This window comes from Ixodes scapularis, unplaced genomic scaffold (assembly GCF_016920785.2).
Source record: "Ixodes scapularis isolate PalLabHiFi unplaced genomic scaffold, ASM1692078v2 PGA_scaffold12__126_contigs__length_90152505, whole genome shotgun sequence".
NCBI lineage: Eukaryota > Metazoa > Arthropoda > Arachnida > Ixodida > Ixodidae > Ixodes > Ixodes scapularis.
This window is the reverse complement of record NW_024609838.1, coordinates 62,946,796-63,017,524: the sequence shown is the minus strand read 5'-3', so window position 1 is coordinate 63,017,524 and position 70,729 is coordinate 62,946,796. Positions and strand designations below refer to the sequence as shown.

Below are 70,729 nucleotides of genomic sequence, written 5' to 3'. Positions count from 1 at the left end.
CCGCCAAGAACGCGGCCAACAACGACGCGGCCGACGCCGACGCGGCCGACACCGCTGATGCGGCCAATGCCGCTGATGCGGCCGACGCGACAATTCTATGACTTTGTCGTGCGGAAATCGAGGGAACACGTTTGTGGATGCGTTGAACGCACCAGTTAAAGACGTGTTCCAGACACCATGGCCGCACTTACGAGGCTCTCCGGGATCTACCAGAACCTCGTGGCGGCACAGGCATCCTTTTTGAGTGTCACCTGATCCAGTTTCGCTAGACTACCATGCCACGTCCCAAGTTACGACTGCCTTTGGCATGCTAGTACATTTGTAATGCTGTTGTGCTCCATTGCGTTTCAGGCCATGAAGAAGGACGGGACTAACAAGTTCCTGATTGACGGCTTTCCCCGCAACAAGGACAACCTGGACGGCTGGAACGACGAGATGAGTGACAAGGTCCACCTCCAGTTCGTGCTCTTCCTCGAGTGTCCCGAACAGGTGAGGTTGTTGCAATGTCTCTGGGGTGGCGCCGACGTCCTCTCAGCGTCCGCGGGACTTTTGTCAAACGTTAAAATCTCCTGAGGATTATATTCGCTCGTAGGTTGAGTGTTATTACGGAACACATCTATCATGAAAGGCAACCTATTCAGGGTTGAGTAGTTACTTTCGGAGGGCACCATCCCGTGTAGGAAAGCTACAGTGAGAAAAGCGTTGTATAGGAAGAAACAAAAACATTAAAAATAGTTTAAATTTTGCCTTCTGGCACCCCATAAATTTATAACCCTCTATATTTGGGGTTAGCAAATATGTATGAATCCTGTGTATGCTCGGTGTGCATGCCCCGATTAATTATCTCTCTGGAGGCAATAACGCACCAAATAACTCCGACATGAACTTTTTCACTGATATCGAAAAGTCCAAAAAAAGTGTACTGTCGAGACCGGTTATAACGAAGTCGACTGTAACAAAATAGCGGCTACAGCGAAGCGATCACGATTTCCCATTCCCTGTTGCACTTTGTTATAACCGAAGTCGGTTATAACGAAATAGCGGATATAGCGAAGTGATTCCCGATTCCTGTTGACTTTGTTATAACCGGTCTCAACAGTACAACCGTTATATACCGCGGAAGTGCCCCCTTTGTTCAAGCGCCCACTATTAACATTTTCCGAAATTGGGAACACTGCAAATTATATGTAAAGTGCACGAATCGACCAAACAAATGCCCATGTCTAGGTTAACCCATTTTTCAGGGGAAGTGGGGTGGGTGCTTCTCCGGTATTATACAGCACTCATGATTACTTGCTTGTCATACTTCTTTTTTCTTTCGCCTAATGTATGTGCTTTTCCCCTAAGGCTTGCCAGCTGTTGGGGGGCACAATAAAAACATGCTTGATTCACTGAAGCAGTTGCTGTGTTGCGTTGCATGACAGACGTGCGTGGAGCGGTGTCTAAAGCGAGGCCAACAGGGCAGCGGCCGCACCGACGACAACATGGAGAGCCTCAGGAAACGGTGAGCTTCCGTGTGCAACTTTGATGATCACTACGACGCAGTAGGACCTTCTTGATACGTTTCTGGGGGGCCCCGGCAAACAGATGTACGGTCCAGAAAACGTGACGACCGATAAAGCTTTTGGAAGTCTGTACCCGAGACGAATAGACTCTCATGTAGGTGAACCCTTTGATGGTTGTCGCTGTACATGCACGGCAGTGATTACAGATTTCAAAGCACCAGTTTAAATATGAAATTACGCACGCCGCGAGAGGCGGTGGTATTTGTTACGTCTTTGGCGAACCATAAAAAACCATAAAAGTCGTATTTTTCGCCCACAGTGTGCAAAGAAACGAAGACGATAGCTGTAGGACGGTCGCGTTATGTAGGTGGAATGGTGCCGTCACTTACCTGAAAACAGAGGTGTGACGTGATTAATTCTCGTAGCCGTCGTGGTAGGCATCGTGGATGCCGCCGACGACTGTCACCAGTGATCCGTGAAGTGGGTAAGCGCAGTGGAAGCTTCTAAAACCATCCAACATTACGCGTAGCGAAGGGCTACTGTCGAAGTTTGATTTCACATAATGCGAAGAATGTTTGAAAGTAACTCTTTTGAAGCAGACGACACAGGCTTGCTCCCTGCGACGTGCAGTTATTGTGAGGCAGCGAGGCACACCCGACAAGACGTGCCCGACTTCCCTCTCCTCGCGGCAGGAGGGAAGGGAAGAAGGATTTTTTCCCTTCTTTGAGCGCGCGGCAACGGCGGGAGACAAAGCCTGCAAAGTGTCATACATAAAGCTATAGCTTTAAAACGTTAAGTTTGCATGGTGTTTAGCTTTGCTGGGCTATTTTTAATTTTCAAATTAGACAGTGAGTACAGTGAGGCTGACTTCGCATACCGGCTGCCCTGGCGGCAGTGCCAATGGGAGCACTGGCGCTTTCAATTCAAACTTCCAACGCATTTTGGAATTAAGTACAGAGGATGAGAGCTCATCATCCGACGGAGAAACTCTGTAAAGTTAGTAATCTTAAGCCGCTGGAATGTTGCAGAAGCAGGTGTGCCAAAATGGAACCGAATTGAAGAAAGGTGACAACTTTTTGCCATCAATATTTTAATTTCATGCTTCTAAACCAAACAGCTTGCAAGCCCGGTATGTGCACATGCTAGATAATTAAGAAAAAAAACCTGCGCATTGACTTTTTCTTTGCACTATATTTTTGGAAACCAAAACCCAACTGCAAAACATTGTTTGGAAAAAAAAAAAAACTCAACCGTCAAAGGGTTAACAAGATGTTTTTGTGGTAATCTTTATTAATTTAAGTTTAGTTTGGGATGTTCCAAGTTTTCCGCATTATCGGATGTACACCGCTACCACCCTTCCGAGCAGAGTTAGCGGTGTCGAAGACGGAATGTAAAAGAATCGATTTGTGCAGGTTCCGCACGTACACCGAAGACACGCTGCCCATCATTCAGTACTATGACAAGATGGACCTAGTCAAGAGAGCAGACACCAGCAACAACGACCCGGATGAGGCGAGTTTTCAGCGCCGAATTTGTTATAATTAGGAGATTGTGTTTTCGGTGAATGCCGACGAACCCCGAAAATCGACCTCTGAGCCGGTTTTGTCAAAGTCGAGGAAATTCTAGGAACTCCCGAATTGGAGCGGAAGCTCCCATTTTTTCTGGAATTCTAGAACGGGAGGCATTCTCATCTACAAATTTTGCAATTGACGGGTTTCATGACATGTCCTAACCGATCCCCGCGTTATCACTTTTATCGACTGCGCATCCCATATGTTCAGATATTGTATGCCCCAATCTCCCTAAAACAATGGTTTACCAATTTGACTAAAACTTGGGACCAAATTTCGAACCATGTCTCTTTTCTCCTTATCTCTCCTTTTCCCCAGCCTGTGCAAGTCTTGTCCCCACATGGGGAGACTAATAGTATGGGTAGGCATGTGCTCTTTCCCGTTCTCAGCACTAAAACAACAAGAACCCATTTTATTTCGCCTAAAAATGGATCACGGAGGACGCTATACAGAAGGCTCGCAATAATTCAAACTCGAATAGTTTGTACCCCTGGTTAATTCAAACAATTAAAAAAAACTTGGTTGTCCTGCTATGTTTTTAATCTGTTCATAAGCCGCTTAATTCCAACGGCCTTTTGTGTAATTCATACTTTTTTCCGAGCACCGGTGCACTGCAGAGTGGTAACACCCAAGGGGAGCTTGCTTCCGCGGGTGATGCTTCTCCACTGTGCACCGGTGCTAGGTGAGAAGCACACTCAACGGGGAGCTACGAAAGAGGGACACCATGCAGAAATTTCCACAGCAACTTGCACGGACGCTGTGTCGTGACAGCATGGCATAGGTCTACGTCGTAGCGTTCACGCTAGTTGCTATGAAAACTACTGTGCAGTGCTCGTTTTCAACGCTCGTGCCTCCCCTACTTAATAGTTTACGTTTGGCAACTTCTTGGCCTGATGGACAAACTTAGATCTTCCTACATTCAACTGGCATCTTTCAGAAGCATGAATCACCAACTAGCTCAGTATTGACGATGCACGACGCTGCCTCTGCGAGCCGAGGAGCACGCGCGAGGAACCTTTTGTGATGTCATGTTTTCCCTTCACCTTTTACTGCCCTCTTCCGCTGCCGCAGAGGAGCGTGGTTTCAGTACAACTTCAAAGGCATTTTCCTAGGTGATGCGGGCATGAAATAGCCTACTTTTTGTGATATTTGTGGTGCTTGGAGTCAGATTAAATAAAATCAAGTACTTTTCATCAAATTTAAAACCACTTCAGCTTCCCTTTAAGGTGCTGACACTCCAAAGTTGTTTTTCTTGTCTAAAACAATACAAAGTGTAGTAAGAAAAAAAAAAAAACTGCATGCACAGGCACCTTTTTGTTTTTTTCCCTCTTTTCACCTCCTCACTTCTTTTTATTTATGATATAATCGATTATCAAATTTAGAAGCTTTGTGACTGACATTTTTTTCATATTTAATAACGGCATTCGTAAAACATGTTTTTAATGCAATTTCACACACACTATGAAGTCCTTTCTTTTGAAATATTGAAAAATCAGAGTCCTAAAGTGATATCACCTCCTGACTTCCTCGGAAAACATGGCAGCGCTTGGTACCTGTAGCAGTGAGAGGATAATTCGGGAGCCGGGGAATTGGACAAAGTTCTCTATGTTAGGCAGACTTACCTCTCGCGTTGGCCGTTTTTCTTCGTGCGATGCGACCTGCTGCGGAAAGTTTGTCGGAACGAAGAGCTTCCTGCAGGCAGATTGAGGCTGGTGCCACAACTTCCCGCAACAGCAGCCTCGACCGAGGTGCCATTTGAACCCCCGACGCTCTAGAGACGTTTGGGCTGACCTCATAATCCTCGTCGACAAAGCATCGAGAACAAATAAAGGACTTCGATCATAAATCCTCCAATAGTCCTTTAGGAATTGCAGCTAGCCATGCTTCCTTCCCTGACGCGCTCTTCGAGAACCTGTGCAACTTACTTTCGGTTGTAACTCTGCTGGGGCAGCCTTTCACGCAGCACCGGTGCGACATGGCCCCTCACGTCGCTCACAAAAGTCCACTGCGCATCCTCCTCGGCCTCACACCGTTTCAAAGAATCTGAGATTGCAGAAAGGGCCCTAAAAGAACTTCAAACTTGAAAGTGAAGCGTCATCTGCTCCCAGCGACAGGCGGAGAAGCGCAGTTTATTGCGGGATACGGGAGAACATGACACTTCCGGTTTGGATGGTTCGGAGGTGGGAGAGGAAGTTGACTTGCAGGACGACTCAATCTTTAACGTCACTGTTCTGGTACCGATTGCACGGGAAGTTCAAATTCGGCTCTTAAATTGTTTTTAGAGCGCAGCTCTTAGGCGCCCGTTTCCGGCTTGAGCGGCGTCGGCGTCGGCGTAACCGTAAGGTCACGTGACCCCGGTGACGTCACGGGACCCCATGAGGTCACGTGACCCCCCTGAGGTCACGTGACACCCCTGAGGTCACGTGACACCCCTGAGGTCACATGACACTGTGAAGTCACGTGACCCCGTGAGGTCACGAGGGTCACGTGATCAACCTCACGGTTACGGCAACGCCGACGCCGCTCAGGGGGAATAGTAGCAGGCGGGATGAGGAGGTGAGTAGGAGGGAGGAGGGGTGTACGCTGTTCTCAGTACCCTTCCCTCCTCCTCCTCAAGAGCTGCGCTCTAATTCGCTGTTACAAGGAGTTGTAAACGGCTTTTATTTTTCTTACTTCACAAATCAGGCTACGCTACTCGACAGGCTACGCTACTCGACAGAGGCATGCGCTAACAATAACTCCTTTTCGATCGCACAATAATTGCTTCAAGTACTCTTTTTTTCCGCGAACATTAACTGATTGGAATAGCCTTTCTGAAAGTGTCGTTATGCAGCCATCATTGTCTTTATTTGAATCCCTTCTAAATTAGTTTTGTCCCTTTGAAAAATATTTGTTCTTTTGTTTCTGCGACTTGTTTGCTATTTTGTATGCCTGCATGTCTCGTCAATCAAGTGTATACCCACCTGCTAAAATCCCTTTCAGGGATTGCAGTATCAGAAATAAATAAATAAATAAATAAATACTGAGTTCTCAAGCCTCGAATTTTGAGGGTAATGTCCAGGCATCATTTTCAATCATTCCGGATAACAAAAAAAAAATATAATATATATTTTGACTTGTCAGTGCCTTATTAATTTTGTTTTGAGTTGCCATGTGCTGTCTAAACAGTCCACGATAAACAGCATTTTTGAGGTATAAATTATGTCCTACATTTCACAAATGTTTCAAGTGAGGCATATCTGCTAATAATCAGTAGGCCTATGTAAAGGAAATCATCAAATATCTGCTTTGTATGTGTAGCCATTCATATGGCAAATCGTAATTTTATCTGACATCCTGCTTAGATAAATTTCTGACATTTCATACTTCCGATAATTCAAACAAAATTTGTGACTTCCTGGAGTTTTAATTAATGAGAACCTACCATAACCCCCTTTGACTGCCAAGAATCTTTTTTGCTGGTGCACGCCCCATGCCAGTGGTTATTTTTTGTATGTTGAATGCAAATTTCAGTTCCAGTAACATAGTAGCATGCTTTATAAAATATATTTGCTTATCAAAGACGCATTGATCTAGGGATACATTTATCTAGTGCAAGAATGTTGGCTAAGGATCTTTCTTTTTCAAAAAGCGCAGCTCTTAGGGGCCCGTTTCCGGGTTGAGCGGTGTCGGCGTAACCGCACGTTGCATTATGGGACATTTCCCATAATGACGTCACGTGTGACGTCACGAGGGTCTCGACGAAGGTCACGACCTTTACGAGTGATGTCACGAGGGAGGAGGGAGGGAGGAAGAGGGCAGAAAAAGGAGAGGAGGAAGGGAGGAGAATGAAAGGGGGAGGAGGAGGATGGAGAAGGGGGAGAGGGATAAGGAAAGTAGGAAAGGGTACGGAGGAGGAGGGGCGTGCCCTTCTCTTTATATCCCCCTCCTCCTCCTCCTGAAGAGCTGCGCTCTAATTCGGCATTACAGGGATTTGTAAACGTCTCATTTTTTTACACCAGCTTACTGGCACTAGTGGAACCCAAAAATACCCAAACGCAATGCCACTGACCAACAAGCGTCTTCATTGCGGTGGAATTCCAAGAATAACAGCGGACCTTTTCATTCAGTCTCTCCTTCGCAAAACTTGATGGCGCAAGTGCGGGGGCTACGCCGACAATGTGATCCCCGGGCCTGCATCATCAAGCCTTGCAATCCCCACCGTGACAGTATTTCAATGCGGCTCACGCAGCGGACACGAGCACTGTGTAGGCATTCGATTTGCGTTCGTAGCAATCAATGCCTCGACAGGCATCTGGGTAGTGGCTCGTGCCCAGTCGCCAAAATGCCGGGAATAGCCGAACCGTAACAATGCGTGGAACTCGGCGTGTGGCTATGTTAAAAACATTGACAGCATATAATCGGCTGCAGATCGTGTGGCCGCTTGTTCTGGCTCTGAGTTGAGGGGGTCAACGGTGTTAGATTTTTCTCGATTTTTTTTCTGCAACTGCCGCTGCATGGAACAAAAGAAAAGTGTATTTCATAGGTTTTGAATGTCGATAAGTAATTCTAAGCTGTATTTATTGAAAGTAAAACAGATGTTGCATCCCCCCTTTAAAGCCTGCATGCCTCCAACCTTGGACATTTTTTTCGTGCTGTATTTTTTAATATGAAGTAGTACCCTCAAAAATGGTGCCTTGGCCTCGCAGCCTGAGAGAATTCTTTTTGGGTGACCTTACTCCACATTTTCTTTATTCAGAACTAACTCCCTCATGAAGTGTGAGGTTTAACAACAAAAATTCTCTATTTCGGGACAATGAGAAAGCAAACCGAAAGAAAAATTGCCTAAACACAAATCTCCCTTGCCAAAAACAGAGGACACGATGAGACCAAAAATGAAACCCCGTCACGAGTACACTTGGGCGCGACACTCAGAGGGATAAAGTGTCTTGCCTAGATTTATGTTCTGCACCATCGGAAGAAGGTTTCAGCAACAATTCCTAATGCCCGTCCCTTCTTTTCCTTTCTAGGTCTTCAAGGGTGTTGCAAAACACTTTGACTGCCTCTAGACTCTGTAGCTGGCTTCATCGCTTGTGTATAACCTCTGCATCTGGATGGAATTGTGGAAGCTGAATCTGCACAAATACTGAAATTCGTTTTTTTTTTGTTTTGGTTTGCTTTGTTTTAGTTTTGTTTAACATGCCAAAAACCTTTTATTTTCGAATTTTTTACATGTGCACTTTTCGGCTAAAGCTTTCGGTGTGTCATTGTCAAACCCAGGAAGTGCATTTGCTGCGTGGCATTGAGCCCTTGACCTTTGAATCTTTTCGCTTGCCCATACAGAGTTTATTTTTTTAGCAGGCTTTTAGCCATAAGTTTTCGGAATGACTATACATCTAAAATTCAGTATAATTACTATTTAAATGACTGCATTAGTGTAGAATGTTTTCAGGAATCATACTGGACGGTAATTTGCCAATGTAAAAAATATTGAAGACTTGCCTCTATACAGAGTGTGTCTTTTAAGCTTTACAAATTTGTTTAAAAAAAAGCCTGGAAAGCTACACTTACGCAATTTTGGCAGGTGAGTTATGCGGCCAGGGGGACATAGTATAGAGGGCTAATCCTAACGATGGGTCGGCCATTCAGAAACTTGCTAAGCATCATTGAAAATCACTAAGTCAACTCTTTAGGAAGATATAAGACAGGGGCAACATTCTAGGGCGTTCTGTAAAAACGCTCCATTTAAACGGATTTTTAGGTTTCGGTTTCTTATCGGGGCACATCTCTGCATCCGCGGTCCTGCTCCCCATTGGCTGAGACACTTATCATGCGTGCGCCATACTTCTCTCCACCTTGCAAGGGGGGCAAGGGGGTGGCTTTGCATCTCAGCCACTGGGGAGCAGGACCGCGGGCACACAGATGCACTCCAATAAGAAACTGAAACCTAGAAATGCGTCCAAATGGAGCATTTTTACTGAATGCCATACAATGCTGCCCCCCTGTGTTATATCCTTCTAAACCGAGTTCATTGAGTGGTTTTCGATGCCGCTCAGCAAGTTTCTGATTGGAACCACATGTCTATTTTCACTAATTAAAAAGTTAATTAACAAATTTTACTTAATTAGCTGACTGATCATTACAAATAGCCATATATACTTTGTCCCCCGGCTGTATAACTCACCTGCACAAATGGCATAAGTGTAGCTTCCACGGATTTTTTAAAAATAAATCTGTAAAGCCAAAGCACCCTGTAAATGAGTAATACGACATTGATTGATGTTTCAAGACCAGACATCGACAACTATAACGGAACAAATCATGGAGTACTTGCTGTGTTTAGGACGCTATTTATTACCATAGGTAATTTTTTCTACATTTCTTGTTTAGCTGCTCTCAAATTCGTTCCCCAAAGTAATGTAACAGTATTAAAGGACATTTGGGAATCAATATTTCCCCATAAAATAGTACTGTCACCCAAAGTAGAAGTTCATACAATGTGCAATCACGTGAATAAACCACACGCCCCTTTCTCCCATGCTGCAAAGGCTGCAAGCATAAGCCCTTACTCTCAAAATGTATGTGCACTTAGACAGTCCTCGAGCAGTTGGGGTACTTTCCAATGCTTCGAGCTTGCGATTGCACATGCACGCCGCACATGCATTAACATGAATCGGAGTGTACAATTTCTTTAGTCAATTGAGATTTCTGCTGCAGACATCACGAGATTAGGGTGCAAAGTTCGCACCTTAGGTTTTGTGTTTGTAGTTACGGTGACTGTCCCCCATACTTTGTGACGTGAAATAAACGCTCGCTATTTTTTCATAACGAGTTGCGACGACATCTCCCTCATAGCTGTTGTGTAAATTACAGTGTTCGGAAAGGGCTGCTTCAGTGCTGTCCTTATGTTTATGTTTATTCTTATTTTCAGTGACCCACCAACAGCTTGACGCCTCCTTAGTGGTGCACTTACTTAACTCACCTGTGTTAGTTTCAGTTCATGGTGCTCGCACAAGGAATGTGATGTAGCAACATTACCAGGTAAAGTCGGTTGACAAGCTTTTTAGAAAGCCCGCCACCTTTCCAAGGTGCGTCCACTGGGTGGCGCTTGCTATGCCATCAGCCTAGCCCATATGGACGGAACCGATGGAACGGTGGAGGCACATTGCTAGCAGTGGAAGGTGATTCTGTTGTGGGTTTTATTGCTGAGATAAATTTTCTGCAGAAAGAGCATCATTCGAAAAGGTTTCTCTCCGCCCTCCATGGGAGCGGTGCCACTAGTGGCACTAAAATTGCCATCCACCCATGCCTGCCTGTGTGCGGGGGACAGAGAGGGACTGTTTTCGAACGACTCTTCCATGGAGCTTGTCAACTGATAGATCTAAGAAAGTTGTGATGTAGTACATGCCTCATATTGAGTTGACCTCCGTACCCTGCTCACTTAGAAGTTTCCAGGCCTGCGTAGAAAGCGTGGGACCCCCGGTAACAGTGGCATAAAGTGAGACTTGTAATTCATTGCGTGAAAGCTTTATATTTTCAAACGTTTCTTGGTTACGAAAGGATACCTATTTACCACATTGTACACCGAAACACAAGGTTTCACGCACATTCTTAATATGCCATCGGACATTAAATATCTTCGCTACGACCCAAATTATGGGAAACTGATCCGAATTATGCCTTCCCTGGCATCATCAAGGTGCATCGACGATCTATGATACAACATACAGATACAACATAAGAAATACAGTGCGAGGGAGAAAAGGGCAGAAACTAGGAAAACTGAAGTGGAGAGGGGCGACCTCCTTTCCACCATGGCTTTTCTTGTGCGCCTCATTTTCCCTTTCGCACTTTCTTATGTTGTATGTGACCACAGTGCCCCAAAATGACCAGCAAAAATCGGCATGCAGGTGTTTGGAAAGTTTGCATGCAAAATACTTACCAGATGGCTGCTCAACCAGGCTGTCTGCCTCTACTCAAACCAAAAACCCTTTCTAAAACCCCGAGAAATTCCTCTTTCACGGCTTCTATCCACGTTCTCAAACGAACCGAGCAGGCAGAACACGCATGAAAACTGACCTTCAAACCTTTCTTGACTCTTTTGGTGCAGGCCCAGTCGCTGCGTTTTGACGAGAAGGCATGTTTTTGTCTGGTTTCTTCCAAAACAACGCAGGAATGCACTTCCTTCATGGAAACTTCCGCCCACAGCCCCAGACCGGAAGTGCGCGCGATGCACCATCACCGCGTTGTGACGTAACGGAGTTGGGTGTCCAGCTCTAAGATTTACTTGTACCGCTATGAAATTCGACTTTTGTGGCTCCTGAGCTTCTCCAAACTTTTACTGCTCCAAAGGGGCATCTTTGCTGCTTCCAGACCTGCTGCAAAAGGCTGAAGCTTGCTTTCACCCTTGCACAAACGTACTGACACTGGTGGCACCCAGGTATACTTGCACAGACAATAGTAATCCCTGGAGAAGGGCAACAAAGGACAAACACAAATCTCCAAACACAGCTAGGTGATTGGTGCTCGACCAAAAAAATCTGCCTGGTCCTGGTATCGAATGAGTGACTTCTCCATTTCCGGCGAAGCGCTATACCAACTGAGCTAACACGATTTTCACTTTGTATATAAGTCGCAGTAAGAATCGGGAAAGATGACACATGGACGAAGGTTTTATCTAAATTGTTTTTGCCATGTCGCCACTAAATGCGGCTCGAATATATCCCGTTCAAGGTTAAGAAAAACGGGACAAGCTCTTCACGCAAAGCCCACTGCTCCTTCCACATTAGCAGAGCGAAAGCTGGAGAGAAGGTGAGTGAACTCTCCTTCCCTCTCCCCTCCTCTCCAGCGTTTGGTCTGCTGAAGTGTGTAGTAACTGGGGTTTATTTACATGATTAAAAAAACGTATGCCGCTGGCTAACCTAGGGCTTGCTTCATGTCGGCTCAGTCCAGTCAACCGCGCTCCGTGTTCTCTCTCGAGCTCGCTCGCGGTCTTTTCGCGAGATCTCGTCTTCTGCCTCTTTGTCCGAGTTACCACACTCCTCCCGCTTTAATCGTTTAGGTGCCAGCGGGAGCTCCAGCATCCGGTAGGCTCGGTGGCACGCCAAGTCTGTCTGGGGGACGCCGGATCCGTTGAGGGTAACGGTTTGAGTGTTCAGTCGGAGGCGTGGCTGCGTCTCCTGCCGGGCCTGGCTGTACCACTGTAGGTGGGGCTCTTCCCGATGAACTCTGCAAGTCTCCAGCTGAGTCGTCGACACTCTAGGAGTGGCAGCCGGGCCTAAGAGCATCCATGGTGGTGGGCAGATTGTTTCACGACTTGGTAACTGAGCATCCAGTCGCAAAAGATTTTCCAAGTGAACGGAGACTGTACGTTCCCGTACCTCCACTAGATACCATAGTGGCCCTCTTCGGGAAACAATAACTCCAGGAGACCAAGAGGGTTGGTTCCCTCTCACGTCTCGCACGAGGACCTTATCTCCTACATCAAAATAACGAAGTGATCGTCGTGACTTGTCGTGTGCCAACTGTTGCTGGCGTTGGTGCTTGGTCACAGTTCGCTCCACACTTGGCTTGATTAAATCCAGGCGAGTACGAAGCGGCCGCTTGAGGAACAGTTCAGCCGGTGTTCTCTCTGTGATTGTATGAGGAGTGCTCCGATAGTTCAGGAGAAACCTGGCCAGCCTTTGGTGCTCTGTTTCTGTGAGTGTGTTTCCAGCAGCTGCGTCTTTCTTCCATGCTCGCTTAAATGTCTGCACCGCTCGCTCAGCCGCGCCATTTGAAGCGGGATGGTATGGGGGTGTACGGATGTGCTTCACGCCGTTCATTCGCAAGAAGTTCCCGAAGTCTGCAGAAATGAACTGGGGTCCGTTATCCGAGACAACTTCAGAAGGGCACTTCCTTATGACGCGAAGAGGTTCCGCAACAATTCAATGGTGCGTGCTGCTGTAGTCCTTTTTGTAGGCAGGACTTCGATCCACTTGGGGAAGCTGTCCATTACTACCAGGTAGTGCTGCTTGTCGAGCTCGGCGTAATCTATATGTATCCTCTCCCACGGATTTCTTGCTCAAGCCCACGGGTGTAGAGGAGCAGCAGCTGGTTGGTTCTGCATGGATGCACAGGCGTAGCACTGCTTAATGAAATCTTCAATGTCTTGGTCCAAAATTGGCCACCAGAGATAGTTTTGTGCCTTGGCCTTCATGCGACTGACGCCTGGGTGATTCTCGTGCAGCTCATGTAGTAGTCGTTTTCTAAGATTCGGTGGTACGACGACTCGGCTTCCCCATAGAAGACAGCCTTGGTCCGTAGAGAGCTGCTCCCGTTTTTCGAAGTAAGTACGCAGGTTTTTATCTTGAAGGGAGGTGGGCCAACCATTTAGGGTAAAGTTCAGGACTTTGGATAAGGTCGGGTCTCTCCTTGTTTCCACCGCGATTAGATGACTTGTGACTGGGAGAAGTTCCACATTGGAGACCTGAAGTACCGACGTGTCTTCGTCCGGGTCACTGGAAGCAAGGTCTAAAGGCAAACGTGACAGTGCATCTGCATTGCCGTGTTCTTTGGACTTCCGGTACACAATGTCATAGTTGTATGATAGGAGAGTAAGTGCCCAACGTTGCATTCGTAGAGCGGCTAAGCTTGGAATTGCTGTTTGGGTGTTGAAGATCGCAGTCAAAGGCTTATGATCTGTAATAAGGGTGAATTTCCGACCGTATAGGTACTTGTGGAACTTCTTCACACCGAACACAATACCAAGTGCTTCTCGTTCGATCTGTGCGTAGTTGCGCTCACTCGGTGAGAGCGTCCTAGAGGCGCAAGCAATTGGCACTTCGTCACCGTTTGGCATGATGTGAGATATGACTGCTCCCACTCCGCTTGGAGATGCATCGCAGGCGAGGCAAAGCGGCTTGCTAGGGTCGTAATGTGTGAGCCACTTGCTTCGCAGCAAGCTCTCTTTTGCCTCTTTGAAGGCTTTTTCACATTCTGACGTCCACTTCCAGCGGCTGTCCTTCTCTAGAAGTTGGTGTAGTGGTTTCAAAATCGTGGAAAGGCCCGTCAAAAATCGTCCGTAATAGTTTAACAGGTCTAAAAATGAACGCAGTTCCATCACATTGGAAGGCGACGGCGCGTTCTGGATGGCTTGCACCTTACTTTCGGTTGGGTGCAATCCTTGGGCGTCGATTCTGTAGCCGAGATATTCCACGCTGCTCTTGAGGAACTCGCATTTTCGAAGATTGGCCCGAATTCCGTTTGCTGTCAGTCGAGCCAGAACTCGGTCCAACAATTGAAGATGATCCTCCAGAGTACTTGACGTGACCAAGATGTCGTCAAGATAGCAAACTACGTGCTCCAGTCCTTGCAGGATCTGATCCATGGACCGTTGGAAAATCGACGGCGCTGTGGATATTCCGAAAGGTAGGCGATTATACCGGTAAAGACCCTTGTGTGTGGTGATGGTAGTGTAAACCTTCGAGTTGGGTTCTAGTTCCAACTGTTGGTAGGCACTGGTCAAGTCTATCTTGCTGAAGTAGTTGCCACCAGCAAGCGTCGCGAACAAGTCTTCCGCACTTGGTAGTGGATAGGTCTCCGGCTGAATGCAACGGTTCACGGTGACCTTGTAATCTCCACAAAGTCGAACGGACTTGTCCTTTTTTGGGACCACCACGATCGGTGCCGCCCAGCTGCTTCTATCAACTTTGGTGATTGTGCCGCGTTTTTCAAGGGCCTCCAACTCTTTCTCCACCACCTCACGCAGGGCGTATGGGAGGGGGCGAGGTTTGAAGAAAATCGGGGCACATTCGGGCTTGACGTGAATCGCTACTTTGATTCCTTTCACCGTTCCCAGTTGGTCGCTGAAAAGCATCTTGTGCTTGGCTAGCAGACTGTCTAGTCCGTTCCGAGCAGCAGACTCTGTCAGTGAGATGTTGGACCAGTTGATGCGGATGTGCCGCAGCCAGTTTCTTCCCAGCAAAGCTGGTCGATCTCCGTGGACGACCACCAATGGAAGCGTCAATGTCTGATCTTCGTAGGTTACCGGAACTTGTGCCTCTCCAAGGACAGGAATGGCGTCACCGGTGTACGAGCGGAGGCGAAGAGTCGAGGGTTCTAGTGGCAAACCGCGCAGCGACTCGTTGTATTGCCTCTCGGAGATGATGGTTAGAGCCGCCCCAGTGTCAAGCAGCATTTTTACAGCATTTCCTGCAATTTGCAGCAGGACTTCGATGCCGTCGCCGACACTGTTGGTGTCTCCATCAACTGGATACAGTGTGACGTAGTCGTCTTGGGGACTTTCTTGGCTGGATGTCTGGTGTTGCGCACGTGTCTTGCTTTTGCAAACTCGCGCAATGTGTCCCTTCTTCCCGCAGTTATGGCACACTTCCTTCTTAAAAGGACAGTCCTGATGAAGGTGATGGTAGCCACAACGGTAGCAGGTGCTAGACGTAGAGGCACTCGACGCTCCTGGCGCCGCCAGCTTTTTTTTTGTTGAACGCGTCTGAACTTGAAGTTTTTGAATTCCTTGAATTTGAGGAACTGCCGTCTGGGTGAGCTGACGAGCGTCTCTTCTGGCGAGCTCTAACCCTAAGGCGATATCGCATGCTGACTTGAAAGTCAGCGTCCTCTCGATGAGCAGGCGGTTGATGTAATACTCGTCTCTCAGCCCACAAACGAACCGGTCTCTCAAGGCATCATTCAGGAAGTCCCTGAAATCGCAAGTATGAGCAAGCTTCTTTAGCGCGGCTATGAACTCAGCGAGAGTTTCGCCCTCCTCTTGACTGCGTCGGTAGAAGCGAAATCGTTCTGCAATCGTGATGGGGTTGGGCATAAAATGTTGAATGAGTACTTGTTTGAGGTCCTCGTAAGAACATTCAGTTGTTCTTGGAGATACGAGGTCTCGAAGCAGCTCATAAGTCAATGCAGGAAGTGTTGCAAGCAAAATGTCTGCCTTCTTGCCTTCCGGAACCTCATTAGCCGCGAGCCAGCGTTCGAATCTCTCAATGTAAAGATCAAATCGCTCTGACTTGTTGAAATCAGGAACGTTACCGATGTAGGTCATCCTCACCCGGTTTGTGTCAGCGTCGGCGGGGTCCCTTCCTGAAGTCCTAGCAGTCGTAGCTTCCGCCAGGGTGCTAGAGCAGTGGACGTTCGGGTTGAAGGGGCTTTACCTATGCCGTTGATGCACACGGATGATGGCTGGAACACCCTCGTCGCCAATCGTAGTAACGGGTTTATTTACATGATTAAAAAAACGTATGCCGCTGGCTAACCTAGGGCTTGCTTCATGTCGGCTCAGTCCAGTCAATCGCGCTCCGTGTTCTCTCTCGAGCTCGCTCGCGGTTTTTTCGCGAGATCTCGTCTTCTGCCTCTTTGTCCGAGTTACCACAAAGTGGAAAAAGTGGATGGCTTTGCGGGAGGAGATTGTCCCGCTTTTTTTAACCCGCAACGGGGTATAATAGTGTTACCCTCGCGTGACGGTGAAGGGCAAAAGCAAGAAAGCTTTTTTGCCCCCGAATAAGTACTATAAGTATAGTTTGAGCCTGGTAAAGGCTCGCTCATACACTTGCGTCTGCTCAGGACCCAGTGCTTGCAATCTCTTACGACGAGAGAACATTCTGGCATGCTGGCGCCATCTATGAGGCGACCCTAGAACTGCGTTTCATGAGATTGAAGGGTTTGTGGTATTTGCAAGGTCAAATGTATGTGCCACATGAGAAATGGTCCTTTGTAACATTGTGAAACATTTAAAAAAAAAAAAAAAGGATGATAAAAAAGAAAAGGAAGTGTACGGAATTTTTTTGTAGAGAGAGGTTTTAAGGCACAATGTCATAAGCAGTTGCATGTGAACCAGCCTTTATGCTACAATCTACTAATGCTGGTAATGCTACCTTTACTCGACAAGAAAGGATGGGAGCAACGGAACTTCCTCGCTGACTTCACAATGTGTTGGGGAATGTGTGGATGAACGAGAAATCTCCCGATTTCACCCATCAGCGACTGGTCACCGAACGGATCTGTTCGAATATGAAGTACCCTTTCCCCTTTTTCAACATTACACTTGGAACTTTATGCTACAACGATTTAGTCGGTAATAATCATTATATTTTTAGATATATTACGAACCACAGGAAGCTATAAAAAAAGATTGGTTTTTAGGAATGCATTTTTCTTGCACATGGCAAGTTACTTTACTGTTTTATACTTAGTGTACAACACTGTCAAAGCTGCTGGTGCGAGCATGGGGTTTGATCTTGCAGATCAGTTTCACGCGATCTCGCACAAGCGAAACTCAGGCCATCCGCTTGTGCGAGTAGCTTTGATAGTGTTGTATATTAAGTAGGTATAGGGAGTATTCACTGGCGGCCATAGCTGTGTGCGCAAATGCCGAGCGCGTGCTCATGGCGAGCTTCCACAGTTCCTTTGCGCCGTGCATTCCGCACCATCAAGAGTGCCGGTCTTAGCAGCCTATTGATGCGAGCTCGTTCTGAGCATGCGCTCTAAACAGCACCCACAAATATGGCGTCTAGTAAATACTCTCTATAAACAGAGTATGGTAGATATTCCTTGTGTTAATTATAAATAGGGTTCTTCATTTTCAGGATTTTGGCCTCGCAGAATTCTGAAAGGGGAGGTGAACAAAAAATAGGATTCACCTCTTCAGACCTACATTTGGGGCAGAATTCCTGTGAATTTCACGATGCGGGGCATGCAGAGCTAAATGCTCGTTTTAAACTGTGCACATTGTTGCTCCTGCGACAATTATAAATATAATTGCAGCGGGGAAAGTTTTACACCTGTAGGGTTTAAAACATGCAACATATGCGTTATCTTAGGGGCTAAAAAGGAAGAAAATGTGTGTATTGTAAAAACGTTTATTGTGATGCTGCCTTCTGGCCTTCTGGCCTCAGAGTAGGCGGGGGGAAAGGTTGAAGGGAAGTGAAAATGACGATGATTAGATGAACCTACCGATCCCGGAGGATCGGAGGAAGTCGATGAGAGATGTGTAGATGAGTTTTTGTTCATTCAGAATGGTGGTGGTTGGTTTGGTCCACTCTGTGTAGGAGCAAGGCCGTATGTGGTAGGGGAGGTTGCGGATGTGGACAGGAACTATCGAACTTCGACTTTTTTTACCCAAGCATCAAGAACCCAATTTATAAATACTAATTTTATTGCCTCTTCCTTTTTCTCACAAAATCTGCCGATGCCAGGTTTATATATGCAAGGCACCTATGCTTGTAATTTAAAAGGACGGAGAAGTGCCCTAGCATTAGCAGAAAACCAAACCATTAAAATTGGATATCGGAGCTCCCTTGACAACGCCATTTGCCGCTTACAGTAGCACCGTCTGCGAGAAAAGGACAGAAAAAAAAAAAAACATCAAAAAGCAGTGGTATTGTTTTACTGATTAAGATCATCAGCTTTCAGAAAGATATACTCGTGTCCTGCCATTCCAGCGCGAGGCCGCTGGTCACCAACGAAAAGACGTCCTTCCCTCGAATAGCATTTTGGCAAACTGGCTACTAATAAGCTACCAAATGTAGCACAGTTGACAGTTGCAGTATTTGAAATATGGTCTACAGAGGTGTGCAAGTCTACATCACTTACCAGGGGCCAGAGATTAAACACGAGTGCTTGTTGGTGGCTATACCTAGTGCCAAATCAAGTAAGTTCACATATCCTTTGCAGTTTCATTTCTTTTGTCCAGAACATTTAGAAGAATCTATATGGAAGACAGTTTAGAAGTAGTTTTCCTTACTGGGGGCAGTAGAGCATTGTTCCTAAATACGAGGTGGTCTTTCTTAATGCTTTACAGATCTTGCTGAAAAGAACTGTGAAAGCTACACTAATGTGGTCTGTGCAGGTGAATTTTATGGCAGGGGCACATAATATAGGGGGATGATTATCTTGATAAGTCTGTTAATTAACTAAAATTTGTTAACGTGAATGATTAGTGCGTTGTCACACCACTAGCCTAGCGCCTGTTGCACACGAGTGCCAACTTTAGTGCACCACCGCACTTCCCATGTGCCCCAAACCTTTCTAAAATCTATTTAGTGGTTTTCAATGGTGCTTGGAAAGTTTAATTGGAACCATATTTTTATCTTCAATAATTAAGAAGCCCATTAACAAATGTTAGTTAATTAACCGACTTATCGCGACAATTATCCTCGTTATGTTCCCCTAGGCGTATAACTCGCCTGGACAGACTGCATTAGTGTAGCTGTAAGGCCTTAAAGGGAAGCGGGACCAGTTCTGTATTTGAGGAAACTCTTTTAAAATAATGTTAATTTGACCTCCAGGGTCTCAAATATCGAAATTATTTCTTTTTAATTTGGTGCATGGAGGCAGCAGAAAATCGCTTTAAAAGTACAGCTCAAGGCCCTTCTTCCCGGGGCGACGTCGCAAAAAGTTTTAGAAATCTCCACTCTTGCGCATCTTCTCGCCTGTCAGAACTACGAATGCGCACTCTTGCCATTTTCAAAAAAGGTCAGAAAAAGACGCCGCGACTGGTGTCAATGCAGGGGAACATGCCTGGCAAGCTTGCAATTGCATACGCTGCCCATACGAGCGACATGCGCTTGGGGGCCCAAGGAGCCTCTTACGACGCAACGACTGGTCGGAGGTTTCTCGTGTTGCGTTACATCTTCAGGGAAAACAAACGTGATATTCAGATTCACGGGATAGAACTACACTAGAATCAACCTCTACCTCATCTTTAAAAAGAAGTGTTTCAGCTTCCCTTTAAGATAACACATTTTATATGCGGCACTACTACTTTCCAAGCTGCATTCGATTCTATAAATTGATACCACCAAACCTTTCGTACTCCTGTCGGTTCCGATATAGGCTGGCGTTGTACTGGTGTGCATTTGTGTAATCACTACTGCACGACACACGTCAGAGACGTTAGCGGTTGTACTGCAATAGTCAAATTATGTCCACACGTTTTGGGCAGACCGTCTCTCCACAGTATATATAACCAACATTCACACAAATGTTTGTGTGTATCCCGTGGTAGAGTCACAAAATTTGGTACAGAAAGAATTCATTGTGAGGTATATTTTTTTATTAAATAATAGACTATGTACAGCATGCGTCGCATCCCCTCCATACAGACTAATAACAGCAAAGATCTGTTTCTCCGTTACTAGGTGCCAGTCCCTTGACTGCAAGAAACAATCTTCTCTCCGGAACATTATCCTCCAGATACCGAAAGACACCACAATGGAAACTTCCCCTGTTTCCACAACAAATTTCTTTATGCTATTTACAAGATGCCGAATCGAATCGACAAATCTCGCGTGTCGGATTGGATCTTTGACTTGATTTGAGAGATGAGACAATTTACTGCCCTCGGGGCACAATTTCTCGCTTCCAAGGGTAAATGCGATCCCCAAAACAAGCCGAGAGCGAACCAACGTCAAAGCCAATCCTCCACGGGAATGCGGCATTCTTGAAGAAAAGGTGAGATGCCGGCGACCGACATAGCGTTTCACACGGAGTGCAGCCGTCGGACCCTAACTCTAGCGAAGCACACGGTGTGTGTTTACAAGGGCCCGACCGTTTGTTTCCACCAGAAAAAGTAAATCCAATTCCCAAAAACAAGCCGACAGCAAGCACATGTCGAAGCCGATCCAAGACGGAAATGCGGCTCATTTCGCATAGAGCGCAGCCAACCCTAACCCTGGCAAAGCGTACAGTGAGCGCCTACGAATGACGGCAACTAAAGACGGAGCCTCTCTGTGATTTGGTCGGAGCAGCGAAGGAGCCTGGCAGGTTGGCGGCGGAAATTTGGCAGTGGGCTCGAGGAAAGCAGACGTCGGAAGGAGGCTAATTTGGGTTTTTTTGTTTCTTGGGCCGGAGCCTCGCCTTCACCACATGTTGTAGTCGACTTCGTCGTTGTCGAACGCCAGGAAGAAGCCCAGGATGGTGATGAAGACGACCAGGTTGCCTGCCAGCACTAGGCCACATGCGCTCCACTGGATCTAGAGAGGGAGAGAAGAAAAGTCCTCTTGAGACCATCCCACTTGTAAAAATCTGCAGCTTTTTAACACAGTCTGCAAAGAAGCAATGGCATGTCCACTCTTCATTTACTTTATCATGCACAACACAGCCTTCTGGTCACTGAAGTATGCCAAAAAGGGAACACGCTGCACATCCGAGTCAACTAAATATAATTTCGACAACCACCAAAATGGAAAGAAGATGTTGGTCTAAAGAACCTTCAAATACTTTCACATAAAGTAAAACTATGGTGCTTGGAATGCGTCTTCGACTGGTTAGTCTCTCGATTTCTACCTCGTGACATCACCGCAGGCACATTCAGTCGTTGGCCGTGGTCCTGGTGCTTTATTTCTTTCTCTCGGAAGATACGCAAAGCTAGAATAAAACACTAGTTTGGTGGCGTACCGACCTAATTTGCCAAAGTGTTATACAAAAAAGGAAAAAAAAAAGACTCGCATTCAATCTGGGAGGGCACGCCTCATTGTCGATCTGTCGCTCGTGTTCAATCTGTGCCCAGTGCTGGTCTTTAGTGGGCAACGTTCAAAACCCACCACCACAAACTTACCATCTATTGGGAGCGTGCGACACGCATTGGGGGCGTGCCGCTCTGTCTTGGCAGCTGGTCGGCAGTGCCACCACGTTACGTCGCATGGTGAAGTGCTGCCCGCTTCGTCCTATTCCAATGCTCCTGCAGCGTCCTCGCCGCATCTATGCCTTCACGCGGCTGTATTTCTCGGTCTAGCTTTAAAGGGTTGGCACCTCGACATTCGAAATTTATCCATGCCCAGCATTGCTCTGCACGTGTTTTCTACCATTCAACCCGCGGGAGTCGTTCGAAGCTCGGGTTCAATCGTCTGTCCCGCAGTTGTTATCGGCAGCAGATTGTTATGCTCTTCGTTTATCTGTGCAACAAGATGCCTCTATGAAGCGTCCGTGCGTTGGACGGTTCGAAAAGCACTACGGGACGACATTCGTCAGTGCTAGTAAGTGTTAAAATCTATGCGAGAAGTCTTCTTCATACCTCTTATTAAAGTGCCCTTCGCCCACCGCTGAATCGAGTGGACGTAGCAAGATTTAGAGGATTGCGGTGCTTCTCGACGGCACTCAGAGGTGATTTCTGTTCTCAATTACCGGGTTTCGCATAAAAAAGAGTTAGTGCAGACCGTGGCCCCAAACGATTCGTACAGTGCTGCACTCAGGTACGTCGACGTTGATTAGAAAGGTTGGCCGCCACTTAGGATGTCTGCCGGTCCGGCCGTATTCTACGTGAAACGCCCCCGCTAGGAGTCTGGTCGTGGCACCACTGTCCTGTCGCACGCTTCCAATGGTTGGTGACACTGTGAGAACGGCACGGAGAAGCTTCAGTTGTCGCGTCTCCGGCGCAAGCTCTCTACCTTCGATGACGCGTATGACGCCTCGTGCACTTCGAGTGCGCTCGTGCAGTCAGAGCACTGTGGAAGGCACGGAGCACATGCTCGAGGTGTCCGAAAGACAAGCCCTGCCGTTCTCCATCTGCCGGCAACCATGGGAAAGGCCGTTTGAAGGCCCCATAAAAGAGCGAGGGTGTGGCACTGACCACGGGGTGCGGCACGGAGGGCGAGCGTGCCAGCACGAGGGGCAGGCCGAAGGCGGAGATGACGATGCCCGTCGTGACGAAGTAGGCCAGCTCCTGGGCGGCCTTCCAGGTCCCCGCATCCTCCTTGTAGCGCCGGGCGATGAGCGAGGGCAGCGGGGAGAGCACGTACATCAGCACCACGAAGAAGGGGTACCAGTTGCTGTGTGGGAGGGCGCCACCGGGGTGAGGGACGCACAGACGGTTATTGTTAAAATATTCCAGAGGGAAAGAAATGTACCACACATTTCAGTCGCTTTGGAAAGGTGGGGCATAGACGCCGACGTCGATGGGACCGTATTGCGAGTAATGCTTTGTTGTGTGCGGAGATGTGAAAACAAAATACACTACTTGCGAGGACTGTATCTACTGCTTTCTGGCTTTATTTTGCTAGAAAACACCGGCATCGTGCATTGTATAAAAATAAATGAAGTTGAGGAACGCTCGGGCAACTTCAATCCATCGCAGCAAAACGAGCACTTCAAATTTATTGTCTGCTTTCTTCCTCTCAGAATTGCTGGTGTCGGAGCTTATAATTTGCCATGCTCTGCTCCTGTTCTTGCCACGCCCTGGTCGGGGGTGCGAACGCAGTCATTGCGAAGGCCAATGCTAATCCACCCTTTTCCAGACTACCAGTTCAATGGTTTCTTGGCAGGAAACTCCGTGGGCATGGTACGAGTGAGCGTGAACGTTCTTTCAAGTGAGAATTCTAGATTCTGTTGGCTCCGCTGAGCTACGGAGACTTAGGTTCAGCTCCCGAGGCTTCACTTTTGTGCCCGTTGTGGCTTACCTTTCGCTTCGAAGCTAGTACAAAAAAGCTTCTCCCTCTGCTTCCTACTGGCATGTTTTCTTTCCTAAGTTTTCTACCAAGATAATCCACTAACAGGAAGCACCATTTCTGTTGAAAGAGGTGCCTCTCACGGAACAAGCTACGACATGGGTTCTCAAACAACCAAGGTGTTCCCCAGAGTACCCTCACAGGTTTCCTAAGCTCCCAAGCTTCCTCAACCACCTCTGCCCCCCCAAAATTTTTTTTTTTTTTTTTTTTTTTATGATTTAAGCATTATTTTAGCAGATCTGAGCGACCCACAGATACATAACTATGAGGCAAACACCAATATGTCAATTATAGTTTGCAAGGACTGCAAGCTTCTGCACTTCGGTGCCGCATCAATGCCAAGACCGGGACGGGTTCCTTGGTTATAAATAGAGAGAGAGAAGCATTCCTTGAAGTGTAAAAGTTTGAAAAACCCTGAACTAAGATATCATCGGCAGACTACTCCCCTTCTAACATGAGCGAAAAGTGAGATTTGTCCGCTACGAAGTGTCATTTGGAGACAGATATAAAACAAGGAAACGCCTTTAGGTCTACTGGTCATCTACTAACGGAATTGAAAAAAGATGTCTGTCTGCTACAAATTGAGGACCGCAGCAGAGTGATATTGAACACTAGCAGATATTGTGATTGTATGCTATTTTACGTCGGAAGCAATCGACAGCCCATACTTTCTTCGCAAATCTCAAGTTATTCTGCTGTTGTACAAGCTTAAATCCACCAGTGAATGAAGCAGCACTCGTAACAAGTCCATCAGAGGCCACGACACTTTTCTCGCCATTCATGTGTGCGTGAGTTCTCATCAAATTAACAGCCGAGAAAGCGCTGGCTTCCCACAGGGACCCAAATCGAACTCCGGAGAGACTTAATAAACACCACTTGCCCATGTACGAAATACATTTCATTAGCAACATTTCTTTAATATGCTAGGGTGTAACCAGCCAACAATAAACTAACAGATTTGTGAATGAGCGGTGCTGAAGATTGTTTGGGCTGCCAAGGTAACGAAGTACAAATGAAGTCAAGGTTTAGGGCAGAATGAATGCACAGCTAAGTTTTACAGTGGGTTAGTAGAGAGCACTACTCTGCAACAAGATGCATATATGACTGATGTGACAAGGGACCCTGCTACTGTTGTCGGCAGAACATAAAAACACCTATCGTGTAGGAAGTTTGGCTGAAAATCTTGAATCTTCATGAACAACAAACGAGACAAAATTTTGCATGCCTGTGTTTGCAAAATAAAAGGCACTGACAGAAAATAGGGACGAAAATTCACAACTAAAAAACTGTGGAAACAGTTTTAGCGTAACCAGTTCCTCTTAGTTTGCTTACGCAGGGCACTTGTAATGGCAAAAAGCATTGCTTCTGCCTTGTACGCTTTCTTTCTTCTCACTTTATGGTTCCAATTATTGGAGACGATAGGACGGGACAGCAGAGACAATCCTCCGAAGGGGCCATCAGACTGTCTAAAGCCACTGTATGGCAGCTCTTGCTCTCAGAGTAGTTACATGATGCAGAAAAACCTAGGGCACAACATAGGAAGCTACCAATAGTGATCTCCATTTTGGGCCCAAGAGGTTGCCATGGTAACCGTGCTACTATCGGCATCTGGTGGCCACTTAATTTTCTCACGAATTTAATCTCTCTGCCTGTTCATTGAAAGGTGGTGAAAGTCGGTAAATGCAAGTCAAAGTTGAGGTAAAAGAGTTGTTGACATAACGGCTTGGGCATATTTGAAGTAATGGGCACCTCTAGAATGACATGTTTACTGCACTCAGGGACGCTCACCTAAAATTTGAACTTCTTGCTACTCAGAAAGTAGCAGGCAACACTGGTATGCCGGCACTATGTAGAGAGGCAATCAGTAAGTTGAAATTTGAAAGAAGACTGGACGCAATTGAGGACACACGATAGGCGAGAAAGGTATATAAGCATTTGTACATGAAAAGTTTGAACACTTAATGGACAAGCCGAACCAAAAAACTGAAATTAAAATACCAACAGTCAAGTGCGGGGGCAGAACAGAATACCTCTGCAAAAAAGGAAGTAAAAGAAGCCAAAAAAAAGACGTGGGAGAGAAGAATGCAAGGAAAATCGGCCTTAACTATGCATAGGGGACGAAAACGGGAAATAAGGAAGGAACGTTGTTATGATAATTCAAAGGGGAGCTCATTATTTGAGGCTAAAACAGGAGTATTGAGGACTGGGACATATAGGAAAAAAATGAGGAAATGGATATACAGTGTGCTGTATGCCAAGGGGATGATGAGACAATAAAACATGTGGTGTTGAGGTGCACAAGGCTTGCTCTCCCGGAGGAGGCGACAAATTTAGCGGGAGCGCTGCAGTTTGCAGACGAGAATGGAAGAATGGATGATAATAAGGGCATTTTAATAACAAGGAAGGGATTGGAAGACTGCTGGAGAATATCTAGGGGGAATCGAATAACATAAATTTAACTGACACAGCAGGGGATAGACGGGACGGAGGAAAATTAGGAGTCCCTCCTGCGTGGCTCCGGCCCAAAGTCTCCACGCCGTGTTCCAGTGGGCCCAGTGCCAGGGTAATGCCAACTAGGTTTGACCAGAGGAAGATTGGCGACTCCCTTGCGGGGGGGGGGGGGGGGGAACAGGCAGGGGGTGAAGTTTTTGTTTTTTTGCCCAATCCCCCCAGGGTCATCCTGGACCCAGACCGCCTGGTGATAGTTACGAAATTGCAGAGGGTAAGCAAGTTGGTGAAGGAAAGCAATCATACTTTTGGTTCCTAATTTCAAGGCTAGGTGGCACAAGCCGCCTTATATAAAGGGTACAGCCGTTGGCATCCATCCGTACCACTCTGAAATATCGAAACACAACCTTGGCAATTTTCAACAATGTACAATTCTGTTGGTTGTTATGGTAACTGAGCCAACTCGGCCTGTTGCTATGGTAATGCACATGACGAATCATTACACGAGGAAAAGCGTGGGGCTACTAAAGCCTGCCATATACAGTGACTCTAGGATTGCCTACAGGTCAAATGACTCTTATTGAGGCTCAAGGCCTCTTAAGGGTAAATACTAATAAATAATAATACAGTAAAATACCGCAGAAGCACCCACTTTGCTCAAGCACTCACTATTAACATTTGCCAAACTCGGGATTTCTGCAAATTATATGTTAACCGCCCAAATTGACCAGACAAGCGTCCATGTCTAGATTAACCCAGTTTTCAGTAAAAATCAGGTGGGCGCTCCCCATTATTTTACGGTAAATAAAATTAAGCACTTACCTGGGCTGAGGCAGCGCACACCCAAGAACCAGGAGAGTCATGCCCACCGAGCCGGAGAAGGCCAGGGCCACCAGTCTACAAGGGATTGTTGCAACACAACCATCATCATAAAAGCCGCCAGGTTACAGGGTGGGGTACGTACCATAGCTCCGCTTCTAACCTCCCTGACCATTTCACTAAAAATTCAAAATTCACCGACCAATTTCTAGGAGAAAAACAACTGCAGTTGTATTTCAATCTGTCGATCGAAACTTCAGATGCAGAATTGCATTTGACGAGAAATGCAGCAGACCCGTTTTTTTCAAAATGTCAACTCATTCTTTCCTTCCTTCTCTTTCTTGCGACAACACCGAGAATGCAGAGACTAAGGCAAGGAAGCACTGTGTGGAGTGACTCAATGTGTATTGTCAACAAGCGAGGCATGCAAACAAGTGCAGTAGGGTTGCCGAGCTTCTGCTGTGCTAGGCCACTGCACGTAACAGACGCTCGCAAAATCTAAATTAGTTTCGGTAAAACTGCAATAGACCCTTTTCAAAAGTGCACTCCATCTAGTAGCTGGTGAGTCAGTTATCTGACTCACCAGTTGTTGTTAGGGCACATATTCTGATCACGTATTGGACATGAGGACTGTGTCAGGATTGGTGCAAACTCAAATCAGTTCTTATCAAAAGCGAGTACAGCCTCAGCGTTCGTCGAAGACTTGAACCCAATCACACGCTTCGTCCCCGAGAAATAGCGACCGCCAGTGTTGCTTGATGGGGTTTAGAAAGGGGTCTGTTCTACACTAAAAATGTGGTCCATCGACGATGACGACAACGGCGCACTACCTTAGAATGTAACCCACAATGGGCTCCGTAAATTATGAGGGTTTTGCAGAGGCTTCATTAGTACCTGCAAATATGATTATTGGGCAAGTTTTTATAAGAAACTGCAAAAACACAAAGTCATGTTCGAATTTTCTGACCGCAGACATCGACAGAAGCGTCCCGTGGTGTAGTTCGGTTATGGAATGGCGGGAAAGTTGCTTGTGTAGAGCACAAAAAAATAATGCTTATTTGCAAGATGCCAGCGGCACTCGAAACATTGAGTACACTGCCGACAGACTTGGTTTGATTATGGACAGAACGTCTGCTCTTAAAGAGGGACATAAATGCTCTGCGTGAACCTGTTCTTACTAATGATGCAAGCTAAGCAACTATGGTCCCACAGCACAAGCTGAAAAGACGAAACCTTCCAGAGTTAGCGACACAAGCAATGCTTTCACCGCCATGCAGCAAACAGAAGTTACCTAGCTTTTTTTTTTTTTTTTTTTGCCCTTGAAAGGTATAGGCATAATTACGATTTGTTTTCTCAAGTGCCTCATCTACTCATGCGATTGCCACAAACCCAAAGCTGTTGGCCGCATGCTACAAAGAGCTTTCAATTCAATTAATTTCAAATTCTACGGGAGTTTTTTGTTCTGGTGTGAATAGCTGTATCTAACATTAATTTAGGCTATATCCATTGCCTCGTATTTTTTGTGCTAATCATTTGTAGTGGCTTAACCACCTCCGCTTGCGCCACCCACGCCCGAAAACGAAAAATATTTCCGACTTTTAAAACGAATCTAGAAGAAAAATAAGTTTTCTCGGCAGAATCAATACCTCAAAAAAATTTCACGGAAGAATTTTTGCGTGAAAATCAGTTCGCAAGGTTCAGACTGTTCAGAGAAGTCAATACTCACGCTGACATGGTTCCAGAAGACGGGCAGATGGTCGGAAATGGGAAAGTTTGAAAGAAAAAAAAAATGGAAAACAGCAGGTTAGACAAAGCTAACGTATTAAAACGTGCAAACGGTTTTCCTGACTGTAAACTATGCTCGCAAGTTGCTCAAGGGTTGCGCTATGATTCAATGACAATCAATTCTATTGCTCGGCATCCAACTCACTGTCTCCTCCAAGCTCTCGTTTTAAAGATGTTTATTTCGCTCAAATGGGAGACGTACCCTTCCACGCCTCGACCATGACAGATTAGATGAATGACCGAAATAGCGTCGAAGGAAAAATCGCCAAGGAATCTTGCGAGTTGAGAAGGTGAACACCTAACACTCAAGTAGCGATACGCCACAAAGGGCTTAGAATCGCGTTCATTATCTTTACGTTGCATCATCCGTGGCTATCGTATCAATAGCCAGGCAATAACGGAACAATGCGACTGAGCACAGATAGGTAAATTTTTATTTTGACACCGCAGATAAGAAAACAGGAAAGGAAAATAAAAAGAGCGTACCTTTGATGCCCGCCATGATGATGGTACTGCCGAATAGACATATCGCAGTTAATAAATATTGAATTAAACCCTAATCATACAAAATTGTATCTATACTTTTAACTATACAATTTTTATGTAAGCTAAGTAGATTATTTGTTTGTTTTGTTTGAAAATGTTGGTTTAATGTTGAGATTTTTGCTGCGGTCCTTTAATGTCGTGTCGTTCGTTCGGTGGCATTATTTCACTTTAGTGTGCACTCTGTTGGTGTGTAGTGGGGCTTGTAATTTTATTTCAAGTCAGCGCTCAAGATTGAAGACAAAATGGCAGCGAGTAAATCAAAGTGAGTCCCATATTACGTACCCTGTTTACAAGTGTGGGCCATCGACGTGAGGAAGGCACGGTTTTTCCGCTTCAAACGACACTATCAACATCTTGGTTAGGCTTAATTGCCGGCTTCTAATTTGTACAAGTCATGCTCGGTGTTTGGATAGTTCGCCCTTATTCGGGCGTTTTCGGGTTTACTCGTGCGGTTTTCACCGAGGTTCACGACAGAACCGTGTCGCTCGTCATTAGTTCAGTCAGCGTTGAACCAAACCGCTGCAGCGGACGCTGTGATGACGCATCACAAAGTGCACCGATGCGATCTCCATTGAAAAGGAAACGAAGCGCCCTTCGCTTACGGGCGATGTTATTAGACGTAATCCTCGGCTGAATCTAGGACTGAAATTAGTCGACGTGTCTAAGCGAGTACGTCGAGTTCTTTGCTCGCTCTGCGGTGTCCTCGCGAGCGCAATGATCGTGAAGCTGACGACATGCCACGGTTGTGAAAAGTTCGCGATCATCATGTTGGCTCATCTGTGAGGACGGTCAAGTTTACGCCAGGTTGGAAACGCAGTTTCTAACCTTGCGTTTAATAATCGTTTACGAATGCCCCTACGAGTCGTCGAGGAAATCGGTCTTTGTGGTCGTGCTCGGGGTAATCAATGGCGCAGGTGTGGAGAGTAGCGAGCGCTTGGGAACAATGATTCAGCAGCTTGCTTTGTGAGGGCGACGGCACTCCTCAGCCTAGCCTACCTACGTTTTTTAAAGAAGCCATTTTTGTGTGCGATTGCGGGATGTGCGTTGCAGTTGCTCGTCTAAAACGTTGTGTGATAAACTTCTCGTTTCAAAGAGTATTGCTTTTTTAGCTAGAGAATTTTCTTGGCGGCCAGCCTCGTTCATAAGGGCCATGCGAGTGTAAACTGGAAATGGTAATGCAAGTTTTCTTGGCATTTTTTGTTAACAAAGTGACCAGTCTTTTGTTGGCGTTTCCCATGACCTACATTGTGGTTTGTTATGACACCTGACGATTGATTTGACTTTCTCAGTGCACCTTTTGCGTGAAAGATAAAAAAAAAATAGCTGAATTTTATGGAAATAAATTGGTAGTCCCGTTCTCATTATTTGTTTCTTTGTATTACTGTTTCAGATCCGGGTAAGTTGACTTTTTGTTTCAGCTGTTTAGGAAAGCATGGTAGTGTGCACCTTTACGCTTGGTAGCCTCGATGCACCTGCTTTGCATCACGCCACACTGATTGTGTCCAAGTTTTGTGTGACCACCTGGTACCTCACATTGCCCTTTTGTTTGCTGCTGATTGTGCAGCTTGTGCTTTATTTATTTTGCACCATTGAAGTAATCTTTCATGATAAGCTCTGAGAAAACTATGTCCATGACTCCAGTAGGCCTCGTGGAAGACACATTAACACAAGTAATGTGTTAACCTCAAATATCTAAATCAGTGCTGCTAATCTTGGGTGGCTCCCACTAATTATGTCCAAATAAATCCTGGGATAGGTTTGTGCCTAAATAGCACTTGCCTTGAAGTTAAACCATTGTAAAAATTTTGAGAAAATAGTGTCGGGCACTTCTGTTGGTGGTGAAAAGCTTGGGAGTAATGTTTTTAAGGTTTCGAAGCTTGCCGAGAATGTCTGGTATTGGTATTTGTGACGTGAACTTGGCTTACAGTAAGCTCGTTCTTAGTTTCTCTCTTGGGAAGTCTAGCATCGAGGTCGGTCGACTAGAAAGGAAAACACTGTCCAAGGCACTTCGCTGGGGTGACGTACCGACTCATCGCTGATAAATGTCCATAGGAGCATGTGCAAAAGCCCATTTTTGGAGAAGCAAAGCATTACGCACGTTTGCGCGGAAGTCTCGGAGACACGAGTTGCATACTTAGCTAGCCTTCACAATCTGGTATAAAATAGATGACACTAAGCATGGCATTCTTGTTTTTTCATCTGGGGCTTAATTCTTTATCACTCTTCCGGAATAGCATCAGAGTGATAAAAATATGTAGATGTGTCGTGCACTCGGGTTTCTTGTAACCAGAAAGATTTGGCAGAAATTCTTTCATGTGTAACTTCTGGGTACAATTTCGTTTTCTGCCCATATCTCTCCGACTTAGGTGTGGCCAAACGCATGTTTCTGAACCTGCATTGTTTTTTTCCCCTGTGCCTCTTACAGTCCTGAGGATTTGGCCACAGCCATCCTCAAGACCAAGACCAAGCCCAACCGGCTTCTGGTGGAAGAGGCCATCAACGACGACAACTCGGTGGTGGCGCTGTCCCAGGCAAGTGGACTGGGACGGAGGGGTTGGATGAGGAGTGTGACATTATAATGGGACCCTGCGCAGAATTTTAATACGGAATTCAAAAGAAAAAGTTCAAATACCGCTAATAGTCTTGTTGCAAAACGTTCGGCACCCTCTGCGGCGCCAAAAAAATGCTGGGAACAGTATGTACAAAACCAGTCATGGCAGACATAGAAAAACACTGGTAGGGGCAGGCGAGCAACTTGTTCCTCTCTTTGGCATCACGTCATAGGTGCTGTGGGGGCAAGAAGCGTAATGTAGGACTTTGTGTGCTGCTTTTCGGAATTTTCGCAAAAGGTCTTTTGCCTTTTCAGAACTTTGGGACATCAAATGGGGGTACCTGAGGTTTTGAGATTGACAAGATGTGTTCTTGGCCGTGCCAATACTGCGAGCTTTCCTCGTGTGCCGAAGGCTAGTTGTGCTATGTGGGCACCATAAATTTCCGCGCATGCATTGCTTTTTCTGCACAGCTACGATTAGAGCAAAGAAGCAAAAGCCTCTTTGCTCTAATCGTAGCAAAGAAGCAAAAGCAGCCGTACAAAAAGACGTGCTTGTGGCGTTTTCCACTTATTCTTCTTAGACTGTTGTAGTTTTCCTTCAGCTATTTGGAAGACGAGAATAAAATATTTCCATTGCATTAAGAAAAGTGTCTTGAGGTTTATGTGGTATTTACACACTCTTGGATTTGTAGCAGAAGAGAAGTGTTTTGCTGTCTGTTAGGTGCACACGCACATTTGCCTAAGTAAAATTGTTTGTTTAAGACATGTTTTAATGGTTTTTCCACCACCTTGACCTTGGGTCACTTGTGGGGATGATGAGGGGAGAGATGAGGATGAAATGTTTAAAAATAGTGCTGGGTACCGGCTTCTTGAATCAACTTTAGGAGAGTGTCCAGCACAATCTTCCTGTGCTGTATATTGGCCTTTGGCCACGTCCACTCTACAGGAGTTTTTGGTCGATGCAGCGAGGAGCTCGCAAATGGTGGCCCACCTTGAGCGTACAGTGGCTCTGCACTCTCAGATCTATTGTAGTTTCTGGTTTCTTGCTCCCGCATCGAGTACAGTCGCCAGTTCACCATCAGGATCTTGGGAGACCAGGTCTGTCAGGGCTTTGCGCCCCCTCGTCCTTACCAGGGACAGGAACTCGTCGGGGTTGAAGAAGAGGACATCATTTTCGCCTCCTTGACTTTCTTCCTGTTGATCCTGATCTGGTCTCGCAGGCGCAGCTTCAAGTGCCGTTGTGGCAGCATTGTCGGCCTCTTTGTTGCGATATATGCTGGAGTGTCCCAGCACCCATCCAATCCGAAGGACACTTTTTTCAGCTGCAGCTTGTTGGCCTAGTTGTCGCAGCTGTCGGACGGTGTTCCTATAGGTGTCGACATCGCATTCTGTGTGCCTGCCTACTGTCAGTGGAGACCCACATATGTTTAAGTCTAATTATAGGACACATTCGAATTGGCGTGTATTTTTCTCCACAGAAATGTGTTGCCACTAATCCAAACTCTTTTGCACTACCCCAATATTTGTTTTTTCAGTGTTTAGGTTTTGTTTATCACAAGGGGAATTTTCCAACAATTTTCAACACTATATTTGTACTCCAAAATGCAATTTAGGTGGAAGTACACTCTGCCCATGCCCCACTGTAGACCCCATCATTAGTAGTGGATTGGCTTGGCTGCTCGGCCGAGCACCGTACGCAAACCTGATGCCTCCCTCTTGCGACCTCCGGCGCTTCTAGTCTGACAATGTCTGCTCTTGTGAGAGCGGCGGCACATTGGCGTCCATCGTCTGCTACACCACCTACCACAGTCTGCAGTGTCCACAAGACACAACCTTGAAATTGGCAGTCCATTCATACACGAACCACTGTCCAATACAAGTGTCGGTCAGCATTTGTCAGTGCACCCTAACAAACACATAAAAGTACTTAATAAATCTGCTGTCTTTTCAGCTTTTTTTCTTTTCTTTCTTGATGTCCGCAAGCAAAGCGGGTGAGCATCACAACGCACTATCAAAGCACTACTTAAAAGTATTTGCTTTTGCAAGCAAGGTGTGTTGCTCAAAACTCGAGCTACAGGCCTGGGCAAACCCGATTGCTCTCTGCCAAGTGGTTTGCCCAAACTTACCTGCAGGTATCCTGACGGTACTGAAACTGATTGCAATCTCGACGCTTCCAGTCCTTCAAAGAGCAGCAGAGCCGCCTTTACGGGAACCGACATCTTTATCATTCAGCAGCAGAACGAGCTTACAAACAAATCAAGTCGGATCAGGCAAATGCTAGGCCTATGCCGAACCCGTTGCAAAAACATCCACGCGGGCAACGCGTCTTGAGACATCTATTTGCGACAGTTGTTTGCTGCAAACTGTTGGTTGGGGAGATCTTCCTATAAACGTCGCATGTGAATGCGAAACGACTCGCTCGTAAAAGTAGACAAGCTAAACAAGCTACTCGGTGTATGCGACCACTTTCCGCAAACACCGACAGCCATGTTATCGTTTGAAATCGAAGCATAAGTGCAGGTCTCGGTATGTACTTGCAGACGGTAATGACTCTTTCTTCCCTAAAACTATGCTGAACGAAAGATAGTTGCACCACACAGCAACAGTTTTTTAACAGACATTCCACACATCAATAATCTCCAGCCAATTTCAGTTGTCAAAATTTTATTTTGCGACATGTGCGTTGTACTTAGGCACTTCAAAATGTTTCCTAAACATTCTGGTTCCGTTTGATGGATCATGCGCATATATGCTGTGGTTGCCCATTTAAAAAAGACATTTTGTACAAGCTTTTTTTTTTATATAGTTGGGGGAAATTTGTTTTTTGTGTTCTTCTGGCAAGCGAGCCTACCGTCGCAGCTTTCTTTTCTAGCCACTAACATAGCTGTCATCTCTCGATTCTTGCTTAAATTTACGAATTGGAACTCTTTTTGCGATTTTACAAATGTTGCCTCGAATTGTACAAAGTGTGAATTTGACCCGCAAAAATTTAAAAACGAAAACTTGCCATTGATGGTGCTACTTTGCACCGCCACAAGAGGGTGGAAGGCACTGCTTGCGGAGGCGACGTGTGAACTCGATCCATCTGACGACCACGGATTCATATCCAACCCAGTCTCCTTTTCTAGTACACTCTAGCCGTGTAGTCGTGGATCCCGTAAATCTTGTTGAAACTTGCTTTGTAATAAGTTGCTGCATCCAACGTAGTTTGACGCCGGTGCTTGTTGGATGTTTATCTTATGGTCAGAGTGGCTTTGCAACGCAACAATGTGCTTGAAACTTTGAAAAAAATACTTCCAAGTGTTTTCGAAATTGTACACTTCGGACTTCCCATGTTTCTGCCGTCCAAGAAGCGGAAAAAGTTGGGACTTTGCACCACAATTGCGTCCTATAGGAACATTTCACACGGCGGAACAACCGACATTAACGCGCGAATTGCTCCGCATAAACGTTAGAACTAGACGCAGGTTGCAGGGCTTACGTGCGGGTCGTGGTTTCGTGTACCTCGCTCCGACGCTCTAATCGGGTCGCGAGTGCCATAGCCTCCACAGTTTGCCGGATTATCGCGAAACGGGCTGTAGGTGATGTCGATTTTGCTGGAGTCACAGTAACGAATGCAGGAAAATGGAATCCTCAATTTGTGCCTGACGAATGCTCGATGCTGCTTCCAGGCCAAGATGGACGAGCTGATGCTCTTCCGTGGCGACACTGTCCTGCTGAAGGGCAAGAAGCGGCGAGAGACAGTGTGCATCGTGCTGTCGGACGAGACCTGTCCTTCCGAGAAGATTCGCATGAACCGCTGCGTTCGCAACAACCTCCGCGTGCGACTGGGGGACGTCGTCAGGTGAGCCTTTTGTTCAGTCGTAGTTCATTCAGTCGTGCAATACCGTAACCGACCAACTTTTTGCAAGCACCCACTTTTCACAGCTTTAGCGCGTGAGAAAGTATAGCAAAAAATTGAATGTGTGAGCATATCGGCCCATGGTAACGAAGACATGAGATAACGATCTAAATTGCAATTTTTTGTTCCCGTGAAATAACTTAAAAACCCACCCTTTGCGAAATTGGCGTCATATTGAGCTCGGGAAAATAGCCAGTTCTATTACCTACAAACAGTATTAAATGCCATAGCATTTCTGAGTGAACTTTATGCACCTCCGTATCCTTTGCAAGGTTTGTAACCAACAAAGCAGGTGGCGTGGCGTGCATCTGTTACTTGCCTACTTCAATTGGGCATACAGGGGGTAATGCACCCGGCGAAAGTGGTGTGATATACAAGCCTTTGAACGTCAAATACAGTTACTGAGGTTCCTATTTTGTTTGTATGCATTTAGTAAGAGAGAAACATTTGGATAGCTCTAATACTTCAACAAATGTAGTTGGTTGGTTGTGAGAGGCTCATCCACATGAAGTAGACGCTAGATCAGAAAGATATTGGCATGTGTTTTAAATGGGGTAGGTCTGAATGACAAATGCAGTTATGAAACGTATTGATATGTTCATTTGAATTGCAGTAATCTTTTCTTCTTTTCTTTTTGTATTGTATCGGGGGATTGTGTTTCTTGCAGCATAAGCTCTGGAAGATTAGCTTTGGCCTATGAACAGTGTCATTCGGAACATTCTGTTTTGATGCAAGGTAACACCAAACTGTCAATATTTCTTAGTAAGTCATTCACGAAGTACTGCCATTACTGAAACTTGTGTGGATGCTGCCATCTGTTGGTCAGGGATTCATAGAAATTGTTGGCAACGGATATGGTCGAGAAGTCCGGCTCGCTGCATTTTGAACGGGATGTTAAGAAAGCGACGATGCAGTTTCACTTGGTCGGGAACTGTTTGTTTTAGCGAGCAGTCATGTAGGCAAAAGCCCTACTGATAGAACGCTTGCGCTTGCTTATTTAGCTACATTTATCTGTTTGTGTTGGATGGCTTGTGACCCTCGTGCTTACCCCATGGACAGGTGCTCTCCTGTCTATGGTAGTTTTTGAGAGGGCAGAGAAAATGTGTGGAAACCTCATCCCAAAGCCAGGTCTGGCAATGCCTGGGCTTTGCAGAAAGCTTTTCCAACATGTGTGGAGAGTACTTTCTCTATAGACCGACGCGCTGTCTACAAACAAGCCCGCGTTTGCCCACACCGGGTGTGGGCACTGCGCGTGCGCAGAAACGGAATTCGCGAAATGTGAAGCGTTTGCGCATGCGCAGTGCCGTCGACAGCGCCACCGCAGCTGCGTGACGTCAGGGCCGCGTGTTGGTCTATAGCAGGAATGGGCAGTATTTCAAATACAAGTATTTTAAATACGTATTTCAAATACTTTGTGTATTTTGCATTTGTATTTAATTATAAATTGGGTAATGTATTTGATGTGTGTATTTAAATACTAAAATGTGGGTATTTCAAATACAATTGTAATTAAATACAATTTTGTGGGCGAAAATACATCCCTCAAATTTATTGTCACTGTCCAGAGCAGGAAGAAAACTATGTTCTGCATCGAACGCAGTGTCTCTCAATCAAGCACAAGCGTTTAATGACTTTGTGATTACGGCGCTAGTCCAAGGCAAGAATAGTGACGAAATCGACGTTCACCGGCAGACTGGCTAAATAAGTGCCTTAATGACTTGTGATGCTTTCCAGCTTGATTTCCATCCATATTTTTGCCTGGAACATTCTAATCGCGCGGGTCGCCCAGATTTTCGCAACTGGTGCGAGTTGCAGCAATAAAAAAATCTCTAGCCAGTGCTGCGTGTCTTGGTCGTATCGGTTCTTTGTTCTATACCAAAATGTAATCGACAAAAAAAGCTGCTTGAAGCTCTGTACTTTTTTCACCTATTACATCCAAGCTGATTACATTTTTTTGTGATTATATTTCTATTATGTTACTAGGGCCTCACACACTAACTCCAGAGTGTGCGATGCAAAATTAAAATGAGATACCCAGAAACCCGTCGCAGGTGCCCTGAAGTCGCTGACGCAAATTTCAAGGAATGTATTTGGAAAAGTATTTGGAAGAGACCAAATATATTTGGTTGTATTTGTATCTTGTACTTAAATGCTTTTTTGGAAATGTAATTAGATTTGTAATTAAATACATTTTTGACGAAGTATTTTGTATTTGTATTTCGATACATATTTGCATGTATTTTGCCCATCCCTGCTCTATAGTATGTCATGAGTATCATGGGGACATTTGTAGTTCTGTTTGTTTTTGTATGTGTTTGCACGATTTAGGGTACATGTGTAGTGAAGAGTTGATGTCTGAACTAGAGCCACTAAATAAGCTGTGCTTCAGAGTAAAGACACTTTAGCCACTTTTGGGCTTAAAATCATGGTGGCCAGTTTTCTGAAGCTTTATCTGAAATCCCAGGAAACGCTTTACTGTCCTTTAGAAATGTTAAAACAGTTTGTGACAGAGAAAGACAATATCTCCTGAGATTCCTAACATTGTACCTAACTCTGAAGAAGCCACATTTTTATGGGCGATGCTCCTTAGGGTCTAGCCTTGTCCGTCCGCCATCCGTGCTCACATCGATCTTGCTCGTGCGCTCACGTGCTCGTGTAAAACAAACAAAACAAAAAAAATGATGAAAAAAAAAATAGAAAGAAATGTTTGCACAGTTGACAGGATTCAAACCTGTGCGGGGAGACCCCAATGGATTTCTAGTCCATCGCCTTAACCACTCGGCCACGACTGCGGGACGAGTAGGGGGCTCTGAGATGTGGTAGTAACTGAAGAGTTGGGGATGTCATGGATGAAACGATGCATGTAGCCGCTCAACGTCTATACTGGAGAGGGCGCTGCGGTCAAATGCGAATATAATCGCGTTAAACTTTGCATGCATTGGCTCAACGCTTATAGACGAGAGGGCGCGGCGGCCAAATGTTCAAGTGCATATATAACCACGTTCCATACCACACATTCTCTTTTTGACATCAGCACTACCTATGAACAAAATCAGTATCATCAGCACCACCAGAGCTTCGTCCCAATCAACATCATTCACCACGTGGAGATGCGGTCATTTTTTCCTACCGTAACATCCCAAGAGAGAGCCCACCTAAAATAGGAAGTAAATCTGGTCAAAACAAGGAGTGCGCTAACTTTTAATGTGGGATAACAATAAAAAAAGTAGAAAAAAATGCTAGATTCCTGCGAAACTTGCGATCGCAGCTAGGGGTGATGAACCAAAGACGACCGTCCCTCCCAGTTAGCAACGTTCGCTTAGCTCTCACCGTGCCTAAATAACCCTATTTCTGACAAAGTCACCATTTTCTAAAGCCTTACAGTCACTAGGTGTATGTTATCTTTTGGTGTTCTTGAGAAAAATATAGCAAATTATGCCAAAAATAGGGGGCGGGTTTGTCTCTTTGGGGGTGGGGGCATCTTCAGTGATGTGATTGCTGCGCCAATTGCGCCAAACTGCGCCAAGGGTCTAACCCTGATACATCCTGCTACATTTTGCCAAAATATGGGTAATCTGCGCCCGGCCTGTGCCAAAGTACCAATTTTGATAGCCTTTTAAGCCCGAAGCTAAACTGAGTACTGCAATGAGCACACGTCAGCTAGGTGGCGCAAGCGGCCGCCCGACACAAAGTACCCTGCATCAGTGGTTCATCCGGTCTTTTTTTTTTTAAACTTTTTCAACGATAAACGCGGGCATGTGCGGACGCTCCGACACTAGCGTGATGGGCGCTATCGGGGAAAAATGAAATGCGAACAGAGGAGCGCGTGGCTCGCGGTACAGGCTGCGCCACCTGGAAGTGAACCTAGGGGCGAGGGCGCGTGGCCTACTTCGATGTGTTTAGGCCCCTCGATTGACGCTCTCCCAGCTTCGGCAGTGCGCTGAAAGCTGTCACCGCTATCTTTGCCTGCTCGGCGAGTGCGGCGAGCTGCTTTGCACCGCACGCGCTGAGCCAGCAAAGATAGCGGTGATAGCTTTGAGCGCACTTAGAGGCACACTGTTGAAGCTTGGGGAGCGCAGAGGGAGGGGCGTGAACACGTCTGAGTAGGCCACGCACCCTCGCTCCTAGGTTCACTTCCAGGCGGCGCAGCCTGTACCGCGAGCCACGCGCTCCTCTGTTCGCATTTCATTTTTCCCCGATAGTACCATCCATGCCATCATGCTGTGAAACGAAACCACGTTTTTGCGCGGCGGGAGTTACTTTTTGAGCTGAAGCACTTGCTCCTCAAAGGAACGGCCGTGGGAAAACTATATTTGGTCTCTGCCTTCAAGTTCCCGTGGTCGCGCGACGTCGGGTGTTGCCGTCGCCACGTCGCTGCACATATGTTGCTTTCTAAACTGAGACGTAAGGACCGCCCTAATGTTCATCAACATTATTGTTCTTGTTTAATACGCTACTACAAAAAAATCCCTCTTGCTCGAAGACTGCTGTGTCGAAGTACTGTTTACCTAGGTTTCTCTCGGTGGGCTTTCTTTCGAGGGGGACCCCGGTACCTGAAAAATCCGCCGCGAAAGTAAGTTGGTGAGGAGAAGTGAGCTATATCAAAGAAGGCAGTGTCTGAATCCGCACAGCGCGCTTGTTGCATCGTATGCTCAGGTTTTTTTTTTGTGTGTGTGCGTTTAGTTTGTACTTCGCCAGCCAGTCTGGCAAGCACGTACAGCTGGACTGATTTTTGTTGTATGCTCGACAGTTACATTTTGTGTACAATTTCGGGAACCAGTTGGCGACGGAGCGGAGTGACTTGGTTTCGATCGAACAGCCATCTCCGCTCGCGTGACAATTTCGCATTGCTTTGCGGTGGTCACGTGTATCGACAGTTAGAGACTACTTCCATTTATTATATAACTAGTCAACCTAGTGTTGTGATATTTCATACTAAGCTGGTCATTTTGAAATAAATTTTAATATCTGTGGTTTGGTTCTCATTTACCTGTAGCGGGTACATATATATGTATTATTTAACTGAAGCATTGCATAATGTGCCATGTCATTGGCATTTTAGTTAAATGTTGAAAGACTCCCAGGTAGTTTAACTTGACTATAATTTGTTTACTGCGGCGAGCAAAGTGTCCTTCGTTTGTTCAGCACCTGAAACAAATATTTTTATTTTTCTAAAAATATCAGCTCCAAAAGCCACTTTTGTTGCTCCGAAACACTCTATTAGCTGCTCCAAAGTCCACTTTTGCTGCTCCAAAACACTGTTTTGGCTGCTCCAAAAGGTGTTCCAAAACGGCGTAGGCCAATCACATCACTGCGTCTTTCATTATATTGGTGTAGTTTCAAACTTTCCAGCAGATGGGGTGGATGTGATTTCGCAAAACCTTTGCTCTAAGGAAGCACAGTTCCAGGGTCACCTCGTGAATGTGTTTTCATGTCGTAACAAACTGCAAGAACTATTGTTGTAAGCAAACGCGAGTGTGTGCCTTCTGCTCTCATTTATGTGTTCTGTTTTGGGACTTGGGCGGCATCTAACTTTCTGCTTTGTTTGGTCCGTTTCTCGACAGCATTCAGGCGTGCCCGGACGTGAAGTATGGCAAGCGGATCCACGTGCTGCCCATCGACGACACCGTGGAGGGCCTGGCAGGGTGAGTTGGCTGTTTTGATAGATTGCAATGGACGCTGACTGGTTCCTGTTGAAAGGCAGTGCCCTCGGCCGCATGTTCAGAGACTTGGATTCTTAGAATGCTCAGAGACGCCGCTTGCTTCAGTTTAGTTGACTGTAAAGTGAAGCGTTTTTTCAGTTTCAGCTCAAAATTTATATGCACCTAATGCAAACAATGATTCGTGGCTATGAGCTCATTTTGTTCGTCCACATACAGTATTTTAACGCATATTACTCGCACCCTCAACCTACTACTCTCGGAAAAGAAAAAAAAACCCACATATTGCCCACGCTAACTACGCAAAGCAAAGTCCAGATCCCGCTAGAAACTTAACCTTTATTTTGAATACACTCATCGCTGCAGCTATCTGAGGTGCCCTCGTTGTCATAGATAGCGTCGTAATCCATGCCGTCAAGGCGATTGCTGACGGTGCAGTTTTTGAAACTTCCGCACCATCTCGTCTGGGTGCCGCCAAATCAGTGTCAGTACGGTGTGACCGCGTCCTCTTCTCTCCTCTATGAACTTTGCCGGCGCTTTTTCAAGATCGGGGTATGCACCAGTCTACCACAAAATGACCTTCGGTCGCAACTTGTGGGTTTACCTTCTTCCTCCATTCTCGCACGCACGACCGCATGCATCGTCGTAGCGGATGTTGTTCCAGCCTGCCGCTCGTTTTTCTATCTCTTTGTCAACGGATCTAACAACAGCCGCATTCTCTGTTGAAGAGATTAGAGACTTGAAAGATTGTTGCCGTCGACATCAACGACGCTCTGTGCTTTCACGTCTAATCGACGGCTTCGCTCAGCTACTCGGCCCGCATAAACAATGCAAAGATGGCTATCGGAAGCAAGTCTCTAGGAGATACTGGAGAAGGGGGACATAGGAATCTATCTCTGACTTTGTGCGCATTGCCATAAAGCCACACTGCTTGCCAAAATTCGCACATAACCCGCAACCATACTTCGCCTTTGATTTCATATAAATTTTGATGCGAGCAAATGCGGTACTTTTACACAGGCAGCATAAAAACTGCTAGGGCAGACATGCAGCTGGACTATCCTCCCTCTTTCTCATCCTCTTCGGCGTCATGTGATGAGTGCTTCGAGGGGCAATGGGGAGCATACGGGCAAGTGCAGGAAATCCCCGTAATGTTTCGTGTGAATAGCTCTCTTTGAACACTCTTGTGTCAGGCGACCCCTTTGTGCAACTTTATTCACTCTTGCGGTGTATGGAAAGCCAAAACTTTGTTCCCTCTTGCTGTGACGTGCAGTGAGACGTTTTTTTGTTCAGTGTTTTTATCCCCTCGTAGTAAGCCACAAAGGAAGCATGCACGTTGAGGCTTGGTTTCACACTCGCAATGGCCCCTCTATGCGCTTCTGTCTGGAGGGTCTATCTCTGCTGTATGGACCGTTTTTGGAGCTCGCCGGTCTGGGGGTTCCAGTACAAAAATGCGTGATCACGTCAGCCAAGCATGGGCACTTTCTCGACCAAAGCTGCTAGATCAGACTGGCTCTATTGAGCTACAGTGATTTAGATGGGGGTTCTCCCAAAGTCTCTTTTGTGCCTATTATGGCTTATCTTTTGCCCCAGGTTCGTTTGAAGGCGAGTCTTCCTTCTCCTTCCGAAAGTGGGCACTGTTTCATCCTCGAAATCCTCGAGCTCATTTTTCCGTCAGGTGGAGTCGGGTATTTGCATAATGGTGGATTGCAGGAGCCGTACGCTATTCAGAGGCTTACCGGCTGGGTTAAGGAGCATAGTAAAATGCTTTTGCATTCGATGCAACCCTACGGGTAAAATGTAAACACAACGTGTGGGTTGTGGCTTAATTTTGCACGATGGAACGTAGGAGCCTGTTTGAGGTGTACCTGAAGCCGTACTTCCTGGAGGCGTACCGGCCGATCCACAAGGGGGACCTGTTCCTGGTGCGGGGGGGCATGCGGGCGGTGGAGTTCAAGGTGGTGGAGACGGACCCCTCGCCCTACTGCATCGTGGCCCCGGACACGGTGATCCACTGTGACGGGGAGCCCATCAAGCGGGAGGAGGAGGAGGAGTCCCTGAACGAGGTGGGCTACGACGACATCGGGGGCTGCCGCAAGCAGCTCGCCCAGATCAAGGAGATGGTCGAGCTGCCCCTCCGACACCCCAGCCTCTTCAGGGCCATCGGGGTCAAGGTGCGTCCCTCCCCGGTTCCTTCGTCCTCCGGCTGCCTCGGCCGAGGTGCCCGCATTCCGACCTAGGCTTGTTACGGAAAAGGTGCCGCGTGACCGAAATTTCGGTTGCACGTGGAGAGATCCCCAGGCGGCCCAAATTGCACCTCTGCCCTCTACCGGGGCCTGCCAGATGCCCTTTGTTGGTTTGGCACATTTGCCAAACCAACAAAGTTTGACTTTGGTCACTTACCTTCAAGGTCGTGCGACATGATGGGGGGGGTAGTGAACAATAACATGCAAATAACAACGGCAAGAAACAAAAAAGAAACACTGTCTTACAGAAAAGAAGATGTCAGAAAGAGCATTTTTGAAAGAAGTTGAGTCGTGCATGGAGCGTGAGTTTTTGCGTGACCACTGTCAGTCGTGCAAGGAGGAAATTCACCTCGTACAGTGTCTGCGGACTGTCTTTCGTTCAATGTATGACCGCAGCTTTGTGGTCCTTGTGCAGCAGGGTTAGCACAGTATGCTAATGAGTCTGCTATAGGCAGAATGGGAACGGCTTTGGTTGCGTGCACCCGCTCGAAGCTCGTGAGGTGTCCAAAGCGTCGTCGAAGGGAGAAGTGCAGGAGGTGGGACGACTGGAGCTCCTCCCTGTCGTTTTCGCCGTGCCAGTGGCTGTTGTCAACCTTTTGAAAGAATTGTATTGAATCGCTCGGTTACTCGATACTTTGGTTCGTGGGACAGAATGTCACGACAGAAACAAGATTGTCTACTGTTCTGTGACAGTCGTTAAATCTGCTCTCTTCGGTTGCTATATTGTGTTGCATAACATATTTTTATTCAAGGGTAGTGTGCGATCGTCCAGTCGCGGGGTAGGCTTCTCCTATGATGGGTTGCCACCGAGGTTGATCTCAAGTATCCCTCTTTTAAGCGAGGTTTCTTCTGGTTTTCTTCAGCCACCCAGAGGCATCCTTCTGTACGGTCCTCCGGGTACGGGCAAGACCCTGATTGCTCGTGCTGTGGCCAACGAGACTGGAGCCTTCTTCTTTCTCATCAACGGTGAGAACTTTTGGATCTCGCTTGGCTGTGTGGTGCTAGGCACGAGGAGTGACTGAATCATTATTCTGAAAGTAATAGATGGTCTTTTTTTCTAACTGCAGTGTGCTTCATTTCACCTTCGAGCCTATCAAAGCTATTTCTTGCTTATGCAAGTAGGAGAAAGGAAAATAATCTTGTAGCTTTTCATTCCTACTGAAGGTAATAGAATTGCTGCTGTGCGAACTCGGTGTATCGAGTGGTATGAAAATTATGGAATGACTCGGTCACGTTTGAGTCTCCTTCGGACATTTAGTTTAGTAGCTAGCAAATTTCTAGCGTTAGCTAGGAATTTGCTAGCTACTAAACTAATGTGGTGGTGTGGGCAAGACAAACTATTACTGTTTTCATCCCCGATTTGTAGACTAGTCTGTTCGCAGCAATCGTTGCAGCATGCAGATTGTATTATAAGATGTGCTGCTGGCACACTTGAAAATGATTATTGTATTTACTTGCATAATGACCGCAACCCCACGTCGGGCAGCAATATTTTTTACTTTTTTTCCCCTCGTATAATGAACACACCTCCAATTTTTTGCTCAGAGTTTTGAACTGCGTCCAACTTAGCTAGCCGGCTAGCCACCAAGCCAATTTTCTTGTCACCAAGCTGCCAGGCCAAGTCAAGCCAAATGAAGCTGCTCTTGTAATGGCTGCAAGTGCATGTTTGTGGAAGTGATCAACCGTGAAACCGAGCGGCGCACACACCCAACGAAGCTAGGGTCAAGGAATTGCCCGGCCCCGGACATTTTTCGCTTATCGGATGCATTGATGTCAACAAACATGCAGTCGTCTGTGGTTCACTTTTACACGGTGAAATTGTGAAAGTGGTTATGCCTAAGAACTGTCGCGTCGCTTTCCGTGCTAAGTGAGTTTCGTGGTGTGCCCACGACTAGCTTCACTGACCGGGGAGCGCATCCCAGTCAGTGAAGCTAGTCGTGGGCGCACCACAGTAACCACGCTTTATAAATTCGAAACTATTTTTAGTGCACTTTCGGCGTGCCTTTTGCTGCCATATCATATTGTGCCACAGTACCCTGCCACGTCATATTGGCACCTAAAATGACATTTGTGCGAAATGTGTTCATGCAAATATTTTACTCTGCGTAATGAACGCACCCCCCCAAATGTGTCAATTGTTTAGGGGGGAAAATGCGTTCATTATACAAGTAAATACTGTAGGTGGTTTTGCGGCAGAGTTTGAACGTCTCGGCTCCTTGCGACGCTTGATTGTCGTGCTCTCTGTTATGTGTCATATTTTTTTAAATTCATCGAAATAATGTTATTCTGTGATAGGGTCAGGGGGCAGGCAAACTGGTGTGTGTATGACCTAAGTTATAGACTTGGGAATGGTGTGGTAACACACACAAAGAGGCTAGGTTTCAAACGTAGCTTATTGTCTCGGAAAGAACTTGGTTAATTGAAACACTGTGGCATTGCAGATATGCAGAGGGGAGGTGGTCTAAAGACCTCACTGGGACTCAATGAAACTGTCTTCTTGCGAGAGTTTGAAAAGTTTCTTTTCACACAAGGAAAATAACCATTTTGTGGTAGAAATGCGTTGAAATGTTGCTCCCGAGTTCAGGAATAGGAAAGGAACAACGTTGCTGATTTGCTATGTTCGCTCTCTCAACGTGCCCATTTATCTGGAAACTAGCGAGGTCAAGAATGCCACCCTGCTCAAGTGTGTTACCGCATGTCTCGTTCAGGTCCCGAGATCATGAGCAAGCTTGCCGGAGAATCGGAGAGCAACCTGCGCAAGGCCTTTGAGGAGGCCGAGAAGAACTCTCCCTCCATCATCTTCATAGATGAACTGGATGCCATTGCACCCAAGAGAGAGAAGGTACGTCATGTGTCAGAGACAAATCACCGCTATCCTTTAACACGGAATGGCAGTCTGACAGGAGCCAGCAATGATTTTGTGTCTCTCTCTGACTTGGCATTGCTCCCAAACAGTGGAGACGGTAGCACGAGTGGAAAGGGTAAAGTTGCCCCCTTTCCACATTTCCACCTGTCCCTCTTCATTTGCTGCAGTTGCCCTGCAGACAGATAGAAAGGTAGACACATAGCGCAGTCAAGAGGCCTTCACGACAGGACACTTTGCCCTACACAAGAAAAAATGACGATGGTATTGTTGCAAAAGGAATAGTCGTTGAATACATGTCACTGTGTGCCCAAGGGGACACAATAATCAAGTAAATACCAATTTACACGATTGTTGGTCGACCCATTTTTAAATTCGTGAAAATCTGGAGTTCTGGGCGGGGGGGAATTGACTTAAATCAAACCAAAAGCATTTCACCGTCGACAAAAATGAAACTATCGAGATATCGAGAGCAACCTCGGCTTGTTATGAGCTGAGCCAGCTGTACCTGTGGCATTGTGCCATTCTGTGCACTCATTTCAAAAGTTCCTTTTTTTTATTTAATATTCTGCGCGAGTGAGGATCACTGATTGCGGCTTGCAAATCAGCCCAAATACGCGGCAGTGGATGGTGTGCCGTTCGCCCGAGTGCCCGACTCCCGGGGGCGGTGGCGCTTGATACAAGAGCCACTCCGAAACGGCCGATGGAACAGTCTTACACCCTGCTGCTTTTCGCACGGTCACATATTGTTTAAACGGGTGTCTAGATCGTGGGACTGTGCTGGAGTGGCAACTATGTTTCTCTGTATCAACATGCGTGATCCGGGCAGTTGAGGTATTCGGTGCTCGTTTACGGCCGTTCTTTATTCGAAAGAAACTGACAACTGCGCTGCTGGAGGCAAGTTCGACCCCTGGGAGCGGGTGGTGCACCAGTGGCATCTGTGATGGTGCAGGATCTTAACTGCGAGAGCAAGTAAAAAGAATTCCGCGGGCCAAAGTTTGCATAGGCGCAGATGCCTTCCGGAGTTGGAAGTCAGGCTTGCAGCGTACGTTGCAGAAGTATACAATCGGTCCACTCCCAACATGTGATGCGATCACCGAGTAAGCGCGGAGGACAAGGTTTATGTCATTTGCGAAGTGCCAGATTTCGTTGGACGACTTTGACGACGTGCTTTAGTAACGTAAAAGTGATGATGACGGGAACGACGACATCAGTGTGGAAAAGATGTAGTTTCACGTCACAAATGGGGTGAGAACGACAGGGAGTAGCTTCAGTGGCAATTTCCCGTTTCCAGTGCGAGGGTTTTAGCTTCAATAACACTTCGGCATCTCGCGCTTGTATGTCCAGCCGAAGCATGCCAGAAGGCATGGAGCACATTCCAGGCCAGGCTTTCGATAGACGCCCTCCCAGTCTTGCAAGTTCACCATAAAATGCACCCCAAAATGTTTTTCTTTTTTTTTTTTACTGGCAATGTTTGAGGGTTGACTTTTATCTTGTGAATACAGTACCGTAGAATACCGTGCATCTGCCCATACCTCACTAAGCACCCATTCCTGAATTTGTAAGGTCTGGGAAAATATGCACAGTACATTGATGTGTAAAATTGATGGCCGGACAAGTGCCCATCCCCCATTTTTTTTGCGATTATCTCTAAATTTCGAGTGGGCGCTTGCTCGGTATTTTACGGTATGTCATTTCATACAATTTCTAAATTGCAAGTTTGTTGCATCCATGTCATTGGACACTTTGAAGCAATTGATGCGACATACAGCATCGTCTTGTTTTATTTCCGCCTACGAATTATGCTTCGTGGCAAGTGAAGCATGTTCCTCACTTGCGTTGGCACGCAAACTCTACGAAGGCTACTTTTGCTCGCTCTGTGGGAGGCAAATTATATCTCGCTCTCAATCGTGGTGACCGAAATTGAACACCAGGCACACTACTTGCACTTCTGCATCGCAACTGCACGCTATGCGCGTCGAAAGATTAAAAGGGACAACGAGGCTGCACCGTGCTCGTCGCGCGACAATGGCTCGCATATTTGTTTTGTTGACACCCGACCCGTCTGTCTGCAGACACACGGGGAGGTGGAGCGGCGCATCGTGTCCCAGCTGCTCACCCTCATGGACGGACTGAAGCAGAGGGCCCACGTGATCGTCATGGCTGCCACCAACAGGCCCAACAGCATCGATGCCGCCCTACGCCGCTTTGGTGCGTCCAACTGCCCTTACTGGGTTGCTACATTTTTTTGGAGGGTCATTTCTTTTTTCTTAGAGTGCAGCTTTTAGACACCTGTCTCCGGCTTGAGCAGCATCATCGTTGGTGTAACCTCGTTGCATTCTTGGACGTTTCCCATAATGATGTCATGTGTCTGACGTTACTTGGGTCACTCGTGAAGGCCACGACCTTCACTAGGGTCACGGGTGATGTCACGAGGGGGGGAGGGAGGGTGGAGGATGGGCATACCCTCCTCTCCGTACCCTCCCCTCCTCCTCCTCATGAGCTGCGCTCTAATTTGGCGTTACAGGGGATTGTAAACATCTATCTTTATTTATTTTTTTGTAAATTACTCACATTCATAGAGATAGGCGTCATTAGATCAACTCAGTTGCGGAACTCCCGCGAAGGGTGCCACCCCTGGAGCCGGACACTACGTTTGAAGTGGCGTCTAGAGTCTGCATTTCACAACTGTATTCTTCAAAGACGCCACAGTGAAACAGCATCTAGACTCTGCTTTAAAATCTATGTAACTCCAGTTGCCATAACAGCCCCCCTCCCCCTTTTCCCAGCAAAAAAAATAAAACAAAAGTGGCACATTGAACTATAAATTGCAGACTTTGGGAGGGGGGGGAGCTACTGCTCGTGGAAGCCACATGTATAGGCAGTTTCATAAATGAGTTGATCTAATTACGTTGGTAGAGATGAATTGAATTGCCATGATTTTGGCGTGCTTGTGGGTGATTAACTGAGGTTTTCATAGTGGAAAGTTTACGAGCTAAGTGGGCCTACGATCAATGAAAGGAGCGGAGCAAGGTGTTCCATTTGTTTGGAGCCTGCTTACCAACCCTTCAACAGCCCACATAGGCCTTCCATAAAATGCCAAGCATGTGCCTATGTCGCAGCAAGGGCCTACGTCTTGTGTTTGGCATATAGGCAGAGGGGATATCAAGTGGCCACCCCACCAAACTTGCAAGCCCACTGAGCTAACCGAGGCACTCCTTTGCGTCAGCTGCTTTACCAATCACGTCTATGCAGTGTGTTGAAACTTGTCGCAAGACTGCCGAGATAAATCGGGCTTGGCAAGAGTGGCAGGGTTGGTATAAGAATGAGATGATCCGCCAGGCACCTGTAGTGCTTATGTACCTTTGCATTGGATGCTGCGAGGGCCTACCTTACGAGGTGCCCCTTTTGATTTTGCACTCTTGAGCCTAAGATGGACCCATCGTACCTGCCTTTGCAAGGGACACTTTTCCGTAATCGTCGCCAACTTTCAGGTGGGTGCTTACTCGGGTCAGTATTTTATAGTAATCATTGCAATATGCAGGAAGTGGCAAGCAGAGATTATGGTGAATTCCTCTCAGATTTGAAGAAGGTTGATGTTATTAGCCTTGTGTGCATAGCTCCCTTGGTTTTGGCCCAGATTCCACTCTGCTACCACTTCATAGCCCTCGAGTTGGTTTGAAATAGTTTAGTGCAAAATCGGTTAAGGGGGGGTTTGTTTTGAGGTGTTTGGGCTAGAGAACAGTTGCCCCGGAGTTCTTTTGAAAAGCTAATGAAATTGTGTGTGACCTGGCGTGTGCAGGCCGCTTTGACCGTGAGGTGGACATCGGGATTCCGGACGCCACAGGCCGCCTGGAGATTCTGCGCATCCACACAAAGAATATGAAGCTCGCCGACAACGTGGACCTTGAAAAGGTATGCCAACAGTGTTGCGCTATTATCCACGTTGTTGGTCTCTCTTTAGCTTTTGTTCGTGGAGTTTCGTCACGGTTTAAAAGTTTGGGTTTGTTGTGGTTCGATATAGCCAATCTGTTGTTTGTTATAAATAGTACTTTTTACATGCATTTTTATTTTTTTATTTTTCGTGAGTTCGATATGGACAATAATTTGCTGTACGTGGGTTCGTTCTAAACGGGTTTCATTGTAGATGAGGAGGGTGCAAAAAGCTAAAGGTGTGATCATAGTCGACTTAAAATAAAATTTGATGCAGCAGAGCCAGTCACAAATTCTTGAAAGTAAATTGACCTTAAATGACGCCCAGCTACAAGAAGTATCTTAGCGAATTGAGACTATAATATCCAGATAACTGGAGGGAGAATGGGAATATGACGTTTTAGTGAACACTTTAAAAAAGAGTTAGAGAAGTTCAAAATCAAACAAAGAGGAAGAAAACACACCGAAAAAGGTTGTGAGGCAGAGAAGCTAAGGCGGCATAACAGGGCGACAAGAGGCCTCAAGGGAACACAGACGGGTGAAGAAAAGGGGGGACACCCGCTGAAATAGCATCAAAATGGGATAAATCTTGGGGAAAGAAGAAATCCAGGCTAAGATTAGTAGAGCTGGAGTGCAGTGGATGATGGAGGAAAATCAAAATGATAGGAATGGTGCAGAGAGGTTCTGGAAGCACATTAGCGCACAGGCAAGAAAAACAGAAGGGTTCCATTGTTCGTTGACCACACACACAGGGGGTAAGTGTAGGGTGCGAAGAGGCAATGAAGTTTATTAGACGAACAATCGAGACAATATTTGTATTGAAACAGGAAGACTGCATTGGGACTCCTAAGCATGAGCCTTTTATGACACATTCGTCTATGACACGTTTGTCTATGACACGTTTGTCTATGACACGTTTGCCCATGACACGTTTGCCCATGACACGTTTGCCCATGACACGTTTGTCCATGACGCGTTTGTCCATGACGCGTTTGTCCATGACGCGTTTGTCCATGACGCGTTTGTCCATGACGCGTTGGCCCATGACACATTTTTGCCCATGGCACATTTGTCCGTGACAGTCTGTCCAAGACTCGTTTGTCCACGATTGATTTGTCCATGGTTTGTTTGTCAGTGACCCATCTCCCCTCCATGCAGATCTCTGCCGAATCACACGGCTTTGTGGGTTCCGACCTGGCGGCCCTGTGCTCCGAGGCAGCCCTGCAGCAGATCCGCGAGAAGATGGACCTCATCGACCTGGACGACGACCAGATCGACGCGGAGGTGCTTAGCTCCCTGGCGGTCACCATGGACAACTTCAGGGTGAGTGCGCCGGACCTCGGCGTCGCCCGCGTCTCCCCATCTTTGTGGGGAAGTTTCTCGTCTTCGCATGGGCTGTATTCGGACAGTACCGGAAAGACGTACTCGAGGTGGACGTGCACCCTTCCGAGTTGTGTAACATTCTGCCTTGAGGTGGGTGCAAGATCGTCTGCAACGGCTCGATGCAAACATCCGAATGCGGAGTATTGTTGGCGACATTTGTATTTTTCTGGCAGTTAATTTGTTATAGTCACTGATGGGCAAAAATGCGCCCTGTTATTCTCACCTTGTCATTGACCATAGTCCGACAGGAAGATGGACAAGAAATCTGTCATAATGGCTTTTCCGACAAGACAGGTTCGTAGTGCTGGTTTAGCGCCGCGACGCACGTGTCTAACTGGCCTGGCGGTTATTGACTCTGGCAAATATTTTGAGCCACCCGAGCTAAAATATTTTACAGCGAAGCTGTCTAAGGCTAGTTTCTGGCAGATCGTCTCCAAAGCAAGACAGAGCATCGACCAACAATTGTGTACAGTTATGCTGCAAACCCCGGTGCCGCACGCGCATGCCTTCTCCATATAAAAGATTCAAAGTAAATGACCAAAATAATGCGTTGACGAAAGCACATGGAAGGTACGATTCGTTTTAGGCTTTTGCTTTAGAACAGTAAAGGGAGGATACGGCCCCAGAATTATTTTTTTCCGAAAAAATGCATTTTTAAAAAAATATTATATTTGGGTTCACTATATTCTGAAGCATATTTTCAAAAAGTTTCATTGTATCGCTAGTTCACAGCTGTTTAGATTTGTTATCCCTTTTTGTTCCCGGTAGTTTTCCTGCCTAGGAATGTCTGCTTTTAAAGTTAGAACTTGCAGTACCTTTGGCCGGCATTCTTGACGGCAAAAGCTGCTTCAAAGTGGCTACGCAGAAAACGTCAAATGAAAGTGATGCCAAAACCAACATTAAAATTTTCCCCGTCCTCTCTAGTGGGGCGATGTCGCACAGTGCATAACTTGCGAGTCAAGCAGGCAGTCTAAAAACACAATGTTTTGCGCATGCTTTTCGTTTCGCTGGGATGAGCTTCACCTGCACTCATTTCACACCATCATACTTCTTGTAACCCTTTGGGAACAAGGTCTATTGCCTCCTTATCGCGCCATATTACAACGTCTGATGTCACAATTTAAGTGATGCCAGTATAGCCTTTCAGGACAAATTTAAAACTTGAGTAACTTTGAGAGGAAAAAAGTTAGTGTGACTTGCATTTTAGGTTACTGGTTCATACGTGTCTATTCAAGGGATACTGAACTGAAAATTTGGGGTGCAATTATCTCGTAGCAGCAACTATAACATATGTACACCCTTGAGCGATATGAAGGTGAACAGCCCTCTTGTTTTTGACGCTTCTGCAAGTTTTGGAATAAGCTCTGTTCCAGAAGAGGGCTAGAACGCAAAGTTTAGACCCCCAAGCCTCGTACCATTTGAGACGTTGAGAGTTAATATAACTTTAGGGAGTCGTAAAACAGGTGAGAAACCAGGTAAGGTGTTTACCTTCATGTTGCCGGCGGGTGTACATGCCATACATGACGGTATTTTAAGAAGTGATGTGGTAAAATACATATAAAGGCGAAAACCATGAAAAACCGAATTACGAGCTTTGTGGCGTGTCAGTTTTTGAATGCTCACGCGCTGGATGCGAAAGAGAAGGCCCAAGATGAGGAGGAAAGCGAATTTGCCGATGTCGCATCTGGAAGGCTTGCTGCGGGCATAGCTAGATAGATTGCAATATTCTTTACTAGAAGTGTTTTTTTTTTTTTTTTTTTTTTTATACTTTCGTATAAATGGCATTTCTCCATTTCTTTTTAAAAAAAGAAGTTGAATATCAGATTAGCATCCCTTTAATCTGTCGAAACAATTTTGAGGCAAACCAGGATCCATCCAAATCATGCCTTTAAAGCGTCTTCCCGCCCTCCCCTTTGCAGTGGGCGATGGGCAAGAGCAGCCCGAGTGCCCTGCGGGAGACGGTGGTGGAGGTGCCCACGGTGACCTGGCTGGACATTGGGGGCCTGGACAATGTCAAGAAAGAGCTGCAGGAGATGATCCAGTACCCCGTGGAGTACCCGGAGAAGTTCCTCAAGTTTGGCATGACCCCGTCGCGGGGGGTGCTCTTCTACGGGCCCCCCGGCTGTGGCAAGACCCTGCTGGCCAAGGCCATAGCCAACGAGTGCCAGGCCAACTTCATCTCCATCAAGGGCCCTGAGCTGCTCACCATGTGGTTCGGCGAGTCGGAGGCCAACGTGCGCGACGTCTTCGACAAGGTGCGTTGTGGCTGTGGAACGGAGGGTATGGGGCGTGCACCGGCAACCTTGGGTGCTCGAGCTGCAGGCTGCTAGTGTGGAACGCAAAGAAACAGTTTACGAAGAAAACTGAGAAAACGGTGCGGCCTTAGCTTGACCAAAGACGTCGGAGCCCCTTTAACCTGCAACAAGATCGAGCACCCTGTTGCAGGTTAAAGGGGCTGCGACATCAATTTGAAAGTTTTCAACTACTCTAGAATCCCACACATTGTTTCGCGATTACCTCTAAATTTGGAGCAGGCGCTTGCCTGGTATTCTATGGTAGATATATTTTCTGAAAGGGTGCGCGAAACTGAGCCTAGAGCAGCAGGCGAATTTCTCGAAAACTTTAATCATTTTTAATCTTAGAAATTCAACAGCACCGAAATTAACCTGCAACTTTACTGGTCCGCCATCTTGTTAGTCGGATGGGCAGCTTGAGCCCGTTTTGCCCAGCGTCGGAAGCAGTCAAAAGGTCGTCGCCATCGTCTGTGGGAAATAATGGACGACGATTCATAGAGCTTGTCTAAGTAGATTAATGGGCAGCAAATGTTGTACTCGTTTGCATTTGATGTACTGTGCGCCTCAAACTTAATGCTGCCACGAGATGGTTCGGTTTCTTCACTTTTTGAGCTAATCCTGAACGTAGCGGTAGAAATAGTTGGTGAAGATTTGTGTTGCCGATGAAAACCCATCCAGAGGAAGGTATTCCAGCAGCTGCAACGATCAATTTATCTTTGGGTAGCATGCAATAGATCAATATTTGCGAAACTGAGTGGCGGTGTTAAGTTTGAGGGGTACTGTACCATCATTGCCTGCGAGAGGACCACCCGTGATGGCAGCATTCACAATCTGCCGACATATAGACTCGAATGTCGCTTGAAAAGCAAAATGGTATGGAAAGTTTTGTTTGCTAGCGCGGCGCGAACTGTTTTCTAAAAGGACACGAACACTAGGAGCCAGCGTTCTCTTGGAACCGCTTGAACCCACTTGCGTCGCAGACGCTTCTCAATCAGAAACCGACGAGATGTCGTTCTGCCGCAATTATTTGTGGTGTTATTGCACCTCGCAGCACATCACCAATTCTCTCTACCTTCCATTGCTTGCTGTAAGTAGCCTAAAGCAGGCACAATCTGTAGAACCACAGATGCTCGCGGAAAAGACAATGGACTTTGCAAGTGCCCCTGCTTGTTGTTGCCAGTAGAGCGGCAGCCAGCGATTGGGAGGTGAAAGCGTAAACTTCAAAATTAGTTTTCTCGAAAGAGAAAGATAATTTTGATGGAGATATTTTGTAGACATACTATGGAGTGATATTTTGCGCTTGGTGAAAATTTGATAAAAATCGGTAACCATCAATGTTTTGCCGGAGGACCAGAAAAGCGGGACAAGGTGCCCCGCAAAGCTCTCCACTCTTCACCTGAGCAGATTGATGGCTGGAAAGGAGGCAAGAGAAGGTGAAGGGGGACTCTCCTCCACTCCAGTGTTTGCTCTGTAAAATGCAAGGAGCTCTTTGAGGAAGGAGCTTATCCTGCAACTGGGTATACAATCTATAGCTTGCTCATCTACCCAGGTTCATCTTTAAGCATACCTCGGCAAACCTCACTCATGAGGGCCCTCCTCACTCACCCTCATCTTCGCAGGTGAGGTGAGGGTGAATGGGTTTCTGAACCAGAAAAATTCATGAGTGTGAGGGTGAGCGAGGGCCGTGAGTGGCGGTGAGTGGCGTGAGGGCCGTGAGTGGTGCGAGGGCGGTGAGGGCGGTGAGTGCATGAGGTGTGTGAGGGCCATGAGTGCGTGAGGGCGGTGAGTGCGTGAGGCGCCCTTCAGATCGAGCATCTTTCTCAGCAATTTTGGTGTTAATGGCGGGTTGTTCTCTAGCTTTCCCTAGATCGACACGAATTGCTGAAATCGGGTTTGGCTCGAAATAAGCAAGCAACTCGGAGAAATTCGAATAAGTTTGCAGCGGCTGCATCCAATCAGGGACGCAAAATTTTCACGTGATACCTCGTGCCGGTGATGATGACACCGAAAGACTTGGTTCTGGTTTGAAACCAATCGTTTTTTTTGGAAATAAACTGTTTCAGAAAGGTGCATTAGTATTCTTAATGAGATTTAAATGCATAAAAGCGCGTTTATAACGCGTAATTGTGTCTAAATAGTGCAAGAAAAATAAAATTTTATGATGACGATGGCAAATTGCAGCAATTGGTTGCTGCGTGTGATCGCGGGCGCCCCGTGTTGCTGGTGTTGCGACGTAAAGTTTCTGGGCGAAATTGCCCCATCTGAAGCTGGCATGAGTGGCTGAGGGCCATGAGTGCGTGAGGGCCGCAAGGGCGGTGAGTGGCGTGAGGGCCGTGAGGGCCGTGAAAGCGGTGAGGGCGGTGAGTGGAGTGAGGGCGGTGAGGGCCATGAGTGAGTGAGGGCCGTAAGGGCGGTGAGGGCCGTGAGGTTCAGTGAGGGTGAGTGAAGGGATGAAGGTGAGTGTGACTGTGAGGGTGAGGATGAGTGAGGGGATGAAGGTGAGTGTAGCTGTGAGGGTGAGGGTGAGTGAGGGCGACCTAAAATGCCGACCTCTGTCTTTAAGTGTGGAAAGGCAAATTTTTGTGCAAGCGCACCACTTTGTGTGTTGTGCCTAAAAGATGCGCGCAACGTCTCTGTCCCCTGCAGGCTAGGGCGGCGGCTCCTTGCGTGCTCTTTTTCGACGAACTGGACTCCATTGCCAAGGCCCGAGGAGGCAATGTGGGAGACGCTGGTACGTTTGCAGCATTCTTTTGGGACTCTTAACTTTGAGAACTTCTGGGTGTGTTAACTTAGGGTTGGCTTCTCATTGTCTGACGTTGTAAAGACCACGGTACAACTTTTTTTTGCTTTGTTGGTAGTTCTGGTTGGAAATGTGTGTACCCGAGTCATGTTTTTCTCCTTGACCTCCTTGGAGGTCACTCTCATTGTTCATTCTTTCTTTTTTTCACCTTTTTTTGCAGAATATGAGCAAACATTGCGAGAAGAGAAATTGAAATGTTTTAGGATCTGTCTGTGTTCATTTTCACCTGAAAACCATAGTAAACATTTTATCTAAGCTTTCAGACACAAAAGCAGTCTTTATTTTCTCCAGTTTCCTTTAAAAATTTAGCCTATAAAAACTATTTCAAGCAGCGTGTGAAGTAAGAACAATAAAATTAAATGTTAGGCAAGTTGGCAAGTGTTCTTGGTGAAAAAAGCACAAATAGAAACGCTAAATATTTTTTCCTCAAGCTGATTATGCTGAATAGCAGAGGCTGTCTCTCGGCGCAAAAAGTCTGGGTTAAAACTGTAGCACGTCTGGGAGGTTTTTTCCTGTAGTATTTGCGGAAAGCGCAAGGCGCAGCTCATAAACGCGCTCGTGCAACTCTCATTGGGCAGGCGGTGCGGCGGACCGCGTGATCAACCAGATCCTAACGGAGATGGACGGCATGAGCAGCAAGAAGAATGTGTTCATCATCGGGGCCACCAACCGACCGGACATCATCGACCCGGCCATCCTGCGTCCGGGCCGCCTAGACCAGCTCATCTACATCCCGCTGCCAGACGAGAAGTCTCGCATGGCCATCCTCAAGGCCAACCTCAGGAAGTCCCCACTGGCACCCGTGAGTCCTCTCTCTCACGCTTTTCCTCTGCATGCGTGTGACGCAATGTGGCCTTCTTTGCGATGGTGCCTCTGGAGCATTAACCCTCGGAGGGTCGTACAATTGCATATTTCTAAGTTCCCGCTTAAGGGGGGACATGGGTCTTTGGAGCCAAAAACTTCCTAAAACTGCATTCTTTTGAAAACGGCGATGGCTGTTGTTCTTCTGAATCTACCAAGCTTCTAATTTCGTGGATGAATATTTAAGCTATAAATCAATTCATAATGTCTATGCGGGCTGAATGTGCATTAATGTTGACTCTAAAACATTGTTTTCACATAACACAATTTTGGGACTCGTTGAAAATTTGCAGGAGGGATATCTCAGCATCTACAGCAGTCAGAAATATAACCTTTCTTGAAATGGGTTGCTAAATGTGTGAAGCATACAATGTTGAGAGCAGATTTTTTAATTTAAGTCTAGAAAATTTTTTATTTTATCTTTTGTTTTATTACTTGTTAGCCATGCATTGAGCACTGAACTTCAATATGTTGTAAAATCACTAATAGTGGGTTTATCTTAAAAGTACTTCCAACATTGTATTCTTTACACTTCATAGTATCTGACCATGTGTTAAAAAGGATATTTTGTTGAGCAGTTTTTTCCCTATCATTCCTCCAAACAAAGGCCGGCAAGTTTTAATTATCTTCAGGACAATTCTACTGAATGAAGAAATTATCAGATATATGAAATCAGCAAAAAAAAAGCTGAACAAGCTTGTGCAGTTTCATTGAGTTTGGCTATAGAATAAGAAAAAAAGCTCCAAGACCAGTGTTCCCCCTTAAATTGCATATTTCCAAGTTCTCGCTTAAACACAAAACCGGATGTGCCCTGGGTGGGTGCCGCTTTCTGATATGTGTTTGGGGAACTATAGGTGCTGTATTCTCGCCATGTTTTCCTTGGTGGGGGGCTGTTTATAGTTCTGGAATTAGACGTTCCGTGCACGTGATAGAGGCGTATGCTTGAGCTGCTCTCGAGGTAGTGGCAATCGGACCACCGGCTCCCTCTATAAAGGCTTCCAACCCTTCTCTAAATTGAAATCGGGTGAGCAACGCTGCTGTCAAGGTTCCAAAACTACCACGTATGTGCCGTGAAAAACCATACACTGATTTGCGAAAGTGCAAATGTTACACTGCGACACACTACTTTTGATGTGAGGGACGGTTGATGCGCAAACTTGGAAGTGTGTAACCGTTCAAGGTGCAGTCTCGACCCTGGTTCCGCATGCCACAAAGTCTGGCCGTGTTGTTAGCCAGCCGGGCAAGCGCCACAACCCTTCTGCTTACCCCACGAATTGGGCTCTCTCCCATTTGTGGTAGTTTTCGGAGGGCACAGCAAATGCAGGGAAACCTCATCCCAAAGCCGGGTTTTGCAGTGCCCGAGCTTTGCAGAAAGCTTTTCTCACATTCGCTAGGACGTCGTTGAGGCGTGCATGACACCGACACCTGGTGTTTTAACGCAGAATGTTTTGTGGGGTGGGTTTCGGCCTTTGTAGCTTTATGATGTGAAAAAAATGTTAAACCACAGCCAGATTTAAAGAAAACTTTCCTCATATATTTATAAGGACAATTTCACGTTTCTTAGTTTCGTCGAAGGCTGTTTGCACATAAACGCACACACGCAAATCCAGATTCGGCAGACATTCATTTTACGTGATTCAAATTTTTTGTGTAAGATTAAGGGTTTTTTTGTTTTTTTTCTGTTATCGATTAAAAATAGCACACACAAATTTAAGGACAGGAACGGAACATGGAATACAGACAACACAAAAGACACTCTCCCAACTTAACACCTTACTGCTGTTTCTTTTTTTTTTTTTAATTTCATTAGTGGATGCTTGCTTTTGTGGCGAAGAGCCAGGAATATTAATCCCAGTCGACCAATAGAGCAGCTTTTTAATGAAACAGTAAGAAAATGTTTTTTCTTTTGTGTGTGCGTGCAGGAAACTAAGGTTCAAGTTTTATTTTAAGCTTGTCAGTGTAGTCTTAGAAGGATATCGAGCAGTGCCTCTTTTCCAGTTTACTTTGACATTATAAAGTGAAACTAGGAGACACCTCAGGGAAGAAACAAAAAATAAAAAAAGGCTCGAGGTACACCTAAGCACCTTTAATGAGTTGTGAGTGCGAAAGCATGTACATCATTCTTTGCTCCCTTACTCAGTCTCCAGCGTATTTGCGTCGACGGGCACTCAGCGCCATGGGGTGGCCAGTCGTTGAAACTGATGCGCAGCAACAGTTTCAACGACCGGCCACGCCATGGCGCTGCATGTTCGGCCATTGGGAGCCTCGTCGATGCGCGCCAACCAATGGGATTGAAGCCGAAAATCCCCTGCAAGTTTACTCCGCACTTTGGAATTGCGGAATATTTGTGCAGTTAGATAGCTTTGCACGTGGTTTCATAGCTGGGAGCTTGCTTCACTTGGAGAGAAAATTTAAGGTGCCATTTGGCGCGGTTTCGAAGCTGATGATGTCGGCTCGCTCCATGAGACAGTTAATGCTTTTGCATTAAAATAGAAGAGGTGGGAGGGGGGTTCAGAGACTCTTCCAAGAAGGCTTCACCAGCTGCAAATACTAAAAAAAAAAAAAAAAAAAAAAAAGAAATGGCACAAAAGGAGGATGCGGCAAGTCTGACACAACATTGCATGCCTGGAAGGCTGGGACTAGAATTAGTGTCTGGTGCATTCTTCGTAAAACACAGTTCTGCATATGACGGTTTGATCAACGGATTGAAATACAACTACATGTCTTTTGCGTGAGTGATGGGCACTGGAAAGGTGTCCATCAGAAGCACGGTTCCTTGGGCGAGGAGATGCATTTCTATCGGCTCGAAAAGCACCCGCCTCGCCGGCGGTTTTCGGCGGCGTTGCATACGAGTGGCCCCTCTCCTCCACAGGACGTGGACCTGACATTCCTGGCGAGCATCAGCCCTGGCTTCAGCGGCGCGGACCTGACGGAGATCTGCCAGCGGGCCTGCAAGCTGGCCATCCGGGAGTCCATCGAGCAGGAGATCCGCAAGGAGAAGGAGCGGGCGCAGAACCCGGACGCAAACATGGTACGCCAGAAGCCGCCTCCCTCTTTTCCCAATGCAGCACTTGCGATGTGACAGCCTCCTCGCACTTGCCTAACGGGAAGAGTGCCACTGCGTTCGGCTGGAACTCACATTCTCGCCGATTGAATACTAGACTCCATATGGCGAGGGCGATGTTTCGATCGCACACTCGGAACGAGCTCACATTGGTAGGCTGCCAGGACCGGCAACCTTGATGGTGTGGAATGCACGTTGCAGAACTGTTGAAGCACGTGCTCAGCAGTGCTTCTACAGTTTTTAGTGAATACTCCCTGTAGTTGGCGTTAGGTCAAGAGTTCAGGGGAAACTTCTCCTGCCTCTTTCCACTCTAGCACAGCAAACACTGGAAAGGAGGTTGCCTCCTCTCATGTCACCAACTAGTAAGTATATAGTGTGTTTTTTGCTATAGTTCCTAGAGGTATGTTTGAGTGTTTCGGGGGAAGGGTGTTGCGGTCGAGTTGTCTGTCGGCCCTCTTGCTTACCCCGTGGATGGGCGTTCTCCTGTCTATGGTAGCTTTCTAGAGGGCACAGGAAACTCGTGGAAACCTCATCCCAAAGCCAGGTCTGGCAATGCCTGGGCTTTGCAGAAAGCTTTTCCCACATGTGGAAGAGGCTCGAAGAATTATTTTTCAGTTTCCCGTTGCGTAATCCATAAGATGTATAGGTGTGTGCTCGTTAGCACATGAGGTAGAAGACAAGGTGTCCTTGTTTTTTTGTGGCACTTTTCGTCTATAGGTTATATTGTTATCTAGGAATCAAGTGATACGCAATTTTATGTAGGAATGGAGTGATTGGGCAAGCACGCTGAAATAATAGCAATGCAGGAAAATATATAGAATTCATTGGAATTTCTAGGGCTTGGAACAGCGAGCCTACTGTGCTTTGTGTGCGTGGAAACTAAACTTTCCCTTGGAGTTGCTGAGCTTTGGCTTTCAGTGTTTTGTGGCACATCTCTTTGGCGAATGACAGACATTTTGCGCGTCCATTGGCAGGACGTGGAGGACAGCGACCCCGTGCCGGAGATCCGCAAGGACCACTTTGAGGAGGCGATGAAGTTTGCCCGGCGGTCTGTGAGCGAAAATGACATCCGCAAGTATGAGATGTTCGCCCAGACACTGCAGCAGAGCAGAGGCTTCGGGACAAACTTCAGGTCAGTTCAACACCGGTTCACCAAGGATAGGAAGGGGCAGGGCCATGCACTCTCAAGGATTGATTTACAAAGAAGAGCTCAAATTTGATCGTTTAATCACTTTGAGTATCAGGCTTTTTTTCCCCGCTAATGCACACTCTTTATATTTTTTTTTTTTTAAATTTGGGAACGAGACAGGTGGAGGGCATCCCATTAAGGGGGACCTGAGGAGGTTTCTGAGATCGCCTAAATAGAGGGATAACTCACTGTGCTGACTCCAGGCATCTTAGAAAACGCTAAATCGTGACAATATGTGGCCGATTTTCCTATTCCCCCCCCCCCTTAACGGTTTCGGACGAGCCTAGCTTGGGGGTCCACCAAGAGCCATCCCCAAAACCATTTATGACGGGTGTAGCTCGTCTGCGCACCCTACCTCGCCCCTTGACTGTTTGTGACGACCCAGGCTCGTTCAGGCAGCATGTGTTTTTCATTGTACACATTTTTAAGAATGGCAACCCGGTTGTGGGGACACGTGCAGCCCAAGCCACACTTGCAATAATAAAAATAACGAAAATTGAAGGAAATAAAAATGGTTAAGGGGTTAGAAAGGCTCGAGGTACACCTAAGCACTTATGAGTTGTGAATGCGAAAGCATGCATGCCGCTGTTAAGGGGAGACGCGGGTCTTAAAATAATAAAAAAACGCGAAATTTCACGTTTTTCAAAATTCACATAGGTATTTGGATTAATTGTAGTCTAAGGTACCTGCCTGCAAAGTTTCAATGTCGAATTCAATGTCTAAGCATGAAAAAAATGATATTTACGATGTCCCCGCAGAGCCCTAACACAGCGAGTTCAATGAAAACAAGTGGAACTTCGCGCCCCGCGCGTTTCGCGATCGCTCGTCGGATCGCGGCCATCTTGGTCTTGTTGGAAAGCCGCTTATTTTCCCCACGTCCCCATGCCATTCGTTATCGCGACAACATCGGGAAACGTTCGCATTCCGCGGGTTTCGAAGGCCCCAATTGCGATCGCTCATTGGCCGGCTAGCAAGGTGCCCGTACGTCAGAGCACGCGCGGCGCTTAGCGCCCCTGCTATTGGCCTAAACGCGCCCCTCCGCTCTTTTTCTCCTTTCCTCCTTTCCGTTCCCGCGCTGGCGAGAGGTGCGTCGTCTGCTCCTGGGCCCGTCTCCGCCCGTCTAGGCCTGTCTGCTTTGTTTCTTCCGTTACCGAGCGCACGTTTTAGTTCCCGTTTGCGCGCTTGCGTTGAACATTGTTGGTTCGCTTTCCTACGAAGTCGCGCGTGTTTTGTTTAGTTTCGCTTCAAGTTCTCGAGATGCCGGACGACGCTCGGTTGAAATCGAGCACGCGGCAAGCGTTCGGAAGGAAGAGGAAGCGACCGTGGAACAAGAAGCCGAAGCTGTCTGCTGCAAGTGCGCCACCGCGATCGGCACCGCCGGATGCCTTGGATCCTTCGGAAACATCGGCCGGAGACATCGCGACTCCATGCAGCAGCGGCAGTTTGTCGAGCTTTGCGAGCGCGGTTCGTGTCGACACCGCACACTACTCCACGGCCGAGCAGGCGCAACGAGTCGCACGATCGGACGAATGCAAGCGTGCGCTATCGGAAAAGTCGGCGACCCAGCGCAAATTCGACCTTCTCGGCGTCACCACAGGAGGCCAGACGCGCGACGCTGGGACACAGTTCATTCTAGTGGACATGAAAGCTCTCAACGACCTCTTCGCGCAGGCGAAGTGCGGAAGCTGCGGTGCGGGAACTCTGACACTTAGCAAGGCCACGGACAAAGAGTATGGCTTGGCAGTCAAGCTTCTGCTCGTCTGTGCCAGATGCGAATTCGAGAAGAAGCAGTTTTCTTCACCAAGAGTTGCCGGAACGGCGAAGATCACTCCTTTCGAAGTGAACATGAGGGCAATGAAGGGAATTCAGTCAATTGGGAAAGGAGTCACTGCCCTCGCAGACTTCTGTGCGTCCATGAACTTGTCATACCGCGGCCTGCATCACAAGACCTTCCAGGGACACCTGAAGACCCATGTGCAAGCCTGCGAAAAGTCAGCAAGCGCAAGTGAAGCTGCCAGCTCAGAAGTTGTCAAGAGACTGTATGCAGACTTCTTGAACCCTGTCGGCAACATCGACGTGATCTTTGACGGATCTTGGATGACGAGAGGACGCAGCTCCCACATTGGTGTGGGCTGCATTGTCGAGCTGTATTCCGGCCTAGTTCTTGACCATGTGGTGTACTCCAACTTTTGCCTTGGGTGTGCCCTGGGACCGGAGCCGGAGGAAGAGGGGTACCGCGACTGGTATGCAGCCCACGAGTGCCAGAGGAACATAGATTGCAATTCAGGTCGGATGGAAGTGGAGGCTGCATTGATCATGTTTCAAAGATCCCTGGCCAAGCACGGACTGAGGTACACCACAGTTCTCTCGGATGGAGATAGCCGAACCTTTCATGCGTTGACCGAGGCAAAAGTCTACGGCTTCGTCAAGGTCGAGAAAAGGGACTGCATCAGTCATGTGCACAAGCGGATGGGGGCTGCGTTGCGTAACCTCCTTGAGAAAAAGAAGGCCCAGGGTGAAGCACTCGGCGGAAAGGGCAGACTGACGCAGGACCGAATCAAGATGATTCAAAACTACTACAGCTATGCCCTTAGGAGCAACAGTAAAGATGTGCCAGGGATGAAGAGGGCAGTGGAAGCCACCCTCTTGCACATGACGTCTACAGACAGTGCCCCAGACCACAGCAAGTGCCCCGACGGAGCTGAGTCGTGGTGCAAATTCAACAGAGCCCTGGCAAATGGCGAGTGTCCACCTGCGCACAAGAACCCTCTTCCAGATTGTGTGCGGTCCGCCCTCGAGCCAGTGTTTGCAAGGCTCAGTGATGAAAACCTGCTGGCACGGTGCAGCGAAGGCAAGACGCAAAATGCAAGCGAGAGCCTGCATTCGGTCATCTGGACGCAAACCTCGAAGAACGCCAATGCCTCCCTGGACAGCGTCAAGAGGGCTGCTGCCGAAGCTGTTGCCGTCTACAATCAGGGCAGGCGGGCAATGAGCGAGTCCGTTGCTGCGAGCCTGGGCTATGCTGCCGGTGACTGCCTCGTACGCCGCAGCATGGAGAAGGACAATCTGCGTTTGCGTAAGGCCAACGCTGCCCACCAGAGCAGCAGCAATGCAAAGCAGAGGTTCTCCAGGCAACACCGGACTGGAACAGCTGGGGACTACAGTCCTGGACAGCTGTGAGGGGGCTCCCCTTTCGAGTGCTACATGAACAAAGGCCTTTTTCAGGGCCAAACAAAATCTGCTTTTGGAACGTGCAACCCTTAGTGCCTCCTCCCGTTGTCCCTTATAGAGTCTACTCATTCTTTTATAACTTTATTTTACATTGCAGACATTATTTCTCAGTTTTATATTATTTTTTAAAGGTTCTTGTGAACGGATTGCAGAATTTTCCATCTCAATTTGTTCAGATAGAGCTATGCTTCATATTGCTGAACATTATTGCATGAGATCCCTTACTCAATTTTATGCAATGAGTGTCAAAACTTCAACTGCAATTTTCTCAGCTTCGCATTTTTCGTCTACATGCCTAGCCTTACGGTTGTTTTCATGAGATTATTCTTCAAGGATTTCTATAAACTTTATACCGTTGGATTCAGAAAGAAGTGAACTGCAGGGTGATGCTATTTTTGTATGACAGTATGGGCCCGAAATTTTATTATTAGTGATAATGTGACCTCGTTAGGCTTTGTAAATAGTGTACTTGACCTAATTAGACTAGTTTTATACAATGATCTATCCTTACAAAAATATAAATAGCATCATCTTGCATGGCAGGTCTTTAGCTACAAATCCATATCACTTATGCAAAAAAATTTGTATTAGAAAGTTCCTTAATGAGTCGTAAGAAATGACCTAATTAGGCTTCATTATTTTCTTCGTAACTCAAAAAGTAATTGAGATATTGCAGAACTAATTGAATATTTGAAAAGAGGAAGCCAAAACACATATACACACTGATTTTCATTATAATCCATTAATAAACAAAAAAGTCGATTTTAGAACCAGTGTCTTGCCTTAAGCGCGAGACACATGTACGACGAAACCTTCCGATCCGACGTGCGGACTTCCGGAATGACCTTGGGGGGAGAGGGTTTTCGTAGCATCGGAGAGCGTTGAAAACCCTCGCCTCCGACCGTCGTATTGCACGGTCGGACGTCGGATCGGACGGTTTCGTCGTACATGTGTTTCGCGCTTTACGCTCCCTTTGTTTGCGGCGTTCTTGCATTGACGGTCGAGCGCGCGCGCTGTCTTCGACGTGCTGATCTTGGGTGCGGAGCGATGGAGCCGCTGCCTCGCAGACACATGGCGCCATAGGATGGTGGTCGTTTCAACTGACGTGCAGCAGCCAGTGGGACCGAAGCTGAAATCCATCAGCTTCACTCCGCGGTCTTTTGTGATCGGGGAAAGTAGGTGCTGTTTGGATAGGGTTTTTGCATGGTTTCAGAGCTGGGAAACGGCTTCACTTAAAGAAAGGAGTTTCGGTGCCGTTTGACACAGCTTCAAAGGTGATGACGTCTGCTCCCTCCATGGGACAGTTAATGCTTTCGCATTAAAAAGCAGTCGAAGATTGCAAAACACCGAGGTCATCTTTGGCGTTGGGAGGAGCATGTTCCGAAACCAAGACCATTGTAAGCCAATAGCAAGTGTAGCATCCGAGGTATCACTTCGACCGGTGGACCTGCGGAGTGATACCTCGGATGCACGCGCCTTGACAGCCCGGACGTACGGACTTCGGCGAGTTTTTTTTTAGTCTGTGTTACTGTCATAGCAGACAAAGTCAGTTGTGTACCATTGAAGCCACCGCTTCGTTGTGCCATGTCTCTCACTAACCTGATGCCAGCGAGCGAGCGCTCGCTTGAGAGCAGACCAGCAGACGACCGTACACATCACTCCCACAGAAGATGAAAATAAAAATATATAGTGCACAGTTTTTTAATCAATTCTTGCAGTGTTATGTCTGTCCCCTCTCAGCGAAAAATTAACATTTGTCTCATACTCGTATTTGCTCTTATCATCTATGAAAGCATAAACATTTTGTAGTAACAGCTTGTGCGATCTCCACAAAATGTTGCATTTTCATTGGTCACATGTCGTCTTGGCTGCTGAAACATACTCCTCTAATTGCTCGAGACGACCTTGGTGTATTGCAATCTTTTGCTATTTTAATGGAAAATCAGCTGCGCGTGATTTAGGAATTTGTAGGAGGCTCAGAGCCATAAGAATGAGTTATCGCCATATTTAAGTGATCTCGGAAGCCTCTTCAGAACCGCTTTAAACATCGCACAAATTTTTCGTTGTTGCTTTTTATTTTTATTAATTGATATTTGGAAAACGTCTGTCTGCCTCTGTAGAGTTCTAGCAAGAGATACTTCTCACTGCTTTTAGCACAAAAAAAAAAGAAATTGAAATGGAGAATTTTATGTATGAGACAAAATAAGTTATACAACTACGTAATAGAAAAGAAAAGAATGCAGGTTTTGATAATCAGTTATTGATTGTCAATGGATTCGAGAAAGTATTGAACATTCGGTATGTCAGGCAATGTATCGGGAGTGGACAGTCATTTGGGGCTTTTTGTGCTTTTGTTTTTAACACAGAAGGTGTTATAGGGCTGGGTTTGAAGAGAAAAGCAACAGATTACGCTCGAACGACACACCGGTCAGTCATATAGCAGTATAGCCCCATAGGTATTACATTGCTTATAGACCGGAGTTCAAAATCATGGCCTCCAGCAGTAAACATGGGAAATAATAATCTCAAACGCAGGCTCTTGTGAAGAGAGGGGCTGCACATGAAACATTTTTTTTTTAGCACTCTTGGCATTGGTGTTCTTAGAGCTTTGCAACTAGGCATTTCTTGTGTTCTTAAATTCTGATATGTGCGAAGGTTTCTAAAAAAAACTGAGCCCTGCAGAAAGCACAGCCCCCATACTGTGTCATAGTGTCAGCATAAACAAACATGGCTGCACCCATGGAACCAAGCAAACGCTGATCTATGTGACTGATGTTTGGGGCTCATGGGACACTGTTGTTATGAGGTCTGATGAGCTGGGCACACGCAGCATGTGTCCAGCTCATTCAAAACACGTTCTTTGCATCTTGAGTTTTATCTCGTATGATGGAGACATGCTTAGCTTTATCATTGTTTCGCCCATCAGCTGAGGAGTGAGTCAGCGTTGCTCGGTGTTTTCCAGATTCCCCAGCGCGCAGCCCTCGGGACCCGGCGGCAACAGCCAGGGAAATCCCAACCCGTCGCACTTCCAGGACGACGACGACGACCTCTACAGCTAATTTCACCCCTGGCCCCACCCCCACACCACCCTTTTCCATACTCCCCCACTGCAGTCGTGACAAACGTTCACCACCAGAGAGGCAAACCTTCTGAAGGAAACGGAGAGATGCCCCCACCACACATGCCGGTGTATTAAAGCGGACAACACCTAAAAGGAGCTGGCTGCTTCCTTCTGGGCACAAGAAATCGGCTTTCTTCTCTTTTTTTTTTACATGTTTAATATATGGTTTGGTTTGTTCTTGTGTTTCTCCAGAAGTAGACATAACTTGCTGGAGGATAGCGAGCAGATGTTGGGCGTGAAATTGCCTGTACGACGACGACTTCACTACGAAGCTAGATGCGACTGTAAAGCAGTTAAAGTTGTGGTATCGTTAAAATTGTGGTATCGCATCTCCTTTTGTTTTGAAATGAGGAGGAAAAACAATGTTCCGTGCATTGTTTGTGGCGTCTTCGGTGGATGCGAGCGTTTTAAAGTGGGAGAGCCCCAAACAAATTTTTTTTTTTGTCTGTGGGAATGTACATAAGTTTGGCTTTTTTTTGTATTGAAACCATGTGGCTCGTTGTATTCCGCCTGCTTAGCTTTTCGACAGAAGTGCGGTTCTGTAATCAATAAACTATTTTCCACTTCTTGGCGAGGAGTTGCATGTCTGATGATTGGTCTTGCTCGACAGAAAAATGCAAACCAGTGGCGGGTGGTCTTTGAGGCAGTCTGCATGTCTTGCGAGGATTAGAGTGCATACCGAGAATCTAAATGGCCCTAGCTGCAATGTTGGGGTGAAGAGAAAGGGGGAAGCCAGGAGGGCTGGATGTATCCTATTGCCTATGTCAGAACTTTGTGCCATGCTCCCAACAAACCAGTGCTAGGGCCACTGTTATGGAGGAATGCAGGAGGTTTTCTTGTAAAAAGTAAAAAGGCATGATGGCCTAGTTCTTTCGAAGGCCTGTGCACACGCTGGCGACCACAAGCTTCCACAGCGAAAGCCTAGGACCCTGTCTGCTGCTTCGACAAGGTTGTTGCCAGCATGCACAGGCCTTCGATAGTTTTGTCAGGCAGTTGCGGTAGGTTGTTTAAACTGTTCGTCCACATAATATGGTTGAAAGGCGGAAAACAGTTGCTGTGCCATCGCACATTGCCCGTGCGGCTCTCTCCAATGCAATGCCTCCACCATGCTTCGGTACCGACAACGCCTGCCAACATTTAAATGGCGATGCCCTCAGTGTTGTCAGACCACCAAGCAATTTCGCATAAGGTCAAACGTTGGGGCCCCTTATTCTAAAAGTCTAATGCTGCAATTGACACGAGTGGTATTTTGCGAAATTTGGATTGCCATAGCTGCTCGTGCATTTGAAATTGGGTCGTAAGCAAAACATTATATTAAAGCTTAGAGCTGTTAAAATATAATTTTGTTGGTAACACAACTTGCAGTAATGCAGGGCCCCCAATGAATGCCGTGATTGCGAAATTGCGCCATTTAAAAGCAAACTCCAGCTTTTTTTTCATAGTCCTTGATTTGCTTTAAAATTTGCTAAACTAACAAACATTGCTGAAATAGTAACCCAAATATTGGACAAAATACTTTTTTTACGCAGAAGTTATTGATTTTAGAATTTTGTTCCTTACAGTGTTTCTAAAAGTGAAGGACTACTGGCAACAATGAAAAAGTGACCAGCAGAAGGCACGAGTTCACTTGTTCCCATGGAGAATAGAAGACTAGGAGAGGGCATGACGTCGGCCGCGTAGCCTCCACAAGCCATGCTCCCTTGACGCCTCGCCTCTTTCTCATTTTCCTCCTTACTCTCCTCACTTACCATGCCAACGTGACCACATCACGTGACCGTAGCTAGCCTTCGTCTCGCTATGGGGTACTAGAAAACACCACAGTCTAGCCTTCGATCTGATAAAACCTACCGGACGGAGCGCGCGCAAGCCTGGAAGGAGTCCTTCTACAATCAACCATCCATCTCACACGTGACATGTCACGCGCACCAATCACCAGACAGATCTGCGGTCACGCTGGGCACAAAATCGTTTAAACTTTTTATGACTAGGCTTTACCAATATTGCAACGTGCCCCCTCCTAGTACTTCTAACCTCCTTGCTTGTTCGGAACTGAGTACAAGCCACTGATCTCTATGACAATGGACCTTTTCCGAGAGGGGGTTTGTAAGAAAAAAAACAGTATATTTCGACTTCGGCAACTACAAAAATGAGCTTAGTGCGCAGTCGAGCTGGTGGAAGTTTGCCATGATGCTTTTTAACCCAAAGTTGGGGTAGAAGCAGAAAACATATTTTTTACATCCTTGTGCCCCAGTCTTAGGTTAAAAAGAAGCATCATGAAAACAATAACTATTCGAAGAATTTATCAACAGACGCCACGAAATGTGGCTCTGCTAGCACAGTTAACATCTTGTCTTTTTTTCAAAGCATATGATACAGTTGCAAACTATTGCGGCAATTAAGGTCAAATAATTTTCACTCCCAGTTATTTATTTTTTAGTTTTAATGCCACATATGTTAATAAATGTGTCTAAGTTGAAAATATGAAATCGACTGCAGCAGAACTCAATGCATCAAAAGGAAAAAAAGAAACAGTAA

At 46.6% G+C, this 70,729-nt stretch overlaps 3 protein-coding genes across 5 annotated transcripts in view; 2 read left to right on the top strand and 1 right to left on the bottom strand.

Moving 5' to 3' along the window:
• The window catches only part of LOC120848097 (UMP-CMP kinase 2-like), a 20,618-nt gene extending 12,405 nt beyond the window's left edge, over positions 1-8,213 (top strand). For both annotated transcript variants that reach the window (XM_040220028.3, XM_040220029.3), the window contains exons 4-7: positions 352-489; positions 1,425-1,504; positions 2,918-3,017; positions 8,086-8,213. In XM_040220028.3, the coding sequence (XP_040075962.1) occupies positions 352-489; positions 1,425-1,504; positions 2,918-3,017; positions 8,086-8,124 (357 nt within the window). In that variant the 3' untranslated portion in view covers positions 8,125-8,213. The remainder of the gene's footprint in view (positions 1-351; positions 490-1,424; positions 1,505-2,917; positions 3,018-8,085) is intronic.
• Positions 8,214-20,893: 12,680 nt separating this feature from the next.
• On the bottom strand, positions 20,894-29,063 carry LOC120848102 (leptin receptor gene-related protein-like). 2 transcript variants are annotated; one of them, XM_040220033.1, is made up of 4 exons: positions 29,038-29,063; positions 26,770-26,844; positions 22,626-22,824; positions 20,894-21,030 (listed from the first exon to the last, which is right to left on the bottom strand). In XM_040220033.1, the coding sequence occupies exons 2-4, from the start codon at positions 26,808-26,810 to the stop codon at positions 20,917-20,919; spliced, it is 354 nt and encodes a 117-aa protein (XP_040075967.1). In that variant the 5' UTR covers positions 26,811-26,844; positions 29,038-29,063; the 3' UTR covers positions 20,894-20,916. The 2 variants fall into 2 exon arrangements, with proteins under 2 accessions (XP_040075967.1, XP_040075966.1); XM_040220032.1 differs by lacking the exon at positions 29,038-29,063 and adding an exon at positions 28,493-28,515.
• A 165-nt stretch (positions 29,064-29,228) lies between these two features.
• LOC120848101 (transitional endoplasmic reticulum ATPase) lies at positions 29,229-68,766 on the top strand. The gene is made up of 16 exons (XM_040220031.2): positions 29,229-29,359; positions 31,523-31,628; positions 35,320-35,492; positions 41,114-41,194; positions 43,059-43,383; positions 44,319-44,421; positions 46,164-46,297; positions 48,394-48,529; positions 50,121-50,233; positions 51,410-51,574; positions 53,554-53,889; positions 56,575-56,659; positions 57,307-57,530; positions 60,462-60,620; positions 61,628-61,785; positions 68,036-68,766. The coding sequence occupies exons 1-16, from the start codon at positions 29,340-29,342 to the stop codon at positions 68,130-68,132; spliced, it is 2,415 nt and encodes an 804-aa protein (XP_040075965.1). The 5' UTR covers positions 29,229-29,339; the 3' UTR covers positions 68,133-68,766.
• Positions 68,767-70,729: the final 1,963 nt, after the last annotated feature.

Bases quoted from the DNA above. Each gene is read 5' to 3' on its own strand.
- LOC120848102 (XM_040220032.1), bottom strand. The intron at 22,825-26,769 runs GTAAGTGCTTAA...CCTCCCACACAG, and splicing joins TGTGCGCTGCCTCAGCCCAG to CAACTGGTACCCCTTCTTCG. The intron at 21,031-22,625 runs GTCAGTGCCACA...CTCCCTCTCTAG, and splicing joins CCTCCGTGCCGCACCCCGTG to ATCCAGTGGAGCGCATGTGG.
- LOC120848101 (XM_040220031.2), top strand. From the start codon at position 29,340: ATGGCAGCGAGTAAATCAAA. The intron at 50,234-51,409 runs GTATGCCAACAG...CCCTCCATGCAG, and splicing joins ACAACGTGGACCTTGAAAAG to ATCTCTGCCGAATCACACGG. The intron at 61,786-68,035 runs GTCAGTTCAACA...GGTGTTTTCCAG, and splicing joins GGCTTCGGGACAAACTTCAG to ATTCCCCAGCGCGCAGCCCT.